Source organism: Venturia canescens, chromosome 11, assembly GCF_019457755.1.
Source record: "Venturia canescens isolate UGA chromosome 11, ASM1945775v1, whole genome shotgun sequence".
In the NCBI taxonomy this organism is placed as follows: Eukaryota; Metazoa; Arthropoda; class Insecta; order Hymenoptera; family Ichneumonidae; genus Venturia; species Venturia canescens.
This window is the reverse complement of record NC_057431.1, coordinates 10,864,314-10,936,402: the sequence shown is the minus strand read 5'-3', so window position 1 is coordinate 10,936,402 and position 72,089 is coordinate 10,864,314. Positions and strand designations below refer to the sequence as shown.

Here is a 72,089-nt window from a genome sequence, read left to right as displayed (position 1 = left end):
TCTCTCCGATCGCCACAATATCGAATCGACCTGACCCCCTCGTCGCTCCTTTCGTCCCGTTCACAACGATTCTCTCTTTCTGACCTCGAGAATTCCGAGCTCGAGTCCCCCGGCGCCCGATCGTTTGATCGAGGCCCCCCCGGCGCACGACAAACCAGATTAAGAAAAGAAAGATCGCTTTGTGATTAATGCTGACTATTGCTCTCGGACTCCTCTTCAATCTTCAAATCTACTTCGCATTGAAAAAAAAAAAAAATAAAATAAGTCAACTATGTGTACGCAAGAAAAGTTTTCAACTCGCTCGTATTCACTTTCTTGTCAGCGTCTCACCTCGGTTATCATTTTTATTTAAAGGAAAAATAAAAAATCTGACGATGCGATCAAAATTTGTGAACAAATTCTCTTCCGGGTATCATTGGGTAATCGAAAACAACTCTGCTTCTAAAATCTTTACTCCAAAATTTATAACATCTCTACGTCTACTCATGTATAATCCATAGGATGTGATATTTTAAGGAGGACAGACGTTCTCTACGTAGATCCGTAGTTATTAAGGAAGTTGAAGCGATATATATAGGACATGATACGAAAAATACATTAGATTTTATTATTCGAAAATAATGAATTGAAAATTTACGTGAATCTTCTCGAATAGCCCTTAATTATGTGTAAAAAATTTGAAGAGGTTTCACCGCCTGGTAATCGAGATATTCATTGTTGAAAATGACAAGGTTAAACATGGGCTCTTATGGAAGCTTTCAAAAAATTGCAAACTTCAACAATAAATATCTCAATTTCACGACGGTGAACCATCGGCATATCCCGCCAGAAGTTAAATACTGTCTTAAGCTTTCTGTTTAAAAAATTTTAATGTGCGCAAAGTTGGAAAATAGTTTTAGCATAAGATACGCTTCAACCTCCTTAAGGAGCGGAGTTGTTATCGAAAATGGCTACCGACATAATTGTTAACTAGTATCAAGAGACGCGGTAGCGACTCGACGCCAAGTATTAAGATGATGGATCAGTCGGTAATCACAACCGTGAGTGCGAGAGAGATAGCTGCAAATTTTGAAAAGAAAATTTTTCCACATCGTTCGTCTGGTCGAAAAAATAAAAATGTCATCGGATTTTTGCGATCGTGCTGCGTACGATGACATTTTTATTATTTTAATCGGACGAACGATGGTCAAAGAGTTTCAATGTCGAAAATTCGAGGTGTGATTACCGACTGATCCATCATCTTAAAAGAAAAAACAAAAGTATAAAAGAAAAGCCAGCGAGAGCCCTGCCGCACTCTTACATACGCGAATATATCGATTTATGACGTCATAACGTTTTTCGAACCGTTCTCACGGACAAACCATTGCAGTTAAAAATCTGAAAATTGGTGATGAGTTTTTTTCGATTTTTCTCTTTTAACTATACTCATGACGGCTCTACTCGATAACGGTTACATGTTAAAATAGCACTGCGAAAAAATAACCGGATAACATAACACGAAGACAAAATAACACACGGCAAAATACTTTAAATATTTAATAAATATAAAATATTTTATTTTAAATAATTTTAAATGATAAATTTTAAATTAATAAATTTAAAAATAATAAATATAAAATATTTAATAAATATAAAATAAATAAGCAAAATACGAAAAAATAATTTCGTTGGGTGGGTTCGGAGCACCACCGTTGTGTGTGCGGGATCATTGGGTGGGTTCTGAGCACAACAAGTATTGTTGATACGCATACATTTATATATAGAAGTGTATATGTGAGAATGAAGTATAGTTGATTTGAAACCTGTGCTTTGTTTTGAAATTCAAATGAAATTAGGAAAGTGTTAGGAGACATCATAAGAGCCAACAATTTTCTGTACAGCGCACAATGCACGTAATTTCTTAAAACGATATTTTTTTGTATTATTTGCATTATTTTATCGTGTGTTATTTTGTCTTCGTGTTATTTTAACGAATGTTATTTTATCTTCGTGTTATTTTGACAAATGTTATTTTGTCTTCGTGTTATTTTAACGAATGTTAATTTATCATCGTGTTATTTTGACAAATGTTATTTTGTCTTCGTGTTATTTTGATGAATGTTATTTTGTCGCAGTGTTATTTTAACGTGACACTCTCGATAATAACTCCGCTCTTTAAACATGAATTTAGAAGAGAACTGAATACATTTACTGAGAGTAGAATTGTTGACTTGCTGCAACATAATTTGACTCTTGTCGAAGTCTACTCGATAACATTTACACTCTGAAGATTTTTATTTAATGCATTAATAACGTCTCTACTTTTTAACATGTCTAAGAGGATAACACAGAGTATTAATGACACAAGAGGAGACACATTGCATTGTGTTTTTTTTACAACAAAATGTAAAAGGTACCATCATGAAGAAGCACGATTTCAGGGCTGTGTTCTTAAGTAGTGCAAAATGTGGTTAAGAATGATTTTTTGTACGAATTTGAAAGGAAGCCAGAATTAGAAAAGACCATGCTCAAAGCATTTTTAATAACATTGGAATATTCGTAATTCAAGCCAAAATTTACGATTTTTATTTCGGTTTTTGCCACCTTGCGTATAATATCGCTCGATGTTTCTTAATTATGTTGAGATGTTTCGACATGAGAATGTGAACGAAATTCGTCGATTTCTTTCATCTTTTTTGCGTCTGTTTTAATGAGATCATGCCCACCACACGAGCGTTGAACAACTGAATTTTTTGTCATGATAAGGGATTGGTGCTATTATATCCTCTCAAAATTTATAGATTTAAAAATTAACATAACTAATCAATTAGTCCGTTGTAATTATCAATTATATAAAAAAAATATCATTATTAGTAAAAATTTGACTAGTTAACTTTTTGATTTGGCAACTTTGTTGTTGGTGGAGAGATATATCTACCTTGCTAACGGTAAACTGATAGCTTGTCACTCACATATGACTTGATACACATAACCAACAATTTATTTGAATTTGAGGTTACGTCATTATTTGTGATTACAAATATTTTTGTTATCACAATATTTGTATAAATATGAACAAAAAACATTTTTCTATTAATTATACCGAGAAAGTATACACGCCTGTACAGTACCGATACACTAATGTAAGCACGTCACAAATAAACACGATATACGTCGATATACATATATATAAACAGCTGATAGAGCGGTGTTGCCGATGTCGTACCGAACCTAGTATTCAACGATTCATCGTGAGCGATAATCGTAGTTAATTTATGATTTCATTCTTAAAGTTTCGGTGACCTGATATTTTTATAACGCCATTAACAAGATAAATGTTCAACGAATACGTATATGATTTAATTTTTTTTTCCAGCATTTACGATTCCTTAAATTTGATTGAAAAATCACGATCCATTTACTGCCACTACGATGTCCAATTTTTAACACTTATTTTCTTGCTTAAATGTTCGGTAACCTCCCCTCAATTTTTTTTACCGTAATTTTCGAACATTTTTCTATGCTGTGTAAAAAAATCAGATTTTTCTGCAGATTTTTAAATAGTGGCCATGATCTCATTAATACCAACGTCTTTTCCTGGCCTCGTAACTGTTTCGGGATTCATATACCTCTTATGTCCGTATAACGCACTCATAAAATAAAGAATTATAAATTAAGCGCTCTCAACGTAAATGCATCGATGGCGAAATATCGATGCTCCCGAACGAGCGCATCGACCCTCGATGTCAGCATCAAAACTTCGAAAATAAAATTTAGGTTATATTCGCATGAGAGAAAACCCCGGAATCTATAAAATTATAGATCAACTGAAAATCGCCAATCTTTGAAGAGAATTTTTAACGATTAGTCTCGAGGCAATGAAACCTCGAATTTGTAACTTCTTAAGGTAGTTCATGTACGAAACAATTTTATTAAGAAAGTCTTGAAATTTACACAGCGTTTCAACGGGTAGTCGACTGACACGCATGTCAAATTTCAAAGAGTTCGTCTTATTGTTTATTGAGACAAAAACAATTGGAAACGCTATCACTCCGGTAAAAACTCTTTGGTAGCGACTCGTCATAGTATAAATAGGGGAGAGCGGAGCAAAACGGGATACCTAAGGAAATATTGAACTTTTCAGGAATTTGAAAAGCTCCGTCTATTTTTTACTCCCAAAAACCAAGAAATGTTCTGAAATTTTTTTCCAATTAAAAAAAAAAAAAAAAAAATCCGGGGCAATTTGGCTCAAAAATTGGTGAAATTTTTTTTTACTATGATTTTCATTCAATGCACATTGGATGCATTTTTATTTTATTAACGTTTGTATTCTTCATTCACCGAATCACGTGCATTTTTATACAGGTGTGACCACAGCGTGATGGTCGGTCAAATTAGGGGAGCTGGGGCAAAGTGGCCACTCGAGGCAAAGTGGATTTTTCTGAAATTTTAAATTTTGGGGCAAAGGAGACTTGCCAAAAGTAGAAGATAATATAAGTTTTCAATATTTTTTTTCAATTTCAGGACGTGTCTTTAAGGTTTAAGAAACTGAGATTATTGTTTCATTCGTATGAATTTGATATTAATTGCATCGATAACTAACATCATCATGATCATCGACACTTGCGCACTAGGTGAGGGCCCACTTTTGACATGACGTGCAGTAGATCCAATCTTCGATCGATTTCGACTAGAGTTCTTTGCTAAAAGTACAGGAATCGTATAACAAAAAAAAATTTAGCGAAAATTTAGTCACGCAGCTATGTTCTTCTTGCCAACTAACAACTAATTCGACCTGATATGACAGCCAGAATTCGAACGTAACCCTCAGCAGTTCTCGGAATAAGCTTTGTTTCCATACGCACTCAGGTGTTAAAATATTGTAATGGTAATGCGAGCTGTGACGACGTTTTTCTTCTGTTGAAATGAAAAGTCAAGAAACAAAGAAGTTTTAACAAAATTTAAAATAAATTAGAAAATGGGAAAAAGTGACACAAAAAAATTACTCCAATACTGACGGTTTTGACTAATTTTCTCGAATGTACGATGAAATTGAATAAAGTCTGAATTTTATGAAAAAAAAACTGAGCAAAGTGAACATGAAAATTGTTTTTTTTCAAAAAGTTAACTTTGCCCTATTTTTTTTTTTAATTCAAATTTCATTCAATTTCACCGTACATTCGAGACAGTTAGTCAGAATTGTCATTAGAGCATTTTTTTCGAGGGAAAGTTCACTTTGCCCAATAATTTTTTTTAACAGAATATGAAAAATTACTGTGAAAAATCAATTTTTTAACACAATAGTAGTTGACAGAGCACGCATATGTAAACCGACACATTTAGCTTAATTGCTCATGGTATCCACTTTGCCCCACGTTCCCCTAAATCTGCGATTACTGTCGTAGACAGCAGTGGAAATTAAAAAAAAAAACATGGTGTTTGGGAAAAAATATGTTTTTTGTTCATTATCGGACAAAAATAAAACTTAAATTAATAAAAGAAAAAAAAGTCAAAAAATTTCCCAAATTTTTCGGGTATCCCGTTTTGCCCCGCTCTCCCCTATACTTGTCTCAGAGTCGTTGCCACGACTCTGGATGAAGGTGTTTAAAGTAGTTCGGCCGTTCTATGACTAGTCAAGTTTGCAACTACTTTATGTTGATTAAATTCAACTCTAAATTATTAACAAAATTAATAAACACTTACATTAAGAATATTTTTATCTCTAGAATGTAATAAAATGCTTTAAAAATATCATAAAAGATGAAATTTATACTTCAATTTGACCAGTCAATGATTGAGTCGGTACCAGTGGCACTTGAAATACACATAACGTAGGCAACATTTTTATTGTGCAAAAGAAAGTTTATATCGGTGTAATGGCACTGAGAAAAAGAAATGGTCAATTCGTTAAAAAAAGTGAAGCTACTAGACGAATGAAAGCACGCGAGTCAGTCTCAAAAATAAATTTGACGAATTTCCCATGATTCACGAATTTGCCCGAAGTTCAATCAGCTGTTAGCAGCGGTCCAACGTAACGACTGACATCCGCTTTCGACACGTCGAAAACTAAAGTTTTTTCATGTTTTCTTTCTTAAAAGCCCCGTAAATTAATGTTTTGTTTCAAAGAAACGGAATCTGCGATTTTCGAAGCTTGAACAATTTTAAAAAAATTAATATTCTTGTGAGTTCTCCCATAAGGTACAGTGCTAAAAATTCCAAATTGTAAATGAAATAATCCCATATTTTGCACCGTAAGAGGCCACGGAACTGTGCTTATCGTTATCAGGGGACCTTAAACTATCATTTACCGTAAAAAAAAAGTGAACCTTTACCGCACTTTATCGAACGGCCAAACTACTTTTTAAATACGAAAAAAAATACACAGGGACTGTGCATAAAAAATCGTTTATCTTTCCATATAAGGAATGAACGCTTCTTATGAGGTTAAGAAAAACGTACACAATATTAATTAAGTATGTCATGAAGGTTTGAGAAAAAATTCGAGACAATTGCCTTACCAGTGATAAAGATATATTACGTTGAAGATTCAACGAAATTGGTAAAACGAGCAGTCGTGACCTCATATTTGCTTATTTCGGCATTTCGTTTCTTCTTAGCTTGGCCCATTCCTGTCATAGCCTTCTGTCTTTTTATTAATACTTTTTTCTCTGAAGTTTCGGGTTCAGCCAGTGATGGATCCCTGATTAGTTAGTGACTCGTAATTTCATTCGCCAACAGACAACTTGAAAAAATGTATTAACAATTTAAAATTAATAACTCTGGCATTAATTTAAACTGATTATATCTTTAATTGGGAAGTAAAAAATGATGCAAATTGCTTCCTCAAGGTGGTCAAGATGCACGAGATGCTTAAAGCTTACTCTATGAGGTGCTATATTTTTCATTTTGGCTTCCTCATAGAGGAAGCTTTGAGCATCGTGCATCTTGACCATCTTGAGGAAGCAATTTGCAAATTTCAATTTGCAGCATTTTTTTGTATACAAGGAAATAATGTATTTTCTCTACCTTCTTTTACGAACTTTAATTTACCTCTCTATTTAAATCCATAAAAAAAGACTGAATGACGAGCCATCAGAAAAAACAGTTTGCAACTTTCAATTTTCATCGTTTTTCTATTTACATTGAAATTAAAGAAAATTCCGACAACTTTGCTGGAAAGTATCGAGGAAGTACAGACATATACACAATATCTTACAAAATTTCTAAAAATTAAAGCGGTTAAACGATTTTTTGAAAAACTTATATTTTCGTAAAATTCAAAATGTCATAAAATTTAAACCGCCCAACCGATATTCCCCAAATTCAATACGAACCTTCCTATTATGATAGTCTATTTATAAAAAAAAAAAAAAAAAATTTCGAAAGTTAAAGCGTCGACACAATTTTATGAAAATTTCAAAACGTCGTCAGATTCGTATTTTTTTACAAATTCCGATAAAATTATCAGAGAATGAAAAGCTTATATAAATTAAAATCTGTGCAAAACGGTAGCCCTGTATATCAAACCGTTTCCGAGTTATAAGCGTTTGAATTTTGCAGTGCCATAACACACTCACACACACACACGGACATTTTTTCTAGATATGATTTTTCGATGTTTCGGGACATTTTGAGCACATTGACATTGGAAATCGGAAAAAAAATGTTTCATCGTCACAAAGCTTCCTCTATGAGGAAGCAAAATCGATCCAATTTAAGCACCCATAAAATACGATTCTTCGCGGGCATGATCTATCACAAATAAACTTATCGTTAACTTACAAAAGTATCGACTTGGAGTTCAGCTCTTTTTGGCCTCAATCCCTCGAATACTCATCCCCGTTAACTCATCCCTTCACGGCAATCTCTCCAGCATACCCAACATACCAGAATGTCTCAATTTATTTATAATTAGTAGCACTAACAAAAAGAATGAGGTCAAATCATAATCACGATACGATTTCTGGTCAAAAGTTTTATCAAGATTCGAGAACAGCGGAACGAGTATTTGGTACAGTTTTTTTCTTTTTTTTTAAATTAAATATTACAAAGCCAGAGCGAAGCGCAGCGTTGTCCCGGTGGAGAGTCGCAGAAAGCATCACGCCGAGGCAGGCGGCGCACGGTTCACGTGAATATCAAGAGACTCGGTAGAGTCTCGGGACAAGTACATTGATAGCCCTGTCGTCTGCTGGCCCGAGGCTCTCGCCGAGACTATACTTTCTCTGAATAAAACGATTCGCGGTGGTGGGGGTAAAATTGGCATGTGATTTTCTTTAATTGCGAAGCCTATGAGTTATGTACGACTTTGAAAATTGAACTTTCAGCTAATTGAGAAATTCTCTATCGAATGAGCCCAAAAACAGCATTATTGGTGGCGTAATTGCTGAGAAAAAACTTTGCACGGGCTCAAGATTATGCAAAAGTTACCAACACATTCAAAAATTTATGTGTCTGTATATTATAGTATAACACCATCAAAGGCACTTTGATGCTATCGAGTTTCTGATTGGTTGGATCTGACGACATCCATTTTTAGACGTTGTGATTGGTTGTTGAAATTAGTTGTTGATGATTGGAAATCTGACGTCAACTTCATAACGTAGCACACGGCGCAGCACAGCTGGTAACAGCAGTCATAAATTCGATCGATATACATATATATATGTACAAACCATGTGTCAGTTTTTGATCGCATGAACAGAGTTTCGACATTACGAAGTGCGTGCGGGATAAATAGAAAAATAATTTTCGTCATCTAAAGAAGTGCATATTACTATTTATTTTGTTAAAATTTGTGATATATTAAACCGGTATCAAAGCGGCCGCGTAAATGTAGTCTGTGATGTGAGTGTGAAAAAGAATATAAAAAATGCGCGATGCATATGTCAACGAAACTTTTCAAGATTTCATTATTTCGTTCGATTGGAAATAAGTGTTGACTGAAATAATCCTTCAATTAAACCAAATTACAAAATATTGCCCAGTGCGAATATATCGTCACTGGCATGGTTATATATCATGTGTAAATAGGTTATACATACGAATAAATAGAACAAAAACACACGGAACTGTTAGAATGATATTAGAAACTTTACTTGAATAAATGTTTTCTAATTTATTTCCTGTGTCAACATTATATATAAACATTCCCATATTTTGCTTGATATTCAGTTTGGCTCTGCCCTCTCCGATCCTTGTTTTCACCCCATCAGTTTGCAGAGGATCGATACATATTATTAATTCGTTCCCTAATATGTGTCCTATGATTTTCTACTCCTTCTTCATGATGATTGTGGTAACATAATTCGAGAGGTTTCTAACCATAATCTTGAATTGCACATTTTGTAAATCAGATTTTCAAAAAAATTTCTGGTCTTGGTATAAGTATAGTTATTCTTTTTCTACTTGGTCTGTCGAGTGATAAATTTGGAAACTTGTTCCAGAAAGCCTTTGGAGACTTTTTTTCTGATGATATGAAAAGTCGTATCTTCGGAATGTAGTGGGTAAACACAAATTTTGACAATAGAACTTATGAAATGACATGTGTGTTGAGTATTCCCACTTTGCAAACTGAAAATGTGGAATTAATAGTGAAAAGATTCATTATGATAAGTCTGTAGTTGCTCAGTTTTGGATACGATCAAATATCATGCCTGCCAACATCTATGGAAATATACAGAATTTCTGAATGCAATGTGCGCTATGTCATTTTAATGCAACATCATGACTTTTGACAACTTTTCATTATAATGCTGTAGATTCGGATCATTGAAATACAGCGAAAATCTGCAAACTATACAATTTATATACTGTGCCATTCATTTTACATTTTGACTCTAACCGTAACATATATATGAAGTAAAAAATTGATTATAAAAGTCTTCAGTTGCTCATTTATCGATAGATTTGAAATTGCTGTCTACGAAGCTCATTGCGTAGATACATTGAACCGCAGCAGATACCTGCGAACTCTGAAATTTCTGTGGATAAATATATATGCTACGGATCAGCCCTTATCTTTGATTATGGTAATATGTAATGGAACTTGGTTCAGCAAGTTTTAAGGTGTTTCTTTTCAAATAGTATTGAAAATGTATTACTGTGGTATGGAGCGAAAACCTTCAAACTTTCATATTTTTGTGGCGCAGCATGTGTGCCAATACTGCGGTATGGAGCGAATACCTGCAAACTTTCATATGTTTGTGTCGCAGCATGTGTGCCCATCATTTAAATTTTTTACTCCAACCGTAACATATAATCTCAAAAATTCATCCCAAAAGTCTTCAGCTTTACTAATTAACTTAATTTTCCTTTTTCTAAATTCTATGCTGAATTTCTGAATTTCTAAATTTATTTCTAAATTATCCTGAAATTAAATTGTTTACCTCCACAACCAATGCAGGTACCTTAAACGTCTTTGAATTCCGTTGCTCTGTTGAATTAAGTACGCTCAGTTTTTTTTGCTTCTTTGAGTTCTAACATAATAAATGTTTTCAGGTGCCTTTTTTCGGCAACTATCAAACTGTAGATAATTGGATCGCAGCGGCCACTTGCAAACTTTGGAAATATATTTCGTCGGGGGTACGTTTTGGAAGACACGAAAATGTCTAGATTCAGAATGCAAAAGCGACATTTAAAAATGGCCAATTCTGTTGGATTTGTTGAGTCTTGAATTTGGTCTATCTTTCCTCTTTTCCTTTCTTTTTTCTAACGTTATAAGCTGAAAATCACATCTCGGGCCGCAACACGCATTGCTCCATGCTCTTGAGTTCCCAATGGACGAAACATATTAAAAGACAAAGAGAAAAATCACCAAAGTCCAAGAACAAACCTCTATCGAAATAGTTCCAATACAATTTTTACGAAAAATAGGTCTATTTTCGTGGAAACCAAAGTTACAAGCCGAAAAACATATCTCGACCTCCAACCTGCTTTCCACCGTGCTCTTGGGTTCCTAATTGACAAAACATATTAGAGTTAAAGGAAAAAAATTGCCAAAGTCCAAGAACAGACCTGTGACGAAATATTTGCAGTACATTTTTGACGAAAAATAGGTTTTTTTTTTGTGGAAACTAACGATATAAGCCGAAAATCATATCGCAGCCTCTAACCCGCTTTCGACCGTGCTCTTTGATTCCTAATTGATAAAACACATTAGAGTACATGGAAAAAAATCCTCAAAGTCCAAGGACAGACCTGTGACGAAATATTTTCAGTACTATTGAGACGAAAAATAGGTCTTTTTTCGTGAAAACCAACGTTATAAGCCGAAAATCATAAATAATTCGTAGAAATTTAAACTAAAATCCTATAGTCAACTGAACATAAATAAGGAACTTTAGAGAAAAAATACGTGATATCAAACCATAAACTTCCCCTAGGAAAAAAAAGGTTGGGACAAGTACATTGATGGTCCCTCGTTTGCTAATAAATCCATCCATAAAAAAACTTTAAAAAAAATTTTCTTTAAAAATTGTCAAAAAAATTATTTTATAAAAAAAAAATACAGTACAATTCGAAAAAAATTTCACAAATCTAGAAAAAACAGTATGTTTAAAAAAAAAATATTCTGTATCTATTTTTTAAAGTTCAAAAAAATCAAATAACAAGTAAAAAATAAAAAACCGAAAAATCGCGTTTGAAATCATTATGCAAACCGATGCCTCATCCTTCTTATTTGATTCGAACAGCTAAATCAATTGAAAAAAATTCCATCTAATTTACGTGCAGCATTAAAATTTATTATATCAATTCGAGGCCAAGTATTTTCTAATGAATTGAAAAAAGTTACCACTTGAATTACGTGCAGCATTAAAATTTATGATATCAATCGGTGGACAAGTATTTTATTAGTAACTCCAAATTTTGACATTATTAAATTCTTCTAAGAAGCTTTTAAATCCAAAAAACTCACATGAAAGCTAGTCATATGTTACTCTATGGTGGCAGAGACTTATAAGAAAATCAATTCTTCTCAGACTTTCAGGATCCTCTGGTATTATTCACAAAATTTGACGTCGATTGGATCGATACAAATTATGTTTACATATGTGTTAAAAGTACTTGTCCGGCCCATCACTATTCATTTAAATAAAAATCATTCATGAAAAAATGGAATTGTATGGCAGAATCCGGTTAAACATTTATTGAAATGCGATTCATTATTAGTTTAATGTTCGTAATAATAGTATAGGTTAGTTCTTATTCTGAATGGAATTCGTTCGCTGGAAGAATAAGTGAGAAGCAAAAATTGCCGTCATTGAATACAAACTGGAGAGTTATTTTTTAAACTTGTACATATATATTATGTACAATTATTTTCATTTATCAATGCACAATAATATCCCTTGTATATTTCGGAACAATTTCTTTGCTTTTTTTATTAAATTAGTGCAATTACGTAAAAATTACTTGAAGATAATTCTGTCAATTCCCTCTGCATGGATACTTGTGATCCATCAGTTCTAGAGAAGCACTGATTATTATTGGGATGAACAATTTAAACGGAAAGTGATGGGCCGGACAAGTACTTTTAACACATATGTAAACATAATTTGTATCGATCCAATCGACGTCAAATTTTGTGAATAATACCAGAGGATCCTGAAAGTCTGAGAAGAATTGATTTTCTTATAAGTCTCTGCCACCATAGAGTAACATATGACTAGCTTTCATGTGAGTTTTTTGGATTTAAAAGCTTCTTAGAAGAATTTAATAATGTCAAAATTTGGAGTTACTAATAAAATACTTGTCCACCGATTGATATCATAAATTTTAATGCTGCACGTAATTCAAGTGGTAACTTTTTTCAATTCATTAGAAAATACTTGGCCTCGAATTGATATAATAAATTTTAATGCTGCACGTAAATTAGATGGAATTTTTTTCAATTGATTTAGCTGTTCGAATCAAATAAGAAGGATGAGGCATCGGTTTGCATAATGATTTCAAACGCGATTTTTCGGTTTTTTATTTTTTACTTGTTATTTGATTTTTTTGAACTTTAAAAAATAGATACAGAATATTTTTTTTTTAAACATACTGTTTTTTCTAGATTTGTGAAATTTTTTTCGAATTGTACTGTATTTTTTTTTTATAAAATAATTTTTTTGACAATTTTTAAAGAAAATTTTTTTTAAAGTTTTTTTATGGATGGATTTATTAGCAAACGAGGGACCATCAATGTACTTGTCCCAACCTTTTTTTTCCTAGGGGTTCGCATATACACATAGAAGAACCGTGCAGAAATGCACGCTCGGAGGCAATGGTAATGACACCTGATACTCGAGAGGAGTGAGCCCCGCGCGCCGAGTCTTTCACTCTTGCGCGAGCGCATGTCTGAGAAAGAACGTGTGACCCGGAAACCGACCCCCAGAGTAATTTTAAGTCGGTGCTACAGTAGCATATACGCGACGAGTGCACACGCGGGGAGGAGAATAAAAGTGGATCTCAGGAGTGTGGTGACGCGGGCGTATGAGAAATCTAGATATGGATTTTCTCCTCCATCTTTCTTTCCAACTCTCTTTATTGTCATTCCGCGGGCATTTTTATTGTTCCACCACACCGGAACGAAGTACGACGATGGTCAAGGAGGAGAGCGCTTTGGAATAAGGTAGAAGAAAGAAGACGAGGTAGATTAGAGAGACGATCCTCTCGACTGCACTGTCTACATAGATATCGTATGCAGGGTTTGTGCTTCGGTCCGCGATGAACCGGGCTGGTCTCGCTCTCTCGAGGTCAACTTGCTTTAGGGCATCGTGTGCATCGTGCCAACCCAACGGCCTCTCTCTCTCTCTCTCTCTCCCTCTTTCTTTTCTCACTTGTAGCAACTCTATACTCGTTTCCTCTGAGCTCATAAGAGCGAGTGAAACACAGTCGTTGACGTTTCGTTCCTTTTTTCCTCTTTCCTCATCTCCCCGCCCCGCCCCCTCTTCCTCCGTCCGTCCTTCCCTAACCTGATCTCCGCTGTAACTTCGTTCACTCGCTCGCAAGCTAAACCCGGAAACGCGCGATTCGCCAACTTCACCCTCGAGCTATGTACAAAAACCTCTACACTCCGATCTCCCTTCCTCACTTTTATTCTTTTCTCTCTTTCTCTCCCCGCACTACTTACCTTTCCGTTACGACCTACCGTCTGTCACCGATTACTCCAGCTGACCGTACTCCCCATACACGACGAGAAATATTCTCATTTCAGATCGTACTGAGCTAATGGAGCTATTGCGATGTAAATTATCTTAGGACGCTCGATATATTAAGATGTTTGAGACTAAGATTCGTTAAGGTAACTCCTGTACTGCATGCTAGTCAAATGAGTGTGCTAAATTTTAAGGACTTAGGCCACTCTAGAGGCCGAAAAAATAGGCTTTTTGGGAATTTTTTTTTCAGAAATACTACAAATTAAATCGAGATGACAGAAACGCGATTTTATTATTCATATCAGTGACTGCTTACAATAATTTTTTTGAAATGGTTTAGTGCAAAATGGCGGCTGTGCAGCGTTTTTGCGATGGCTCAACTTTTCAAGTTGGCCGGACTCATAACTCAGGCAATTTTCAACCGATTAACTTGAAATTTTGAAAATATCTTGAAAAATACATTGTCTGTGGAAGTACGTAGGATTTTTTGTTTTATATTGCGCAGTTCATTCGTTATTAACAATTATCTGACAATTCTTCAGTTCTCAAGTATCTCAAGATCTTCACTTTCCACTTTAGAAGGGCGCCATTTTGCCAAAAATCAATATATCGCAAAAATCCTACGTACTTCCATAGACAATGTATTTTTCAAGATATTTTCAAAATTTCAAGTTAATCGGTTGAAAATTGCCTGAGTTATGAGTCCGGCCAACTTGAAAAGAGTTGAGCCATCGCAAAAACGCTGCACAGCCGCCATTTTGCACTAAATCGTTTCAAAAAAATTATTGTAAGCAGTCACTGATATGAATAATAATATCACGTTTCTGTTATCTCGATTTAATTTGTAGTATTTCTGAAAAAAAAGTTCCCAAAAAGCCTATTTTTTTCGGCCTCTAGAGTGGCCTAAGGCCTTAAAAACGCTTTTAGACCAAGTTTAACGTACCGATTAAATGTATTGTTAGTGGATTTGTATTACAGCATATCTTGTTAAGATGTAAAAATATTAAAAACGCTAGTTTGGCAAAAGCATCAACTGATGAATGCAAATTTCCACGCTGACACATTTTCACTGGTATTTTTCAAAGAATCATCTGCGTTTTTTCATCGATTTCATTGCAACAAGTCTCATTTTGTTCGTTAACTGGTCCTCTATGAATCCACCATGTAGTTGTTTTTTTAACTTGATCTTTTCACTGTTGCAGCTAATTGTTCATTAAGTGAAAAAACTTTTTCACTCATAATTTCTGAAGGAATGAGTTCAAAGGAAAATATACGTGGTGAATTCGTAGAGGATCAGTTGATGAACAAAATGAGCCTCGGTGCAATAAAATTGGTTAAAAAATACAGATGATTCTTTGAAAAATAGCTGTGAAAATGTGTCATCATGGAAATTTGCATCTATCGGTTGATAGTTTTGCAAAACTATCATTTTTAATATTTTTTCACGTTAATTAAATATACTTGAATACACATCTAAAACAATAAGTTTAATCGGGACGTTGAACTTGCTCTAAAAGCGTTTTGAAAATTTAGCACTCATTTGACCAGCATGCAGTACAGGAGTTACCTTAATTAAGGCATGTTCCCTATGAATTTATCGCCTGATACTTCTGAAGGCGCAGCAGTTTAAAGTTGGTAGGGAAAACAGGGGTGTTTCGAAAATTAAACAAAAATCGCGTTTTCTTCGAAAATTTCGTTTTTTTTTTTTTTTTAAATTTGTTTTCCGTATATTTAGAGTGAGAAAAAAAATGGTTGATAACAATTGATGGGGTTGGAAGAATTTTATTCATTGAACTGCAATGATTTTGGAAATAATGAATGCACGGTTTGATCTGAAATTATTTTATTCGTTTATTCATATTTAACGTTGCGACGGTCATGTATTTTATTGGCACCCCATAATGCCACATTTCCTTGTTCCAATGAGTTTTTTATCTCAGTTTTTATTGTTTTTTTAAATTCTCGTTTTTTTTAAACCACTTTTTTTTCTTGATTTTTATTACGTCTCTGGAGTGTATTTGAAGATCAGTTGATCAATATCGATTTAATAGAGGAAAATGGCTGCACTTACGATTTGGAACTAAACGATTTCGTAATTCGAGCGATTTTTCGCTGAAATTTCTCAACTCGTACAAGTGGAGCTGTTTCTTGAAGTTTCTCAGCTGCGTACAATGGAGAGACCGTTATTATTTTCTGCAACAAAAATTCCAAATGTTTTTTTCATTTTCATATATTTTCCTTCCATGTGAACCTATAAAGAGGGCAAAAAATTGTGAAATTCTATATTTACAGCACGTTGAACTGATATTCTTCTTCTTCAGAAGCGTTTTTTTTTTTTTTTTTTTTTTAACTCGCTAAAAAGATACAATTTCGCATTTTTTTTTCAATATTTTTTTCATAAGTTCAAAAATATATGAAAATGGAAAAAAAATTGGAGGTTTTGTTGCAGACAATAATTACGATCTCCACATTGTACGCAGCTGAAAAACTTCGACTATCAGTCTCCGTGGATAAACCAGTAAAAATGAGTATTTCTCACACCAAAAAAAATGTTTTTGCACTTTTGAAATATCCTTGAAACTATGGCGAAAAGTTCACTATGGTCGATCCTAAAAACATTCCCGAAAACAATCGATTTATTGACTTTCTAAAGCGGGACCCCCCCCTGAAACGAAGTTTCCGGATCTGAAGTCAAGTATGACGATTCTCAAGTCCGTTACATACAATCATTAATTGCTCTTCCTTCAGTACAATCACGACGCGTTCCTCCATCCCGAAGAGCCCGAAATTCTACCATATTTTTATATATAATGATGCAAAATATAGTTGAGACTTCTCACTAGAGATGAGAGGGGCGATAAAAATGTCCTCGCGGTCTTATATAAATACGATGATATTTGCATTACGAATATCTTGAAAGGTGTGTCGTGCTCTCACGTATCGTTATCCACGGAAGTCAATTTCCTCTGAATTGCCTCCTCGTTCCACGCTCGTCGTTCTTCAGCAATCTCACCGCCGCACTCTCCTCTGTTCGCAATTAGTTTTCGACCAAATCGTTATTTCTATATTGTTCTCTCCCTTTATTTATCTCTCTCCCATATGAGCATCGAAGCGCGCGATCTTACGATCGAAGGTGGGTTCTCTTCGCCGCGGTGATTTACGCGGCATTGTCTGGATCTCTTGCTCTCTCGCTCTCTCTCTCTTTCTTCCTGGTAGGCTCGCTAACGTCACTGGTGATACGATTCTATCGATTGTTCCATCGATTTTCTGCTGTTCGCGTAAGGCAGCTGAACGGGTAGCACAAATGGCGAAAAATCTTCGACAATATGATGAATTGTTCCACTCGATTATTCTTCCGGAACGAATCGCAATAATGTCAATTTTGTGGGGACATTGCGTGAGGACGAGCACATTGTTATGCTCAAAATTCGAGCTAATTCGAGATAAATTCGAATAATCGTGAATGCGATTATCGATTTTTATATAGGAAATAATTTTCTTCTGAATCGAATCGGGCAATGGAAATGTCCATCGCGAAAAAAAAATTTGGTAAATATTTGACAATACTTACATTTGTTAAAAATGATCCTAACATTTTTTTTTTTAGCATTATTATCAATAAAAAATTATGCGGGGGTTTTAGGGAGGGAAAAGGTACAAAAATCAAAAATAACAAAATTTGAAAAAATTCTAATGAAATTTAAGTTTCTTCGCTATTGTATATCATCAATGAAAAATGGTCCCAAGATTTCTGGCAATGTGTAATATTGATAAAATATTATATTACGATCAATTTTAAGAATGGGAAAGGTAACAAAAACACACAGTTTTGTTTTTATAAACGAACTTTCAATTTCTTAGCTACCGTAATCATTCATTGTTCCAAACTCATACAAACCCTATTTTTAACACGTACAAGTGGTTGGGTGGGTCTGGAACATCTTTCGATGTGTTTGCAGAATGGTTGGGTGGTTTCAGAACACTTTTAATGTGCGTGTGCGGTATTGCTGGGTCCGGATCATCTTCCTTATTTCGTATTTTGATTTTCCTACCTTCTCCTCCGCGATTTTTATCAGATTTAAAAAGAACATTTTTAATAAAATTTTTAACTTTTTTCTCCCTAAAATTAATCGCGGTATTATTTTTTATCATTGAAAATGCTTAAAAAATAATCTCGCGTGCTTTTTATTAGAAGTAAGTATTGCAGATATTTATCTTTTTTCGTCTTTTATCGTCACTCTCCAATCATTTTACTTCCAGTGGATACTTATGAAGGAATTTGAAAAAATAGGGGAAATATCAGTTAACCCCTCTACAGAATGATCCAGAACTGATCCAGAAATTCCAAAATGAGAAAATAAATTTTGTCGATTCAACAATGTTTGTGCTGGATCCCCTTATTGTGGCGACCAAAACAAAATTCGTTAACTGGAATATTTGTTTCTACGAAAATCACTTCCAATTATCAGAAGTTTCCTTGGATGAAGTAACAAAACGAAAATTGGTCGACTGGACAAAAAATTGTTTAATTCAAACATTCAATTTTTCGACTGAAATGAATAAGCATTGTTCTTCAAAAATATCAAAGATTTCAAAGATCAACGAAAGTTTCTTTTGGATAAATAAATGTCGTTTTGTTCACGATGGTTTTTGATCCAATTAAAAAATTCGGTCTTCCAACCAATTTATTTTCTCAATGCACAGCCCAAAAGGTCGCAAATCCATCGAGCAACTAAAACGTTTCTCACGATCGACATTTATGTGCATTCTCGAAGAGAAACACTCACGCCTACTCGCACCCACTTCACATGAACAAAATAATTTTCGGTATCACGCGCTCGTAATGAGGAAAGTGAAACGCGCTAATTGCTTTGACTAATTTCGATGGACGATTATCGATCGTCCTCGTTGGCAAGGGTTATTAATCCTGGTAGCCCACGTCTTCCGGCAAGCATTCATCATTCTCTTCTCTCAGATCGAGATAACATGCAAGACACCTCGATGATACGAAGAGTCGAAAGGGCGTAAGTCGAACGCTTCGTGAAGGAAAATCACTCGAGTTGTGAACATTCACTCGTTAGCGGTTGATACGTCGCGTCGTTGTATGGATGGGGCTCGATTCTAGGATAAACAGTTCAGGCTTTACAGGTCCAACTAGTTCGACCTGGGAGAAATTAGTTTAATTCTCAAACTAGGCAGAGGAGACCGGAACAAAACGAAATATTTCAAAAATTATGGAATTTATTTATTTATTTTTTTTTTTATTTTTATATTTTTTTCAGAAATTAAAACAATAAAGGAATTCTTCGAAAGTTTCTTTTTCTTTGCATTCCTTTACGATGCACCTTGACTGCTTCGTCAAAAGCATAGTCAAGGTGCATTGGATTGAAATTGCAATTGGAAAAAAAATTAATTTTTAAGGATGTATATAAAGTCAATTCCGCAGTACATCTATTTATTTTTTAAGGTTATGTCTTATGTTGAAATGTCAATGGCGAATCATTTCTGTTTGCATTTTATAATTTTTAATAAAAAAAAACTGTCATTTTGAATCATAATTTAATATTTTTAACCAAATTAATATCCAATTTGATAACTGTGGTCAAGCACAAGCGAGCCAATCAAATTACATGTTCAATATGGCGGACGTACTTACTACCGAGCGCCGCTGAAACGTCAAAAGTTAATCCGAAATATCTCCACAACGACATCGGAAACAGTGGGTTTTTTTAGCGTGAAAAAATCGATAAAACTTTGAAGTTTCTAAAAATTTTTTTTGTGGCCGTGCATTGACAACGATTCATACATTTTTTTTTTATCATTTTAGTTCGATTTTGTCAACTTCCGGTTCAAATGACACGGAGTTAAATGCGGCTTTAATTCTTAAATATTTCTTTTTGATCATCGGCTAAGTAACTTTTTCTTTTTTTCAATCGATACAGCGCGATCAACTCTATTAAATATTTCAAATTCATGAAAAATTTGACACGTCGATATTTTTTACATACATCCTTAAATTTTCTTACAATTTCTTTCTTATATTTTTATATTTTTCCAAAATTAAAAAATAAATATGAAATTCCTTCAAAATTATTTATTTTAATTTATTGAATTTTCATTTTTTTCGAAAGTTTCCATCTTATTTTCTTTTTTGTTTGTACTTATATCCCTTGTATTAGAATTGCAGCGAAAAAAAAATCGCAAATCTCGCCGGGTATTCCTCTTCATCCTAAAATAATTCTAATTTTTTTTTATTAATTTTGCAAATAATTACAAGACCTTCCTTGATGTTTAAGAGTAAAAAATAAACAAAATCCATAAAACTTCTGAAGAGTAAAATATTTCCTTAGTGTTTCATTCCTTGTTTCGATTCTTATCTTGCAGGTCGTCGATTTTCTAACGCATTAATAAAACTTCAAAAACACCGTCCCTGTTGAGAAATCTCCGCTGTCAAACGTAGAGCGGATTTACACGTGAAGACACGTGCTCTTACTTTCGAAAATGAACCACTTGACTCTCTTTTTGTTCGTTCTCTTAATCCCTGTTTTGTCATTGGTCATTTCGTCATTTGTAATTTCACTCTGAAGTAAATGCTCGATCTTCCATCCACCAATATCACACAGCCTCAGAGATGTGAGCATCTTATTTTTCGACTATGCAGAATGTTCACAGGAAACTTTCATAAAATTCTTATTTATGGAGTTTGACGAGAATAGACTGAAAACTTTTTCTACTGAATCAAAAAATTTCATTAATATTCTTGTTCAGCATAACAAAATTTGAAAAAAAAAATACATTCAATTTTCATATAAATGGAAAATTCAAGTTACTGTTGCTAAAAGTTGTTTTTTTCATCAATATGGGCAACTGCAAACTGTCATACGGGGTGGGACAAGAACTATTAGCACTCGAAATATTTTCAATATTTTTGAAGATAAAAAAATATTGTTCAGACAAAAGTGGTTCAGGATCAAAAGAACCATAATGAGTGATTATTAATTTTTTTTTTGGTCCAAGAGTTTTCAAGGATTTAAGGTCACCTCGACTTTTTAAAATTGTAATGGTATTTTTTTAAAATTATTACTATCTGCACAGAGGATGTTGAGACGAATTCAAAGGCCCAGGACCTTAGACCATTTGGACTGCTTTATATATACTGTAAATGATTTCTCTATGTGGGAGAGTTCTATCTGTCTTTCTTCGATTGTGTTTTCGTGTGATGTCTGTGGACTGTGCCAGTGGGATTTTTGTGTGGTTGAATCTTTTTTTTTTTTTTTATATATATTTTGGTAGATTCCACAGCCTTTGAAATGGGCTGGGTGGTCTCCGTCACGTGCAAAGCGTGCTTGGCTGAATTTCTCTATTTTTCGTGCAGTTAATTGTGTCGTGGTTGTCCCCCCATTTAACGCAGCTGAAGCAGAGTCCGCGAAGGTTGCTGAAAGTGTGACAAATATCGTTTCAACGTATAAAAAAGGCTGTTGCATTGATTTTTGTGAAAAAAAGGCAAAACTTTGAGGCTCCAAGGCCCTGGAAAACTTTCGTACGTCGAAACAGAAAATGGGTAATTTAACGTGTATTTTCTACAGCACATACATGCCGAAAAAAATGGAACTCCCCTGAAGGAATATAACTCTGTCCAGCCGCGATGTAATTATAGATTGTGTCTCTGCTCGCAGCGACCTCCGGATCATGAGAGATGAAAAGAGAGAGAAAGCAAAAGTGAAAGAGATAAAGCGTGGTCGCGCTTTTATCCGATTGACCAGCACCGAAGAGATACCCACAGAAATATAATCGAGTTATCCTCCTGCCGCAGTGTTTCTCGAGTTCCACTATCGTTGAAATTATCGCGTTACGGGCACGAGAAAAGAAGATTAAGAACAAACAATAATGAACGACTCGGTGGATCGATCTTGTTATTTTTTACGTTCGTTTGTAAACGTATACACATAAAAGGACAATAATATTAATCGGAAAGTTTATTAAAACATTTGCACACCAATAACCATTCCAATATCCCTGAAATTGAAAAAAAAACAATTCAATTTTTTCTTTCGCTCTAAATATACTTTGGACCCTCGGAAATATATGTGACTAAAAGATTTGTAGTTTAAAAAAAAGTTGAAACTTGGAGCGACCTGTTCCGGTCACGTTTCAAAACTTTAAACGCCTTTATCTCGAAACACGATTTTTCAGATTGGCACGAAAGAAGCATAACTTCAACAATTTTCATTATTTTTATTTCAACTTTTGGCAATATCTTAAAAATAATATTTTCAAGCGAAATATACTTACGTAATTATCTACAAGTTTGTATAAAAATTTTTTATGAAAAAACCATTATAAAAATTGAATCCCCTCATTCAAGTATACACCAATAATACAAAAATCAATATTTTCCAAATCTCCTTCATACTTCCCTACCTATGAATATCTAAATTGATATTTTTTTAAATTCCGGACCAACAATTACTGCAGTTACATCCCGTATCAGCGTCGTCACCATTTTGAAATATTTTTCAACAAAAGTAATTTTTTAAGGCCCTTACAGCAGTTTAACCACTCAAATTTTCCTTCGCTCTTTCCTTCATCGAAATTTACTCAGTAAACAATGGAATTAGATTTGAAAAATGCCGTAAATCCACTGTCTTCTCTTCGAATATTCAAAGCCGTTTGAAAACTAGTCCATACAAGAGATCATTACTAGGAATTTTGCTCCAGTTAAACGTTGCATATCAAATACAAACCGGTGCTGGTACACATATACATGTAAATATACAGGAATAATCAGCGGGTATGAATCCATTTATCCTAACTGTCCTTCTCGACAACCCCCTCATTCATCTTGTTCATCCTGTTGTATTATATACATGAATACATGTACATTACATTAAAGTATATAGGATATGGTTAGAAGTGCTTAATGTGTACTGTTTCTGTTCTATCGTCTTGTGAGTGCTGCCTCAGCATGACGTAAGACGAACACGTATGTAGAAGCGTGCGATATTAATGCGAGCACGCGATAACACGTGTGAGTTTACTTTACACATGGATTATTATGCTTTTATATTTTATTGAATTTTCATCGTAAGAGAGACGAGGACCAACGAAATACTGTTCGGAAGTTTGTGTATTTCTTACTCTCTTCGAGAGTAAGATTCCAATTTTTTGCAGTTTTCAAAACAAACAAACAAATTTCGGGGTAAACCCCTTAAAAATTTGTGAATTTTTGTTTTACTGTGATTTTGAACCAATGCACTTTGACGAGTTCTTTTAAAGAGCAGTCAATTAAATAAATGATAATATAAAAATTGAAAATAACGAAATTTTATTGAGAATGAGAATTAGAAAAAATGTAAGAGAAGAATTTTTGGGTCAATTGATTTTTTTCATTTTTGGAGAAAAATTAAAAGAACGACGAAAGATAACAGTTTTCGTGATTTTTTAATTTCTACCACTTGAGCTTAGGAAACTGCATTGCAAAGATTTTTGTTGAATTTTTTTTCAATAAACTAAGAAGAAACTCAGATTTCTGGAGGAAATTTGATTTGGTCCAGGAAAGTACTAAGTTTTGCTACGAATACCATATCCACAAATATACGGAAACTCCATGGTTCAAAAATTGAGTAAAAAGCCAAATGCCCCAAAAAAATGATTTACTGAATCGATCTTGCACCCGAATGGTTCATTCTTCCCCATCTAACATCTCTCGGGAACGGATCGTTTCGGCCTTAGCTAAGAAACGGACTGGCGAGTCTCGTTACAAGAATCCTCGCCAGGTGGCAGCACTACCTTGTTAAACTAAAATGCTCTAAGGAACAGAAAAGAACGTTCTCAGAGTGTTTTTTCATTGCTTCCTTCGCTTATTCAGCTTCTGTGTCAATTCCACAATTTTTTTTCTCCTACCTCCGATTCCTAATAATAAACATCTTAAAAACATTTCGAAAGAACTACTTTTATCTTCATCCAGTAATATTCAATCACGCTGAATATTTATTTGATAAAATGAAAAAATGAAAAAAAAATATTAGGTTCAACAAAATCGGAGACAACAAAGTTTATTTGGTCAATTAAAAAAGTATCTTTCTTCAATTAAATAAAATAAATAATTAGTAAAACTCAACAGTTTCTTGAATGAACAGAATATTTCGTTTGGCGTGTTCTACGAAGCCTCGGTTGATTTTTTTCAGTAGAGAACACACACTGTCCCGTGAAAATTTGCGTATCACACCGTCCACTGCATGAATAATATAAACAATGATAATTAGCAATAATAATTGTTAAAATGAGTACACTAAGTACGAAGACTAAGGAGCTTGAGACTCGAAAGTGCAATGGTGAGATAGCACACTGGAAATCTTGCCGGCTGACTCCTCTTATAAGAGGCACGAAACATCCGATAAGACGCACGCGCTCAGAACACGAAGCGAGCAAAGGGATAGCCCAACGAGCTAATTAAGCGATAATCCTCCGGACTGCTGCACCGAAGAAAAGGCATTTTATTCTTTTCCTTGTTTTCTCTTTTCGTTGCAACGGTCTGACAACAATTTGACAATAAACCGAGCACGCGCGAGATTTCTCAAAAAAAAAAAAAAAATCAAAAAAAAAAACAAACTGAGGATAAATTCTTATCAGAAAATAATCAGGCAAATTCAAAGTAATCATCGCTTTTATGAGAATGATGAATTTAATTTTTATTCCAATATAAAATATTTATTGATTTTGGGAATTTTTGTCAACAGAGAATTCCAACTCGAACGTCGAGTTATTTTTGATCCTTGAAATTTTGATTTTGTTAGAATTTATTGGGGTCAGAATTTTTATTCAATTATTGAATATCTGTGAACATTTTTTTGTCAAGAGGCCGCGAGTGTCCTTATTATTGTCTTTCTCGTAAACGTATCCGCGTCCAGCTCGAAATAGAGAAACGATGGGAATGTGTCTATAATCCGCACTTTTCTCAACGGTTTATAGAAACGTGCAAAATGTTAAAGAACATAGAAAACGCTCTGTGTCTTTATGCAGTAAAGATATAAAGTGATTTTATATACACACGTTTCGTGTCCGTTGTAGCAATGCACTTTGCAGCTCTTTTTGTCTTTTTGTTATTCTCTAGAACGGACCATAAGAGTAGAACTTGAGAGGGTCTCCGTATGGAACTTTCTATAGGCAATTGACGGGTTGAATTTTTTCAAATATTCGCCTGCGCATTTTGTTGAAGAGCTTGAAAAATATAATTTGTATATAAAAAAATTCACTCGTTTGTCTGCACAGCTTCGATTGAACGTTGAAACAACTTTCTTAGGACTCTTACTTTTTACGATGGATCCTTGAATGGTGAAGAAATCAAGAGGAAATGGAGAGAATAATTGCCACTAAAAATACCAGGAACGAATCGATATTCCTACACATCAAACTGCAACTAAAGTATCCAAGTAAAATGTCGTAGGAAAGCTGCTTCGTTGGGTTTTCGAATCGTAGGAAAGACTCGTCTGAAGTTTCTGCCTATGGCAAAACCTGAAAACTCTCCCATTTATGGGAGAATTATCGATGACAAAATGAGAGAAGGATGCCCATCAACGAGAACAAAACTTTGGTAACTTTGGTGCGGAGAGCCCTTTATACAAATATTCATAGCACCTGAATCGGGGAGCCATTTGTTGTTGCATTTCAATGCAGGAACACCCGAGTGAGTGCAGGAGGTGGAATGGGGCAAATAACAGAGGTAAAAGCGAAGAATACAATACGGAAAAATCAACTTGAAGAATATAAATTCGTCGGTTCAAGAGCTTGTCGCACCTGCACGGTTCTCGAGATTTTTCCATGCATATATTTTTCTCCATAGACACAAAAACACATGTCCCTACAATTATACGGGAAAAAATACATATTAAGGGGTCTAGTCTAATTAGAATTTTCGAAGAATCGATTTGTTTTATTGCATTTTTCGAAAGTATACATTAGGGTGCTTCAAAAAAAATCGATATTTTTTTTTTTCGTGGGCCGAAGAGGGGTGTTAGTATATATAAAAAAAATGACTTACTCAAATTTTCAGATCTTTTGAAAAATATATAACGGTCCCTCAAACGACTTTTGTATTTTTTTTCCTGTTTTGGGGACAAACGTCATGAAAAAAATCATAAATAGTTATGCAAACATAAAATGCACTTCTCCCTTGAATACATGAAACTTTACCTTTGTGTTGAAAAAAAAATCATTAATTAAACGGTCCCTCAAATGACTTTTCTGTTCGTATGACATTTTTGTTCGTACTAGTGCACTTGTACTTGTTACATTGTAGACCGTGAATCAATATAAACAGAGCTACTGTGACCACGACAAGGACGAAGCTCAACAGCTACATGAGCTAGGGGCTTCGCAAAAAACATGGGAAAAATATGCTTCATATTCAGCGCAGAGGAAAATTATTTCCGAGCTAAATATTCAAAAAACATATAACATAATTTTGCAATGAATTTGCGTAATATACTGGAATACACATGTTCAGCGCATTATTCCAATGTATTTTATGCTCACAATATTTCACTTATTCAACAAAGAAAGTGCATTTTATGTTTGCATAACGTTTCATGACTTTTTAAGACTTTTTCCATGACGATTTTCCTCAAAATAGGAAAAAACATAGAAAAATCGTTTGTGGGACCGCTAAATATTTTTTTTTTAATCTCAAAGTTTGGGAAAGTCACTTTTTTTATATGTACTAACATCCCTCTTCGGCCCACAAAAAAAAAAAATCGATTTTTTTTGAAGCACCCTAAAAAACATATAACATAATTTTGCAATGAAATTGTGTAGTATACTGATGTTCAGCGCATTATTCCAATGTATTTTATGTTCACAATATTTCACTTATTCAACAAAGAAAGTGCATTTTATGTTTACATAACGTTTCATGACTTTTTAAGACTTTTTCCATGATGATTTTCCTCAAAATAGGAAAAAACATAGAAAAGTCGTTTGAGGGACCGCTAAATATTTTTTTTTTTAATCTCAAATTTTGGGAAAGTCCCTTTTTTTACATGTACTAACATCCCTCTTCGGCCCACGAAAAAAAAAAAATCGATTTTTTTTTAAGCACCCTAGTATACATATTTAAAGGTAGCATACTAAAATTTTATAAAGATCTGAGCAGTCTGGGTGTACTTTTGAACCACGTTTACTTGACTGTCTGAGCGCGCTGATACGCACCGGCCAGTGCGCTACCGCGTATCTGCTTTCGTTTAAACGTGTTTTTCACAAAATTACGTTTTTTGACGGCTCGTTCGAAACTATTGAACCGATCCTGAGCGCAGATCACACGAATTTTGAAATTTTGAGCGAAACTTTTTTTTGTGCAAAAAACGATGAAAAAATCGTGCTTTTTCGTAGTTTTTGTAAAAATGGCCGGCATTTTTACAATTTTAATAAAATCAAAAATCATACGATATGCACTATAGCCATTTACCTATTGAATCTAAAAGCATTTTTATTTTTTCTCTCCGATCATCCATTCCAGAGATTCTATCAATAGCGCACGTACATCTTTTCGACCTGTTTTCTCCTCCATTTTTCTGTACGAAAACTGAGTAAAACAGATGTAACAAAAAAATGTTATGTATTTTTTAGGCTTAACACTTTTTATATCCATATTTATAATTTATACCGGTCAAAAAAAATCGTGAAAATAGTATTTTTTTGCCCGTCCAATTAGAGTAGACCCCTTAATAGATTCGTGCATTCATATGAGTAATTATTAAAACGGTGTACAATGAGCACCGGAAAATTAAAATATTTCACAATAGCAGCCAGTTTTGAGAAATTTTTTAATTAATTTTTATAAAAATGAAACAATTTCGTGAAGCTCAAAACTATGAAAATTGAATGAGTACGAGTTAATCGTCAACTATCTTATGGCTAATAGCTAATAGAAAAATAAAAAAAAAAACCATTTTGCTTAAATGATCTTCGATGCCTTGCTCATGCGACTGCAGCTTACCCCTCGAGGCATACACATTACTCGTTCACTCGAAGGAGCAGTGAATTTTTCATGAGTTGCAAAAGTTTCATTGCCAAGCAAAACGACGACGATCGTTACGTGAGAAAAAATTGGGTGAAACGAAACTCAATTTTTTCATGAACTTCCGATCCAAGGGTCGAGTGTCATTGGGAAAAGTTGTTTAATATTTATTGCCCATATCGAAAACAACATACAAGAAAATATGATTTCATTCATTTTGCTTCAGGACACGCGTCGAATGTGAAAAAAAATAATAAACTTTATTTTCGAAGTAGGAGTATTTTCCCGCCAATTTTATGCACACGATTGTTGGGACACTCTGTATAAATATATAAAGATTTGCCAGATACTAGGGACCACGACCCCGTGTCGAGAGGCTTGCTTTACGAGAAGACTTAATAGATTATAGAGACGTCGAGCACCTAAGGGCCCCCTGCCCACGCGTCTTATTTACACATCAAAATAGCAGTTAAAAAATTATGACATATTTTTACAGATTTAAAAGCTGAAAATAACCTCTGTGGATTCACAATTGCCAATACTAAAGCTTACGACCGTAAAAATGTGTTTATTCATTATTGATGAGCACATTATTGCTTTTTTCCTGGGCATTTGCGGGAGCATAATCAACAAAAGATCCAGCCGTCAGGAAGGTTTTTTCGTTGTGCGGTCTATCATCGACATCAGGAAACTGGAAAAAAATGTACGCTATGGAGAGTCTATATGGCATTCTGTTAAACTCGTAAAGTTTCGAAGAGCACCACCCGAGGTGACAACCTCGAACGTCAGTGACGTGTAATTTACGATCGTCGAGAGGTCTCGCACCAGGTCAAGTCGTGAACATCTACTACGAAAAAAAATCGAGAACCCTCAGACGCATAAACAACACGACTCCAAACGAGATCAACGATTATTTATTTACTTATCCATCCAGAAGTGATCATTGACATCACAAAACCGCTTTCCAATCAAAATAATTGGAGCAGATCAGAGAAAAATTCTGAGCGAGTGTTTCGCCGATTCTCCGCTAGGGGGTTTCGGGCTGGAAGTTTCGCATAAGCGGAGACTGACACGCTCGTGTATATATCCAGAGACGTAATTTTCGGTCCATGCTTCAATTTTGTTTTCGGATCGTTATCGGTTGTAGTCGAACATTGTTCTTCAAGAGATGGCGGATAATTATGAAATAAGCATCCTCGTGTCAGGTGAGATGCTTGAGATTTAAAAAAGTTTAATTAAAGCATCGAAAAGCTTCGACACACTAAACCATTCGAGTCCATTTATAAAATATATTTTATTATAATACGATAATCCTTTGGAGAAAATTTAATTCACGTCTGGCTGATTCGGCTCGGGTTCTCCATGACGTATTACCTACTTATGTTGGTATTACTATCTCTCGCTTCAGATTTATGTTCCCGGGTATCTCTCCGGTGGCTCACAAAGCGATTGCGGGTGAGAGAAAGAGAGAGCGAGGAGGGAGGGAGTAAGACTGAAAAACGAAAGTAACTCGATACGCACGGGGCTCCGTGGCGCCCTCTGTGTGTTTGATACACTTCGCAGATATCAAGCGACGCGATCGGAACAAAGTATTTCATCGCAGCCTACGAGTGAGTCCCCGTACTGCGCGCGGTTTCCTTCCTTTACATGAAAAACACTATTTTTTCCTTTATTGCGCTTTTTACATTGTTGCGTACCGACTAGACTGCATTGTCAGAGTGATTTTGAGCGTAGGCCGCCACCTAGACTGTACGTCGCTTTCGATTGTTGCAGGGATCACTCTCCGGACAACCCGGAGAATCGGTAGTTTACCATATACAACTGCTCCAATCTCTCTTCGAAAAATGACAAGAGACACGTTCTCGACACTGGCGCCATACCCCTCGGAGAACAATTGAACTTACACACTTTACTCAATGCATCAAAACCTTAACGTGACAACTTGATCTTGCTTCGGCCTTTTCATACCTAATTGAGCGTTATTGACTGTTCAGTTATTTATTCAACTATATAATAATCAAGCTGCAGTAGGATCTCTAGAAATTGCTTCGAATTTCAAATTAAAAATCCTTTTCAGATTTTTTCTATGATGTATCATCAGGAATTGTCTATTCAAGCTTACTTCGACTTTGTTCGATTTTCATTAGAGTAGATTTCTGCAAACGTATTTAAGGAGTTTCGGTACAGTCGATACAATGTTGTCATGCTAAGCCAATGTTAAGAACATGAAAAAATTCAAAAAGTTCAGAATTTTATCATATTTGGTGAACATATTCTTTAGCACAAAATTCGACAATATATGTTTTTTTTAGATTTCTCTTCTACACCGTTATCGAGTAATTGAACTCGAAAGATCACGTGTATGAGCATAGCGTTTCAATATATATATAAGTATACATTCCGGTCATAAGAACTTTGCTTTAATGCTTTATTACTCGATAATTATGTAAAAGAAAAATTCGAAAAAAATTGAGCTTTTGCACGTTATGTTGAAGAACTTTATCACCAAGTTTTATCAATTTCTTAACATTTGTTAACAGGTATCGAAACTGCTTAACAAACCATTAAAAAAAAAACAGCGAAAAATCTTGAAAGGGTGATCTGATATCGGAATTCCTATAAAAATGGAGTGGTTTTGCATCTTCATAGAATATATTTTTTTACGATTAACGGAAGGGTAACTAAAATTGAGAGGGTTCAAGATCGACAAGAGTTTAAGTACATCGAATAACAGACGAGGTTTCGATTCAGAACAATTCAGAACAATATCAAAAGACCGTTACCATTCATTAGAAATATTTTTAGGATAGCTTAAAATGTAAATCGGTTGTTTTGAAGTCTAATCTGTCCGCTCGGTTTATATCGAATATTAATTTTTTTTTCATAGAAACCATCGAATTTTGAATGAGTGCTGATGAGCATTATAAGTTTTATTAACAGACTATTCCTCATCAAATTTCATTAACAGTTGAAAAATGGTTTGATTATTATCGACAGCCAATAATTATAGAATTGGTGAGCGTCAGTTGTTCATGGTGTTTTTATTGATGTACGATAATATTGACAAAATTTTTAGTCGCAGTCGATAACGTGTAAAGGTATAAAACTCTTACCGACAACTTGTGAAGATTTTTTAATAGTAGTAGAAAAGCAGAGTAGGTAGATGTGCCAGTTTATCGACCGTTGATACTATCGACAGTCGATAAATGACCTGGTGACTTTGTCAAAAAACTTTTTATCCCTCGCCGATACATCGATACGAAAACTTTTGTCACGAAGAAAAAATGGAATTTCAACCACCCTTTTGCCGCTTTTGCCCTCGAAGTGAATTCCTTTGAGTTCGCTTCTTCGAATCAACTAAATTTCATTATCTAATCAATAACGAAGCATTGTTCTGTTTGAATAATACTATCTGATGAAACGTTAACGGTGCTATAAATGTGTTCGCAACATAGAAAAAATAAATTTCATAACATTTGTTTTTTATTTTTTATTTTTTTTCCTTTTGATTTTTATCACTGCATTTTGTGCTTCTCCCTCGAAGATTCATGAGTTTAACATTCCTCACTAACTTGAACCCTCCACAAAGCTCTGAAAAAAAAGCTCTGTTCGTTACCGTACATCGTCATTGTTTCCCTTTGTGCCAATATCTTCGCGTATTTAAGGAAGTTCATGCGTATCTAATGAAAATGGAAAATTCCAACTTTAAGAGTTGAAATTTTTAAATATGCTAGAAATATGCAGCGTGCATCTATTCCTGGAATTATTATAGGATCCACCGTCCAATTGTCAAGAAAATAATTGACGAAAATCACATTTTTTGAAGCCATTAACTCTTATGGCAGGCACACTCCCTGTACGACGATTTCGATTTAATGAAATATGATCCTCTCAACTTTAAATAGACGAAAACGAGAATAAGAAAATAGAATGTTTTTAGATATCAATGATGCCTTGAAAAACCATTGTTACTGGTGAAAATTACTTGGGAATGGAAAAAGAAAAACACTTATTTGAGTTTATACATACGCATATAAATAGAAAATGGCTGTTGTCGCATTTTCTTTAACGACTTTACTATTTAACCGCTATCATATTAAAAATTAATCAATCTCAACAAATAAGTTATGCATAATTTTAATAATTGCTGAAATATATTTTATTCGTTTCTTTCATCATCAAAAGAGTAAAAAAGTTCAGTTGCTTTTTTGAATTACAAGTAACGCATAATCTTCCTTAATCGTATTGACGGTTTGCCATCCTAAAGGCCTACTCCATTTCTTGTTAGGGTAACTCCTGTACTGCATGCTAGTCAAATGAGTGCTAAATTTTCAAAACGCTTTTAGACCAAGTTTAACGTACCGATTAAATGTATTGTTAGTGGATTTGTATTACAGCATATCTTATTAAGATGTAAAACTATAAAAAACGCTAGTTTTGCAAAATCATCAACTGATAAATGCAAATTTCTACGCTGACACATTTTCACTGGTATTTTACAAAGAATCATCTGCGTTTTTTCATCGATTTTATTGCAACAAGTCTCATTTTGTTCGTTAACTGGTCTTCTATGAATCCACCATGTAGTTGTTTTTTTAACTTGATCTTTTCACTGTTGCAGCTAATTGTTCATTAAGTGAAAAAACTTTTTCACTCATAATTTCTGAAGGAATGAGTTCAAAGAAAAATATACGTGGTGAATTCGTAGAGGATCAGTTGATGAACAAAATGAGCCTCGGTGCAATAAAATCGGTTAAAAAATACAGATGATTCTTTGAAAAATACCTGTGAAAATGTGTCATCATGGAAATTTGCATCTATCAGTTGATAGTTTTACAAAACTATCATTTTTAATATTTTTTCACGTTAATAAAGTATGCTTGAATACACATCTAAAACAATAAGTTTAATCGGTACGTTTAACTTGGTCTAAAAGCGTTTTGAAAATTTAGCACTCATTCGACTAGCATGCAGTACAGTACCTTAATAAAATGTTAAAGAAAACACATCCTGAATTTGAAAACAAAAAAAATGTAATTCATTTCATCTTCAATTTTTGGAAAATCGGCTTCGCCCCCGAGTGACCACTTTGCTCCATGTTCTCCTAATTTAATCAGAGCGAGTCTCCTTCCTACAGATAAAAATGCGTTCTCTGAGTGATAAACTTTTTCCAGATTAATCGAATAATGTGTGTAATAATAATTGTGAAAAATTTTCAAAATCCCTCTTTTCTACTGCGCAACAAAATCTTTGCTAAAACCCATTTTTTTCTGTCATATTTTTTGCAAAGACCTAAAAAGGTTAAAATATTTTCGAGGTCACGATAGCGTGTCACGATAGCGAACAAAACACAAAAGTGGATAGCGCCGAGACTTTGTGATGGCCGGAAGTGATCGATACGTATGAGTAGAAGATTGATGACTTTTCATTTGTCGCTAAATATTATTGTACAACCTAAGATTATCAAGTATTCTAAAATCTCAGGAATTTTGAGTCTTTAAATTTAATATTTTATGTAATTCTGTGACACGTCTGCACAAAGAAAATAAAAACGACGGAAGATCAAATCGATTTAAAAATTTCTCATGTCAGTATGATGCCATCCCTCACTTTATCTGCATTTTCTGCTATGTTGAACAGCGTAAACGAACTCAACAGCGATATCGAACAAATGGAAACAATTTCCATGTTTCCGCCGTTAAGGAGGGTGGATCGCGATAATACAATGTTGCCATGCTAAACCATGTTAAAAATATTAAGAATTTCAAAATGATAAGAATTTTATAAAATTTGGTAAATGTATTATTTAAAAATATATAAGGCAATATAAATTTTTTTAGATTTTTCTACCACCTAGCTCTCGAGTAATTGAACACTAAAGTTCACGTGTATAAGCATAGAGTTTTTATTTATATATACAGTTATACATTTCGTGCATAAGAACTTCGATTTAAGGAGGGTGGCTACACTCGTCAAAATGATAAGAAATTGATGAAATTTGGTGATAATGTTCTTCAACATCAAGTGCGAAGACACCATTTTTTTCTAAATTTTCTTCTGCTTAGTTATCGAGTAATTACGCATTAAAGCAGATTTCTTATGCCCGGAATGTATGCCTATGTATATGGAAACGCTATGCTTATACACGTGAACTTTAGTGATCAATTACTCGATAACTTTACAGAAGAAAAATCTTAAAAAATTTGTATTGTCAAATTTGGCCCTAAAGAATATGTTCACCAAATTTTATTAAATTCTTATCATTTTGAAATTTTTTATGTATTTAACATGGTTTAGCATGGCAACATTGTATCGTTGGTAGCCACCCTCCTTAACGCTCAATATTCGACAACCAATGTGGTAAAAAATTTTGAAAATAATGGTATTTGTATACTTGATACCAAAGAATGTCATCACCAAATTTTATCAAATTCTGATTATTTTGATTGCGTGATCCACTCTCCTTAATGCGCCAACTGGAATTTCGATAATCGAGGATGTGTAAACAGTAAACGTAAAAATTCAAACCAGTTTAGATTTAACATTTTCGTTACAGAACATTTTTCGTTCTTCTCTTGAAAACCTTTTTCAGTACCATTACACTGCAACCTTAATTGTTAACACGTGGACACTACACTGGTGCAAATTTACACCCACGAAAATTTCCAGTGTCTAGAGCTTTGAAAATTTCTTTCTTCGATTTGGTCATTTTTCTATAATAAAACTTGATTTTTCCATTTTTTGGGTGGGTATCAAACTTTTGTCGTTCTAACTTTTGATACCCACCAATTTTTTTTAATGTTTGTAATCAATTACTTAGGAATTGTAGCCCCTAAAAAGTCTCGTTGTAAGATTAATTCCATACATTCGTGGATGAAATGAAAAGTTTTGAAAAGTCGAAGTGCAAATTTAAGTGCGTGACCTCAAAGGGAGTGTGGTTTCTACGGTTAAAACAGCGACGGGATTATTCCGCATCTCACTATAAATAAAAAAAAAACACTGCGCATACTTTGTTTTGTCCGTTTTGCACACCGAATGAGTGGATCATATTGACAATGCAATTACCCTTACCGAGCGCAAACCATGTGCGCTTGATGAGTGTCGGTCGCGTGGTGGGAGACGTTGCATATATCGGGGTTGCGACAATCGAGGTCGCAGGGTACTTTAGTCGCTGGAGGCAACGTTAGCGAATAATGTCGACAAAAAAAAATTAACAGAATTTTTCTTTCTGTCGTTTACAAATAAATCTCGTGAACAGATTCATTTTACTAAATAATTAAATAATTGAAAATTTATTTTTTTATTGTAAAAGACAAAATTGTGTTGCTAATTAAAACGTAAAAACTTGGAAATTATCATAATAGCTTGTTTGAAGTCATGGACGGGGCCCAAATCAGCTAGAAATTCATTCCATTGTTTCTGCCAAATGGAAATTGCACGATTTTTTTCTTCCTCGTTAAGACTGCTGTAAATCAATGAATTCAAGGCTAATTGCTTCAGAGCACGGATGTCAGCATGAGCAGGCATAATTCCCATAAAAGCTTCGTAAAAATCGTAGCTCAGCGCTTTGGAACCCCATAAGCCTGGATCGTCGTTTGACACTACGACTGGGACGTCATCGACAAACATACTGCTTGCTGGATGATTCCTCAAATCTTTCACCAGCGCCAGAACTTGATTCGATATCGGGCATATTTCGATTGCGATGTTTTTCTTCTTCACTATTTCCAATACTTTGGGATGTTTCGTCAATGCGTACCTGCAAATATATTTAGATCGTTTTAAAAATATATATATATTCGAATTTCAATAAATTCAACAATTCGGAGCTGGCAGTGAAGGTGGAGAGTAAAAATTTTAATATTGCTTTTTTTTTATTCTTCTCTATTCCATGTCTCTTTTCGAGCATCGAAAGTAATCCAACTGCATTTTCTTTTACTTCTCAATGTTTTTTTATCCTAATTTTTCAAAATGTTTCTATACATGAAAAAATAGTTTTCTGAGAACGAAAATAAATGATCCAACTGGTTTTTGAACACTTTTTCCCACGATAATTTTTCTTTAATATTTTAGCATCATTTTTATACTATCAAGAAACTCGTTGAGCTCACGTGGTCAACTCGAAAACGAGGGTCGTGCCTCTTCTATTAAAGTGTAAGTCAAAGAACGCGCGTCCGAAATTTCAGATTTTTTACCCAGTTTTTATTCGAGTCACGCAGAAAAACGAAAGGTGCCGTTAGCGAATCAGGATCTGTTTTCTTCAGTAATGCGAAATGTGTGTAAAGTTTATATCAAAATTATCTTAAGGAGTTTCGGTACAGGCGATACAATGTTGCCATGCTAAACCATGCTAAAAACATAAAAAATTTCAAAAAGTTTAGAATTTTATAAAATTTGGTGAACATATTCTTTAGTGCCAAATTTGACAATACAATTTTTTTAAGATTTTTCTTCTACACAGTTATCGAGTAATTGATCACTAAAGTTTACGTGTATAAGCATAGCGTTTCCATATATATAGGTATACATTCCGGGCATAAGAAATCTGCTTTAATGCGTAATTACTCGATAACTAAGTAGAAGAAAATTTTTAAAAAATTTGTGTTTTCGCACTTGATGTTGAAGAACATTATCACCAAATTTGATCAATTTCTTAATATTTTGACTTTTGTACCGAAACTCCTTAAAACTGCCATGGTGCGGGACCGTAACAGAAAAATCGTGTAATTTAAACGATTTTTCAAATATTTTTTATATCCAAATAACTCCAATATTCGCGACGAAATTTACGGTTTTTAGTTCGATTTTTTAGAAACCTGGTGCAGCGTATGCTATCACAAGATCATCAAAAAACTCAGAAAAATCGTTCACCGTTACGTGATAGATGCGCGAGTCAGTGGACCAAGTAGGAGGTTGGGTGAAATTTGATTGAAATACTTGAAAAATGTTCGATTTAACATTTTTAATTTTTAGTCTCGTAGGCACGATAAAATGTTTATTAAATTTCACAAAATATTTAGATAATGATTTTAACTGATAGCGATTTGAATTAGCGGAATTAAGGGTTATGTGACGATATTTGGGTTACTCTAACATCATATTTTGTTGCTATGGAAATAATTGTATATTTAATCTCCGTAGACTTTGTTGGGGTACAAAAATCTCCAGCTGGAGTTCGGCCGTTCAATAAGGTACGGTGAAGTTCCACTTTTTTTTACTGTCAATGGTAGTTTAAGGTCTCCTCATAACGATAAACACAGTTCCGAGGCCTCTTACGGGGCAAAATTTTGAATTATTTCATTTACAATAACATTAATTGTGAAAAAATTGTACGCTGTTCGAGCTTCGGAAAAGTTTATATCTTGCAGAAAATTTATTACAGATTCCGTTTCTTTAAAAACATTACCTGACGGGGCTTTTAAGAAAGAAAACATGAAAAAACTTTAGTTTTTGACCTTTCAAAAGCGGATATCAGTCATCACGTTGAGCTGCTGGTAAAAGCTGATTGAACTTCGGGCAAATTCTTGAATCGTGGAAATTTCATTAAATTTATTTTTGAGACTGACTCGCGTGCTTTCATTCGTCTAGTAGCTTCGCTTTTTTCAATGAATTGACCATTTCTTTTTTTCGTACAATAAAAATGTTGCCTAGGTTATGTGTATTTCGAGTGTCACTGGTACTGACATTGACTGCATGGTCAAGTTGAAGTGTAAATTTCATCTTTTATGATATTTTTAAAGCATTTTATTACATTTTAGTGACAAAAATGTTCTCAATGTAAGTGTTTATTAATTTTATTAATAATTTAGACTTGAATTTAATCAACATAAAATAGTTGCAAAATTGACTAGTCATAGAACGACTAAACTGTTAATAAAAAACTTTCTTTCGAGGTGGACATTTGTATAAACGATTGATTTAGTTCGTCATCGATAAGATTTAGTCAAGCTACACGAACTAAAAATTCGACTATCAAAATTATTTGTTATTTTCCACAAATCATGTTGGCTAATATAATAATACATTTCAACAAATTTTAGGTTATATTGAACTGACCAGTATGATTCGATTTACTCAATATTTATAATTCTCAACAAAACTGATTGGATACTTCAGTACTTGATATTAAAATTAATATATCATGAAAGTGTATGTTAATTAAGGAGGAAAAAACAATTATTTCGAGTTCTTCGAACAAAAGACTTGGTTTCACTCGTTTAGTCAATTCATATAAACAAAAATTTAGCGATTCGGATGAATGAGCTATTCCTCATTCATCGCAAGCGGATTTTAGTTAGATCAAGCAACAAAAATATCAACTAAAGACATTTTTAGTCGTTACAACCATTTTTTTTCTCAGTCCATAATTGCAAAATCGCTTTTCTTCGATACTCCCTAAAATTCAGCGGTCGAAGTAAAGACAAAGTGAAGGCGATCGATAGTCAATAGCTTATTACGAAGATCGTGATCAGCGTAAATGGAAAAAAATGGGTTTCCGAAAGTTTTAATAACAAAAGTAAATTACCCGTGACCGATTCTCTTAGAGTTGAGAAGAACAGCATCGATCAAATTATCATCAACGCTGAGTCCATTCCAATTGGTTTCCCCAGCATGAAAGAAGAAATTCATGGTAGGATCAACGCTGCGAATTTTGTCAACCCACACGACGAGGGGGGTGGCAGGATCTTCTTGTCCGACGAGATCGAAGCCGGCGAAAAAATCGGGTAGGCAATTTTTCAACTGGTTTGCGACGTTGAGAAATTTGTCAAATTCAACAGGATCGGAAGTTTTTATTGGAGCGTAGATGAGTTTGACGCCGACGAAGTTGGGGTGATCCTGGACGAAACGGTCGGTAACATTCTTGTAAATTTTGGCGACCTCCAGAGGACTGTAACTTCTGCCGTCAAGGTCATAAATCGGAGGCAGCGTCGACCTCAACTCCAAATATATAACTTTGTCGTCGTAAAGCTCTTGGAGCCCCTGATAATAATGATCCTCGTAAACTGGTCGATACGTCAAAAAGGGCGTTATGAACGTAAATATATCAGCGAACTTCGTCCAAGCTGCATTCCCATCGCTGTAGTTAACGCTCGACGTTTCGTTGTCGAACATCGACATTCGGCGGCGTATTCTCTCGTCCAATTTTTGACCGACGCTCGGATCGCGCCGCAAATCACTCAGCAACTTCCAATCGCACTCTCCATCAGGAATGTCGAAGAAACGCATCGATAATTTGCCCCCTACATCGCAAACGTACAAGTTGTCTCGATGCGTTATATTCTCGAAGAGAAACTTCTCCGAAACAATCGCCGTATCGTGGCTATGTAAAACCGCTCCTTTTGGCATTTTACGAATTATTTGAAACACTTCCGATTTGTCTATGTCACTTTTCGCCTCGTAAAAGTTCCGGGCTGGATTGAATATCGACGGCTCCTTAAAACCTGAAATTCACAGAATTTTAACGTTTCTTTATTGTTTTTTTTTTTTTAATAATTACTAATAATGTACTAAACTGGCCCCGAATTCTGATTCAGCGCATCAAATTACATGAAAATCATGCATTGTATAGGTGTCAAGAAAGATGTTAGAATACCCAAAAATGTGATTATTTGACATTTTTAGCAGTTTTTTTTTTTTACAATTTCCTCAAAATTGGTGGGTGTAGGCGCTGAATTGGCCCTAAATTCTGATTCAGCGCGTCAAAATGCATAGAATTATATGGGTCTAGTCAAAAGTACTGACCGTTTTTTTTTGTGTGCTGGCGTTATTAACTTGTCAACGATGATTTAAAAAAAAAAATTGTTATCATATACAGAAAAATACGAAATTGAAAATAACAAAGCATGTAGAGCTCAATTCGTCTGTTTTGAAGCCCAAAAATTCGAATTTCCGTGGTGGATAGCACACTCATGATGCCTCGTACATTTGGGCAAGGTAATATATTGCCTCTTCACATCGCGATAACAACAAATTATGGAGTATGGTTTTTTCCTGTTCTTCCAATAAAATTTTCTCTCTTTCTAAAAAATATATATATATTGAAACATTTCGATATTCGGGAGATGGTCGATTTCCTCAATATCGGAACTTAGGATTTTTTAGATCTTCTTCTGTCGCGTAAGAAAGATGTCTGTGTAGATTCGTGCACTCACCGGCAGATTTTACTAGGAGCGAGTGAATAGCATTGAGTGCTCGAAAACGTACTATCGTGACGACGGGCGGGGTTCAATATGTCGAATAACTAAATTGTAGAACGGTTGATATTTCAAAATTTTAAAAGTTGTCATATCAGTTTGGAGGAAAATAAGTAATTCGAAATTCTTATTTCCGATCGACTATTCAGCGGATTGCGTGTTTAATCAAAAATTCCTTCTTTGAATTCATATTTACCCGAAAATATATATTTCAATAGTTTTTATTTCGAATGCAATTTTAACAGACCATCTGAATGTCAAGTTCATATTTTCGAATTCAAAATGGAGAGTAATTATTTTATACTTTCGATTTTTTCGAGCCTATAAAACTTAGATATGCGGAATAGCGATAGCTCGAAAAACCTCAGTAATATTTGGTATTTCGTTATTATATTTTCAAAATTGTGAATTTTTACAGTATCGCTGACCGTAGTAATTTATGAATCGAAAGAGTGATAGTCGAATTTTCGAAAAATCGATATTTTAGTCATCGTCCCATGAGCGATTGTTAAATTCTATTTTCGATGTAAAGGTGCTTCGAACCTTGCAGTTTCTGCTTTATTTATTTTCAGCATTCAAAGCTCTAGTCGAATCTGTCCGTCTCCATATTATCATTCCAAGTTTATAAACTCGAGATTTTAGCTGTTCGAAATTTTAGTCATTCCAACATTTGATCCCTACCCGTGACGACGCCAGGCAAAGTGCAATGCCTCGGTAGTGCGTCACCGTACTCGTATTGTACGGATAGACGTTTTGTCAACATCTGACCGAGCAGAGTGCCTTGATGATTGACGTGTTTAAGGTAACTCCTGTACTGCATGCTAGTCAAATGAGTGCTAAATTTTCAAAACGCTTTTAGACCAAGTTTAACCAATTATATCTTATTAACATGTAAAAATATAAAAAACGCTAGTTTTGCAAAAGCTTCAACTGATAAATGCAAATTTCTACGCTGACACATTTTCACTGGTATTTTTCAAAGAATTATCTGCGTTTTTTCATAGATTTTATTGCAACAAGTCTCATTTTGTTCGTCAACCGGTCCTCTATGAATCCACCATGTAGTTGTTTTTTTAACTTGATCGTTTCACTGTTGCAGCTAATTGTTCATTAAGTGAAAAAACTTTTTCACTCATAATTTCTGAAGGAATGAGTTCAAAGGAAAATCTACGTGGTGAATTCGTAGAGAATCAGTTGAGAAACAAAATGAGACTTGGTGCAATAAAATCGGTTAAGAAATACAGATGATTCTTTGAAAAATACCTGTGAAAATGTGTCATCATGGAAATTTGCATCTATCGGTTGATAGTTTTGCAAAACTATCATTTTAAATATTTTTTCACGCATATTAAAATATGCTTAAATATATATCTACTAACAATAAGTTTAATCGGTACGTTAAACTTGGTCTAAAAGCGTTTTGAAAATTTAGCACTCATTTGACTGTCATGCAGTACAGGAGTTACCTTAAACCTCGTATAAAGAAGGGTAATGCTCCATTATTTCTTTTGTTTCAAAACAATTTTAGTAGGAATAATGAGTCGCCCTCTGCCGGCTTCTCGTGAAACGAGAATTCGTGACAGGGGATAAGGCTATCCCGTTACAATATATACTTTAGTTATAAACCTAAAAAATGTTTTCCTCAAAAAAATCCTGGTAAAGTCGAGCTGAAGCTTTCTTGTCAAAATTTTGTAAGATTATGAAATATATTTTCTTACTATGATTTTCACGTGAATATAATACTTCGATCATGACTTGAAGTGGCAGCAAGTTTTTATCCTTACCAAGTTTTTTTGATTAGTTCCTATCATCTTCATGAGAAAGAACTGTAGCTTATATAGATTCAAAGCTGCACGGTTGAAATACGTATATGAATTTTAATGGAATTCAGAAACTATCGTTCAAAAGCAATTTCAATATTTTGAATTACAAAAAATTCATCATTGAACATCAAAAACTCGATACTCTTTTATTTAAGTAATTTCAACACATGTATTTTCTAATAAACATTACATATACAGTGAGCGATGAAAATACGGAAGCGGTTCCAACTTGATGGTACAGAAACGGAGCGCAGTGCAATGTATTCGCTATTTCGATGTTCGCTGTTAGTAATCAACATATTTGATATAAATGGTTATAGAAAGCATCAATAAATGACTGGGGAAAAAGCAGTTGAATGTTTGGCCACAAGAGGTCAGGGTATCAAGTGGTGATCCTCAAATTCAACCAAGGCAATTTTGACTTTTGCGTTTTCGAGCTATCGCTATTCCGCGTATCTAAGTTTAATAAGCTCGAAAAATTCACTTTCGATATCTTGTTATACGCTACATTTTGGAGTGTCTATAAAACAACTACTCTTCATTATGAATTCGAAAATATGAACGTTTGACATTCGCATGGTCTGTAAAAATTGTATTCGTAATGAAAACTATCGAAAAATATATTTTCGAATAAATAAGGATTCAAAGAAGGAATATTCTATTAAAAATGTGATCTGCTAAATAGTCGATCGGGAATGAGAATTTCGAATTATTTATTCCCCTCCAATCTGATATTACAACTTAAAAAATTTTGAAACATTGACCGTTCCACATTTCCATTGTTCGACATAATGAACTCCACTCCACTGGGGTACCTAAAATTCCAGTGCTGTATCAACGGAAATATGTTCACTGATAGAGATATCATGTTATTTTATCGCAATTTGTAATATAAATGTTTCTTTCGCAAATTTGCGATAACACATTCTTTTAACACAATTTCAGATAGGGCATTGTTTTATCACAATTTGCGAAAATACGTTTTTCCACACTATCGATGAAATGCCCCAATTAAACTTAAAAATGGATGCAAATATCATATGCTTACAATCGGATGAATCGAAAATATTACTGTAGAGTAAATTATCAACAAGAGCATATCTCAAACACTTTCGAGTCACGTTTTTTTTATGAGTCGACGTCAAAATAGCACGTTCACATGATACGCAGTCAACGTGGAGATCCATGCTTCGTGGATTGTATGGAGTGGCCCCGACCTTCTCGTGTCCTTCTTCGGTCATATATAAACTCGTTGCCAATATTTTATTTCACAAAAAGTTGTACTACTGAACTAGCACTTTTTTCCGACTACATAACGAAGTTCTCTGTTCTTAAAACTCAAACACCCTTGATGGCATACAGCACATTTCACATAGCTTCACATACATCTCATAATAAAGTGTGTCTACATATAGTAGATAGGGTCGCCTCTGTATTCTACCGGATCCCTCCGTGAGTATTTATTGAATTTCGACGACTAATGAATTTCGTAATGGGCGGTGAATCGGTATGGATCTCGCTCTGGTCTCTTCGGTTGGGACAGATGTAGGTAAAATTTGTAGTAAAATAATCTTTATAACCGGCGTGAAAGGTGTGCTGATGTAAAATACCTCGGTTCGGAAAACGGACCACAGCGAGCAATCAATTGGTTGACTGGTAAACTTTTTTTCAGATTTCGTGCCAAAACTGGTACGAACCAATAAATTACCGAAATACACAAAAATGTGCTTCTGAAGGTTTTCGAGATTGCTGATTCCATTCACAAACTTAGTTTTCCCTTAACTACCCTTGAAAGTAGTGAAAATAAGAGTTGAAATCGAGTTTCAGATTTTTCAAATGCATGTTATTATGTCATATTACATAAAAATTCCAAGTTTTCTATGATATGAACGCTTTTACCGGTTGAGGGTGGGTTTTTCAGATTTTTTAATGAGAAAGTTTTATGCTATTTTACATAAAAACTGTACATTTTTTAGGGCTCCAGACTTTTTTATCAAAATAAAACAAAATTCGTTACCTGCAGAAGGGTGAAAAATAAGGGTTGGAGGTGAAATTTTCAGATTTTCGACTTGAAAGTTTTTATGTTATATCTCCGAAGGAGTAGAAAATAAGGGTTGAGGGCGAAATTTTAAGATTTTTCACTTGCAAGTTTTTATACTTTTTACGATATAAAAACTGTACGTTTTTAAGGACACTAGACTCCTTAATTACAATAAAACAAAATTCGCTATCCTCGAATGGACGAAAAATGAGAGGATATACCAATTTTCATGGAAACTACATTTTTATAACATTAGACTCAGTTTTCGGAAAAAAAATTAAATTCGACACTCGCAATAAGATGAAAAATTGGGGTTCAGGGTGAAATGTCAAAATTTTACCCTGAATTAAGGGAAGGTTTTATTATACTATGTTTCATGGAAACTCTACTTTTTTAGGCTACTGGACGCTTCTATTAAAAAAAAAATCGATACCTTGTTTTCTTTAGTCAATTGATCGGTACTGCATAATGCACAACTTCAAAATTTTTTCAATTATCGATTAATTTCGACAGAAATTGGTGAACAACCGCTTTTTGGGATGGTTTGTCCAAACAACGAAATTGTAGGACATAATTTAAAATGTCAGCTGCAATGAGCGTCATGTATTAACATTTTTGACAAACTGGATACATATATTTCTTAAAAACCTTGGGATTTTTATGTCGTATGGCATAAACGATCGCAAGTGACAAATCTGAAAAGTTCACCACCAACCCTTATTATCCGGCCCATGGCAGTAAGCGAGTTTGTTTTATGGCGATAAAAGAAATTGATGCCCTAAAAAACGTACATTTTTTAAGTAATATAGCATAAAAACTTTTCATTGAAAAATCTAAGAATTTCACCATAAACCTTCGATTTTTACCCCCTTCATGGGTAGCAATGCACAAATTAAGTTCAGAAATGGAATCAACGACCCAAAATATTGTTGCATCCCAATTTTTGTCGAAATCGGTTGAAAATAAAAAACGGTATTTTTACACTAGGTGTAAACTAGTAAACTAAGTTATCACTACAACTGTATATAATACATTTTTTGCTACAGTCAGGTACATAAGAAAACGGGAATAACTTGAACATCGAAGCTTAATCAACAATTTATGATAAAGAATAATATATCCTGACTATATTTCCAAATAGATTGACATAACTATAATTGAATATTTGTAATTGATTGACATCTTTACTTAATAAATTGTTGATTAAGCTTTGATGTTTAAGTTAATCAGATTTTTTATGTACATGACTGTAGCAAAAAATTTATTATATAAAATCGTAGTGACAAAATAATGGACAACTAGCATTTATGACAAGTTTAATCGGAAAATTTTGAAAAATGTTATCGGAAGAGTCGACGTTTGATATCTCAACATCTGAGAGATTTGGTTTATAAAACTTCTTTTGTTTTCCACCAGTTCGCCGTTGACGTTTCTTTCATAAATCCAGTAACTTATGGAATAACATCAAGAAAACGAAAATTTTCAACAAAACTCAGGTTTAACGACCTATACCATCATACAGGTGTAGATTATGGACAGGTCACAATAGACAATTTTGTAGAGCACTCAATCCTGAGTAAATCGCGCCTTGGTGCACTATGATAGCACAAAATGCCGCTAGGAACACTCCCGTCCAAAAGTTTGCGTTCACTAGTCGAAATTTTTACCCACACTAAAAGTTCGATAGTTCTGTCAAACATCAACGCAATCGAATTTAATATACGTCATTTTGAAGGGAATAAATTGAGCTTCAATTTGCGGCCTCTTAAGTTTGTTTACGTTTTTTTTTCAGCTGGCATGTGCTTTAGAACAGAGCCGTTTTTTGAGACATTTTTGGCCTTTGTAAACCGGCTACCAATGTAGTAGACATTTTTTTTTTGCTACTTTTCTCTATGACAGCTTTGAAGGGGATAGAAAAAGCTTCATTTTTGTTTTTTACAAAATATCGTACGATTTTTTTTCGCACGGTTATCTTAATTTCAGCAAAAAATGAGGAGTTTCAGAAATTGTGGCGTATTTCGAAAATTTTCGGTGTTTCGAGAAAATGTCAAGAGGGTAAAAAGTTGTGTCGATTTATAAAAAACTTGTTCTAATTATTTTAGATTTCGTTTTTGGAATTTTTGTTTTTAATTTTTTTGGTCAGGTCTCGACTGATAGTAACTCGAGAAATACGGGGATTGGGATAAAATTTTAGTAGGGAAGAAAGTTTCAATTTGAAATTTTGAACTCACTGGAACTTTTTTCAAATTTTATTGTCGATTTTTTCAAAACAAGTGAGGTACTTTTTTTTAGATTTCATCGCGATCCCCATATCATTTCGATAGAAAATATTATTCTCTCAGTCTCTTACCGTATTTACACCTGTTTCTTATCGAAAAAGCCGCCTTTGGCTTTGAGGACTGCGTTGACGAGTCGGGGCATTGGCTCGAACAATTTGGTAATTATGGCTCGATCCAAACCGCCCAATCATCTTCAAGCTTTCGCCATAAATCGCTGGCAGAAAAAGGGCAGGTTGTTCTAACTTTTCGATCAAGCCCCTCCCACAGAAACTCGATCGGTGTATCGCAGTCCTCAAAGCCAAAAACGGCTTTTTCGATAAGAAACAGATGAAACTAAGGTAAGAGACAGAGAGAATAATATTTTCTATCGAAATGATATGGGGATTGCGATGAAATCTAAAAAAAGTACCTCACTTGTTTTGAAAAAATCAACAAAAAAATTTGAAAAATATCAGTGAGTTCAAAATTTCAAATTGAAACTTCCTTCCCTCTTAAGAGCATGGATCAGTCGCCTAACTACACTTGGAGTTTTCGAAATCGAAATTCTTTGACACAGCTTGACAGATTAAAAAAAGGCTCGGTCAGCCTACGCTGAATGATGGCAACAATCGACTGACAGAGTCTTTTTTGAATCGGTTAAACTGTGTCAAAGAATTTCGATTTCGAAATTTGCACCTATCTCTCTCGCACTCACGGTTGCGATATACCGACTGATCCATCCTCTTAAAATTTTATTCCAAACCCCGCATTTCTCGAGTTACTATCAGTCGAGACCTGACCAAAAAAATTAAAAATAAAAATTTCAAAAACGAAATTAAAAATAATTAGAACAAGTTTTTTATAAATTGACACAACTTTTTACCCTCTTGACATTTTCTCAAAACCCCGAAAATTTTCGAAATACGCCACAATTTCTGAAACTCCTCATTTTTTGCTGAAATGAAGATAACCGTGCGAAAAAAATCGTACGATATTTTTTAAAAAACAAAAATGAAGCTTTTTCTATCCCCTTCAAAGCTGTCATAGAGAAAAGTAGCAAAAAAAATGTCTACTACATTGGCAGCCGGTTTACAAAGGCCAAAAATGTCTCAAAAAACGGCTCTGTTCTAAAGCACGTGCCAGCTGAAAAAAAAAACGTAAACAAACTTAAGAGGCTGCAATTTGAAGCTCAATTTATTTCCTTCAAAATTACGTATATTAAATTCGATCGCGTTGATGTTTGACAGAACTATCGAACTTTTAGTGTGGGTAAAAATTTCGACTAGTGAACCCAAACTTTTGGACGGGAGTGTAGATATTTGAAAAAAAAACAAAGCTTACGTGTATATAAAATGAAAAATCTTCTCACGCTCTGGTAGAGTACGTGAAGGTAATATTAAGGGCACAAAATTCAAGGGAATTTTATTTTGGACGTATCATTCAAAATTTTGCGTTTTCATGGAAAAAAAACACTCTTGTGTGCAGCCACAACTTTAAACGACTCGCGCGGTGTTTTTAGTACTCCTCTTCGCCTCGCGCGCACTCGTCTACGATCCGAATAAAAAACGTCGCGCTCGGAGTTGAAAGTTCAATATTGCCTGCTTGGTACACAATGGACTATTGTGATCAGCGTAAAAAGTGTTATGGCGTACGCAAACGGCTTCGTATTTTCATTTATTCATTGCGTTGATAAGAAAAATTTAGTGTTCAAAAAACGGACAACCGCCGAAATTGATTAATTGAATCGCAAATATTGATATTTTTTATATTCGCGAAATCGTTATATTCACGACGGAATCTGGTAGAAACGGATTTTAGTTTGATTTTATAACACTTGGCGATGATACTAAAGAGACGTCAATAATGAGATCTACGACTAGAAATAGAGAAAAAAATATATCAAACAAAAATTCTGGAAAAAATCCAACCGATGTAGAAGGAAATTGTGCAACTTTTGTGATCCTTGATGATTTCATTTGAATTTCTAAATTTTTGAATATGCTCGTAAATTTGAAAATGACCTTGTTCGAAAAATGCATAACCAGTTTTCAACAGTGGAATTACAACAGTTGATCAGATTTTCAGAATTAAGATAAGAAATTTAAGCAGCTGGAATTGTATTCCAACAGCCTTAAAGTGGCATCTCACGTTGATACAAGATATTCATTTCTTAACAGAAAATGAAGGTAAGACTGGGTCTCGCGTTTGCTGTAATTGCGGGATTGGTAGCAGTTCCGATGGCCGAGTCACATGCACGACCTCCATTGAAAAATGGGCACACACATGAACGTGAGTATGGATTGCTTGCGCATTCTGTAGGAATGTTGTGCTTTACAAGAAAACATTGAGAAGATGTCCAAAATACTACAAATGATTTCAGAAAAAAATAGGAGTTGCATACGAACAAACGAACGGATAGGTTGTGTTCGACAAAACAGACCTTGTTCTCGGAATGTTCTAGGAATTATTGGAGTTTCTACGAGGACACACATAAACAAAAAAAATATCAAAATGAAAAAAAAAGAAAAGTTTTCGAAAAAACGGAGAGGAGCCATAAAAAGCAAAGATACTGAGATATTCCTGACAACAGGAAATACGACTCTATTGGTAGGTGAGACAATGGCAGTCGCGGAAGCTCTGCCAGGTACGACACCATCTCCGGATAATACGACTCCAGCCCAGACCATGTCGCTAGTTATGACGACACCTTCTACAACTCCGCGTTCGGGTACGAGTGATCGAGCCATGACCTTGTTTCCCGGTACTACTATACCAGACACGACCTCATCTTCCAGAACGACTACTCCAGGCACGACCTCGTCTTCCAGTACGACTACTCCAGGCACGATCGCGTCGCCTGACCTGATAACAGCTTCTACGATCTCATTTTCCGGTACGACTTCTTCAGGCACGACCGCGTTACCCAGACGGACGACACCTTCTACGGCCTCGTCTTCCAGTACGACTTCTTCAGCCATGACCGCGTCACCCGGACGAACGACATCTTCTACGACCTCGTCTTCCGATACGACTACTCCAGCCACGACTGCGTCGTCCAACCTGACGACACCTTCCACGACCTTGTCTACCGGTACGATTACTCGAGCCACGACCTCGTCTTTCGGTACGACTACTGCCACGACCACGTCACCCGACCTGACGACACCTTCCACGACCTTATTTTCCGGTACGACTACTCCAGCCACGACCTCGTCCTCCAGTACGACTTCTCCAGACACGACCGCCTCACCCGGAGGGACGACACCTTTTACGACCTCGTCACCCCGACGCACGAAACCTAACACGACCTCGTCTTCCGGTACGCCTAGTCTAGCCACGACCGCGTCTTCCGGTAGGACTACTCCACGCACGACCGCTTCGCCCGACCTGATGACACCTTCTACGAACTCGTCTTTCGATACGACTACCCCAGATACGACCGCGTCTTCCGGTACTACACCAGCAACGACTGAGTCACTCGACCTGACGACACCTTCTATGACCGCGTCTTCCGGTACGAGTACTGTAGCCACGACCGCATCATCCGACCTGCCGACACGTTCTACGAACTCGTCTTCCGGTACGAGTACTGTAGCTGCGATCGCGTCAGCCGACCTGACGATACCTTCTACGACCTCTCCTTCCGATACGACTTCTTCAGCCACGACCGCGTCTTCCGGTACAAGTACTCCAGGCACGACCGCTTCGCCCGACCTGATGACACCTTCTACGAACTCGTCTTTCGGTACGACTACTCCAGATACGACCGCGTCTTCCGGTACTACTCCAGCCACGACCGCGTCACTCGACCTGACAACACCTTCTACGACCTCGTCTTCCGGTACGACTACCCCAGCATTGACTTTGTCTCTTGATCTGACCACAGCTTCTACGACCTCGTCTTCCGGTACGAGTACTTTAGCTGCGACCGCGTCAGCCGACCCGACGACACCTTCTACGACCCCTCCTGCCGATACGACTTCTTCAGCCACGACCGCGTCTTCCGGTACGACTACTCCAGGCACGACCGCTTCGCCCGACCTGATGACTCCTTCTACGAACTCGTCTTTCGATACGACTACCCCAGATACGACCGCGTCTTCCGGTACTACACCAGCAACGACTGAGTCACTCGACCTGACGACACCTTCTACGAACTCATCTTCCGGTACGACTACCCCAGCATCGACTTTGTCTCGTGATCTGACCACAGCTTCTACGACCACGTCTTCCGGTACGAGTACTGTAGCCACGAACGCGTCAGCCGTCCTGACGACACCTTCTACGACCTCTCCTTCCGGTACGATTTTTTCAGCCACGACCTCGTCTTCCGGTACGACTTCTTCAGGCCCAACCGCGTCTTCCGGTACAACTACTCCAGGCACGACCGCATCACCCGACCTGATGACACTTTTTGCGAACTCGTCTTTCGGCACGCCTACTCCAGATACGACCGCGTCTTCCGGTACTACTCAAGCTACGATCGTCTCAATCGACGTGAGGACAAGCTTTACGAACTCGTCATCCGGTGCGACTACCCCAGCATCGACTTTGTCTCGTGACCTGACCACTGCTTCTACGACCTCGTCTTCCGGTACGAGTACTGTAGCCACGACCGCGTCAGCCGTCCTGACGACACCTTCTACGACCTCTCCTTCCGATACGACTTCTTCAGCCACGACCGCATCTTCCGGTACGACTACTCCAGGCACGACCGCTTCGCCCGACCTGATGACACCTTCTACGAACTCGTCTTTCGATACGACTACCCCAGATACGACCGCGTCTTCCGGTACTACACCAGCAACGACTGAGTCACTCGACCTGACCACACCTTCTATGACCGCGTCTTCCGGTACGAGTACTGTAGCCACGACCGCATTACCCGACCTGCCGACACGTTCTACGGACTCGTCTTCCGGTACGAGTACTGTAACTGCGACCGCGTCAGCCGACCTGACGGCACCTTCTACGACCTCTCCTTCCGATACGACTTCTTCAGCCACGACCGCGTCTTCCGGTACGAGTACTCCAGGCACGACCGCTTCGCCCGACCTGATGACACCTTCTACGAACTCGTCTTTCGATACGACTACCCCAGATACGACCGCGTCTTCCGGTACTACACCAGCAACGACTGAGTCACTCGACCTGACCACACCTTATACGAACTCATCTTTCGGTACGACTACCCCAGCATCGACTTTGTCTCGTGACCTGACCACAGCTTCTACGACCTCGTCTTCCGGTACGAGTACTTTAGCTGCGACCGCGTCAGCCGACCCGACGACACCTTCTACGACCCCTCCTTCCGATACGACTTCTTCAGCCACGACCGCGTCTTCCGGTACGACTACTCCAGGCACGACCGCTTCGCCCGACCTGATGACACATTCTACGAACTCGTCTTTCGATACGACTACCCCAGATACGACCGCGTCTTCCGGTACTACACCAGCAACGACTGAGTCACTCGACCTGACGACATCTTCTACGAACTCATCTTCCGGTACGACTACCCCAGCATCGACTTTGTCTCGTGATCTGACCACAGCTTCTACGACCTCGTCTTCCGGTACGAGTACTTTAGCTGCGACCGCGTCAGCCGACCCGACGACACCTTCTACGACCCCTCCTTCCGATACGACTTCTTCAGCCACGACCGCGTCTTCCGGTACGACTACTCCAGGCACGACCGCTTCGCCCGACCTAATGACACATTCTACGAACTCGTCTATCGATACGACTACCCCAGATACGACCGCGTCTTCCGGTACTACACCAGCAACGACTGAGTCACTCGACCTGACGACACCTTCTACGAACTCGTCTTTCGATACGACTACCCCAGATACGACCGCGTCTTCCGGTACTACACCAGCAACGACTGAGTCACTCGACCTGACCACACCTTCTATGACCGCGTCTTCCGGTACGAGTACTGTAGCCACGACCGCATCACCCGACCTGCCGACACGTTCTACGGACTCGTCTTCCGGTACGAGTACTGTAACTGCGACCGCGTCAGCCGACCCGACGACACCTTCTACGAACCCTCCTTCCGATACGACTTCTTCAGCCACGACCGCGTCTTCCGGTACGACTACTCCAGGCACGACCGCTTCGCCCGACCTGATGACACATTCTACGAACTCGTCTTTCGATACGACTACCCCAGATACGACCGCGTCTTCCGGTACTACACCAGCAACGACTGAGTCACTTGACCTGACGACACCTTCTACGAACTCATCTTCCGGTACGACTAACCCAGCATCGACTTTGTCTCGTGATCTGACCACAGCTTCTACGACCTCGTCTTCCGGTACGAGTACTGTAGCCACGACCGCGTCAGCCGTCCTGACGACACCTTCTACGACCTCTCCTTCCGGTACGATTTCTTCAGCCACCACCTTGTCTTCCGGTACGACTTCTTCAGGCCCAACCGCGTCTTCCGGTACAACTACTCCAGGCACGACCGCATCAACCGACCTGATGACACTTTTAGCGAACTCGTCTTTCGGCACGCCTACTCCAGATACGACCGCGTCTTCCGGTACTACTCCAGCTACGATCGTCTCAATCGACGTGAGGACAAGCTTTACGAACTCGTCATCCGGTGCGACTACCCCAGCATCGACTTTGTCTCGTGACCTGACCACTGCTTCTACGACCTCGTCTTCCGGTACGAGTACTGTAGCCACGACCGCGTCAGCCGTCCTGACGACACCTTCTACGACCTCTCCTTCCGATACGACTTCTTCAGCCACGACCGCGTCTTCCGGTACGACTACTCCAGGCACGACCGCTTCGCCCGACCTGATGACACCTTCTACGAACTCGTCTTTCGATACGACTACCCCAGATACGACCGCGTCTTCCGGTACTACACCAGCAACGACTGAGTCACTCGACCTGACCACACCTTCTATGACCGCGTCTTCCGGTACGAGTACTGTAGCCACGACCGCATCACCTGACCTGCCGACACGTTCTACGAACTCGTCTTCCGGTACGAGTACTGTAGCTGCAACCGCGTCAGCCGACCTGACGACACCTTCTACGACCTCTCCTTCCGATACGACTTCTTCAGCCACGACCGCGTCTTCCGGTACGACTACTCCAGGCACGACCGCTTCGCCCGACCTGATGACACCTTCTACGAACTCGTCTTTCGATACGACTACCCCAGATACGACCGCGTCTTCCGGTACTACACCAGCAACGACTGAGTCACTCGACCTGACCACACCTTCTATGACCGCGTCTTCAGGTACGAGTAGTGTAGCCACGACCGCATCACCCGACCTGCCGACACGTTCTACGGACTCGTCTTCCGGTACGAGTACTGTAACTGCGACCGCGTCAGCCGACCTGACGGCACCTTCTACGACCTCTCCTTCCGATACGACTTCTTCAGCCACGACCGCGTCGTCCGGTACGACTACTCCAGGCACGACCGCTTCGCCCGACCTGATGACACCTTCTACGAACTCGTCTTTCGATACGACTACCCCAGATACGACCGCGTCTTTCGGTACTACACCAGCATCGACTGAGTCACTCGACCTGACGACACCTTCTACGAACTCATCTTCCGGTACGACTACCCCAGCATCGACTTTGTCTCGTGATCTGACCACAGCTTCTACGACCTCGTCTTCCGGTACGAGTACTGTAGCCACGACCGCGTCAGCCGTCCTGACGACACCTTCTACGACCTCTCCTTCCGGTACGATTTCTTCAACCACCACCTCGTCTTCCGGTACGACTTCTTCAGGCCCAACCGCGTCTTCCGGTACAACTACTCCAGGCACGACCGCATCACCCGACCTGATGACACTTTTTGCGAACTCGTCTTTCGGCACGCCTACTCCAGATACGACCGCGTCTTCCGGTACTACTCCAGCTACGATCGTATCAATCGACGTGAGGACAAGCTTTACGAACTCGTCATCCGGTGCGACTACCCCAGCATCGACTTTGTCTCGTGATCTGACCACAGCTTCTACGACCTCGTCTTCCGGTACGAGTACTTTAGCTGCGACCGCGTCAGCAGACCCGACGACACCTTCTACGACCCCTCCTTCCGATACGACTTCTTCAGCCACGACCGCGTCTTCCGGTACGACTACTCCAGGCACGACTGCTTCGCCCGACCTGATGACACCTTCTACGAGCTCGTCTTTCGATACGACTACCCCAGATACGACCGCGTCTTCCGGTACTACACCAGCAACGACTGAGTCACTCGACCTGACCACACTTTCTATGACCGCGTCTTCCGGTACGAGTACTGTAGCCACGACCGCATCACCCGACCTGCCGACACGTTCTACGGACTCGTCTTCCGGTACGAGTACTGTAACTGCGACCGCGTCAGCCGACCTGACGGCACCTTCTACGACCTCTCCTTCCGATACGACTTCTTCAGCCACGACCGCGTCTTCCGGTACGACTACTCCAGGCACGACCGCTTCGCCCGACCTGATGACACCTTCTACGAACTCGTCTTTCGATACGACTACCCCAGATACGACCGCGTCTTCCGGTACTACACCAGCAACGACTGAGTCACTCGACCTGACGACACCTTCTACGAACTCATCTTTCGGTACGACTACCCCAGCATCGACTTTGTCTCGTGACCTGACCACAGCTTCTACGACCTCGTCTTCCGGTACGAGTACTTTAGCTGCGACCGCGTCAGCAGACCCGACGACACCTTCTACGACCCCTCCTTCCGATACGACTTCTTCAGCCACGACCGCGTCTTCCGGTACGACTACTCCAGGCACGACCGCTTCGCCCGACCTGATGACACATTCTACGAACTCGTCTTTCGATACGACTACCCCAGATACGACCGCGTCTTCCGGTACTACACCAGCAACGACTGAGTCACTCGACCTGACGACACCTTCTACGAACTCATCTTCCGGTACGACTACCCCAGCATCGACTTTGTCTCGTGATCTGACCAAAGCTTCTACGACCTCGTCTTCCGGTACGAGTACTGTAGCCACGACCGCGTCAGCCGTGCTGACGACACCTTCTACGACCTCTCCTTCCGGTACGATTTCTTCAGCCACCACCTCGTCTTCCGGTACGACTTCTTCAGGCCCAACCGCGTCTTCCGGTACAACTACTCCAGGCACGACCGCATCACCCGACCTGATGACACTTTTTGCGAACTCGTCTTTCGGCACGCCTACTCCAGATACGACCGCGTCTTCCGGTACTACTCCAGCTACGATCGTCTCAATCGACGTGAGGACAAGCTTTACGAACTCGTCATCCGGTGCGACTACCCCAGCATCGACTTTGTCTCGTGACCTGACCACTGCTTCTACGACTTCGTCTTCCGGTACGAGTACTGTAGCCACGACCGCGTCAGCCGTCCTGACGACACCTTCTACGACCTCTCCTTCCGATACGACTTCTTCAGCCACGACCGCGTCTTCCGGTACGACTACTCCAGGCACGACCGCTTCGCCCGACCTGATGACACCTTCTACGAGCTCGTCTTTCGATACGACTACCCCAGATACGACCGCGTCTTCCGGTACTACACCAGCAACGACTGAGTCACTCGACCTGACCACACTTTCTATGACCGCGTCTTCCGGTACGAGTACTGTAGCCACGACCGCATCACCCGACCTGCCGACACGTTCTACGGACTCGTCTTCCGGTACGAGTACTGTAACTGCGACCGCGTCAGCCGACCTGACGGCACCTTCTACGACCTCTCCTTCCGATACGACTTCTTCAGCCACGACCGCGTCTTCCGGTACGACTACTCCAGGCACGACCGCTTCGCCCGACCTGATGACACCTTCTACGAACTCGTCTTTCGATACGACTACCCCAGATACGACCGCGTCTTCCGGTACTACACCAGCAACGACTGAGTCACTCGACCTGACGACACCTTCTACGAACTCATCTTTCGGTACGACTACCCCAGCATCGACTTTGTCTCGTGACCTGACCACAGCTTCTACGACCTCGTCTTCCGGTACGAGTACTTTAGCTGCGACCGCGTCAGCCGACCCGACGACACCTTCTACGACCCCTCCTTCCGATAGGACTTCTTCAGCCACGACCGCGTCTTCCGGTACGACTACTCCAGGCACGACCGCTTCGCCCGACCTGATGACACATTCTACGAACTCGTCTTTCGATACGACTACCCCAGATACGACCGCGTCTTCCGGTACTACACCAGCAACGACTGAGTCACTCGACCTGACGACACCTTCTACGAACTCATCTTCCGGTACGACTACCCCAGCATCGACTTTGTCTCGTGATCTGACCACAGCTTCTACGACCTCGTCTTCCGGTACGAGTACTGTAGCCACGACCGCGTCAGCCGTCCTGACGACACCTTCTACGACCTCTCCTTCCGGTACGATTTCTTCAGCCACCACCTCGTCTTCCGGTACGACTTCTTCAGGCCCAACCGCGTCTTCCGGTACAACTACTCCAGGCACGACCGCATCACCCGACCTGATGACACTTTTTGCGAACTCGTCTTTCGGCACGCCTACTCCAGATACGACCGCGTCTTCCGGTACTACTCCAGCTACGATCGTCTCAATCGACGTGAGGACAAGCTTTACGAACTCGTCATCCGGTGCGACTACCCCAGCATCGACTTTGTCTCGTGATCTGACCACAGCTTCTACGACCTCGTCTTCCGGTACGAGTACTTTAGCTGCGACCGCGTCAGCCGACCCGACGACACCTTCTACGACCCCTCCTGCCGATACGACTTCTTCAGCCACGACCGCGTCTTCCGGTACGACTACTCCAGGCACGACCGCTTCGCCCGACCTGATGACACATTCTACGAACTCGTCTTTCGATACGACTACCCCAGATACGACCGCGTCTTCCGGTACTACACCAGCAACGACTGAGTCACTCGACCTGACGACACCTTCTACGAACTCATCTTCCGGTACGACTACCCCAGCATCGACTTTGTCTCGTGATCTGACCACAGCTTCTACGACCTCGTCTTCCGGTACGAGTACTGTAGCCACGACCGCGTCAGCCGTCCTGACGACACCTTCTACGACCTCTCCTTCCGGTACGATTTCTTCAGCCACCACCTCGTCTTCCGGTACGACTTCTTCAGGCCCAACCGCGTCTTCCGGTACAACTACTCCAGGCACGACCGCATCACCCGACCTGATGACACTTTTTGCGAACTCGTCTTTCGGCACGCCTACTCCAGATACGACCGCGTCTTCCGGTACTACTCCAGCTACGATCGTCTCAATCGACGTGAGGACAAGCTTTACGAACTCGTCATCCGGTGCGACTACCCCAGCATCGACTTTGTCTCGTGACCTGACCACTGCTTCTACGACCTCGTCTTCCGGTACGAGTACTGTAGCCACGACCGCGTCAGCCGTCCTGACGACACCTTCTACGACCTCTCCTTCCGATACGACTTCTTCAGCCACGACCGCGTCTTCCGGTACGACTACTCCAGGCACGTCCGCTTCGCCCGACCTGATGACACCTTCTACGAACTCGTCTTTCGATACGACTACCCCAGATACGACCGCGTCTTCCGGTACTACACCAGCAACGACTGAGTCACTCGACCTGACCACACGTTCTATGACCGCGTCTTCCGGTACGAGTACTGTAGCCACGACCGCATCACCTGACCTGCCGACACGTTCTACGAACTCGTCTTCCGGTACGAGTACTGTAGCTGCGACCACGTCAGCCGACCTGACGACACCTTCTACGACCTCTCCTTCCGATACGACTTCTTCAGCCGCGACCGCGTCTTCCGGTACGACTACCCTAGCATCGACTTTGTCTCGTGATCTGACCACAGCTTCTACGACCTCGTCTTCCGGTACGAGTACTGTAGCCACGACCGCGTCTGCCGTCCTGACGGCACCTTCTACGACCTCTCCTTCCGATACGACTTCTTCAGCCACGACCGCGTCTTCTGGTACGACTACTCCAGGCACGACCGCTTCGCCCGACCTGATGACACCTTCTACGAACTCGTCTTTCGATACGACTACCCCAGATACGACCGCGTCTTCCGGTACTACACCAGCAACGACTGAGTCACTCGACCTGACGACACCTTCTACGAACTCATCTTTCGGTACGACTACCCCAGCATCGACTTTGTCTCGTGACCTGACCACAGCTTCTACGACCTCGTCTTCCGGTACGAGTACTTTAGCTGCGACCGCGTCAGCAGACCCGACGACACCTTCTACGACCCCTCCTTCCGATACGACTTCTTCAGCCACGACCGCGTCTTCCGGTACGACTACTCCAGGCACGACCGCTTCGCCCGACCTGATGACACATTCTACGAACTCGTCTTTCGATACGACTACCCCAGATACGACCGCGTCTTCCGGTACTACACCAGCAACGACTGAGTCACTCGACCTGACGACACCTTCTACGAACTCATCTTCCGGTACGACTACCCCAGCATCGACTTTGTCTCGTGATCTGACCAAAGCTTCTACGACCTCGTCTTCCGGTACGAGTACTGTAGCCACGACCGCGTCAGCCGTGCTGACGACACCTTCTACGACCTCTCCTTCCGGTACGATTTCTTCAGCCACCACCTCGTCTTCCGGTACGACTTCTTCAGGCCCAACCGCGTCTTCCGGTACAACTACTCCAGGCACGACCGCATCACCCGACCTGATGACACTTTTTGCGAACTCGTCTTTCGGCACGCCTACTCCAGATACGACCGCGTCTTCCGGTACTACTCCAGCTACGATCGTCTCAATCGACGTGAGGACAAGCTTTACGAACTCGTCATCCGGTGCGACTACCCCAGCATCGACTTTGTCTCGTGACCTGACCACTGCTTCTACGACTTCGTCTTCCGGTACGAGTACTGTAGCCACGACCGCGTCAGCCGTCCTGACGACACCTTCTACGACCTCTCCTTCCGATACGACTTCTTCAGCCACGACCGCGTCTTCCGGTACGACTACTCCAGGCACGACCGCTTCGCCCGACCTGATGACACCTTCTACGAGCTCGTCTTTCGATACGACTACCCCAGATACGACCGCGTCTTCCGGTACTACACCAGCAACGACTGAGTCACTCGACCTGACCACACTTTCTATGACCGCGTCTTCCGGTACGAGTACTGTAGCCACGACCGCATCACCCGACCTGCCGACACGTTCTACGGACTCGTCTTCCGGTACGAGTACTGTAACTGCGACCGCGTCAGCCGACCTGACGGCACCTTCTACGACCTCTCCTTCCGATACGACTTCTTCAGCCACGACCGCGTCTTCCGGTACGACTACTCCAGGCACGACCGCTTCGCCCGACCTGATGACACCTTCTACGAACTCGTCTTTCGATACGACTACCCCAGATACGACCGCGTCTTCCGGTACTACACCAGCAACGACTGAGTCACTCGACCTGACGACACCTTCTACGAACTCATCTTTCGGTACGACTACCCCAGCATCGACTTTGTCTCGTGACCTGACCACAGCTTCTACGACCTCGTCTTCCGGTACGAGTACTGTAGCCACGACCGCGTCAGCCGTCCTGACGACACCTTCTACGACCTCTCCTTCCGGTACGATTTCTTCAACCACCACCTCGTCTTCCGGTACGACTTCTTCAGGCCCAACCGCGTCTTCCGGTACAACTACTCCAGGCACGACCGCATCACCCGACCTGATGACACTTTTTGCGAACTCGTCTTCCGGCACGCCTACTCCAGATACGACCGCGTCTTCCGGTACTACTCCAGCTACGATCGTCTCAATCGACGTGAGGACAAGCTTTACGAACTCGTCATCCGGTGCGACTACCCCAGCATCGACTTTGTCTCGTGACCTGACCACTGCTTCTACGACCTCGTCTTCCGGTACGAGTACTGTAGCCACGACCGCGTCAGCCGTCCTGACGACACCTTCTACGACCTCTCCTTCCGATACGACTTCTTCAGCCACGACCGCGTCTTCCGGTACGACTACTCCAGGCACGTCCGCTTCGCCCGACCTGATGACACCTTCTACGAACTCGTCTTTCGATACGACTACCCCAGATACGACCGCGTCTTCCGGTACTACACCAGCAACGACTGAGTCACTCGACCTGACCACACGTTCTATGACCGCGTCTTCCGGTACGAGTACTGTAGCCACGACCGCATCACCTGACCTGCCGACACGTTCTACGAACTCGTCTTCCGGTACGAGTACTGTAGCTGCGACCGCGTCAGCCGACCTGACGACACCTTCTACGACCTCTCCTTCCGATACGACTTCTTCAGCCGCGACCGCGTCTTCCGGTACGACTACCCCAGCATCGACTTTGTCTCGTGATCTGACCACAGCTTCTACGACCTCGTCTTCCGGTACGAGTACTGTAGCCACGACCGCGTCTGCCGTCCTGACGGCACCTTCTACGACCTCTCCTTCCGATACGACTTCTTCAGCCACGACCGCGTCTTCCGGTACGACTACTCCAGGCACGACCGCTTCGCCCGACCTGATGACACCTTCTACGAACTCGTCTTTCGATACGACTACCCCAGATACGACCGCGTCTTTCGGTACTACACCAGCATCGACTGAGTCACTCGACCTGACGACACCTTCTACGAACTCATCTTCCGGTACGACTACCCCAGCATCGACTTTGTCTCGTGATCTGACCACAGCTTCTACGACCTCGTCTTCCGGTACGAGTACTGTAGCCACGACCGCGTCAGCCGTCCTGACGACACCTTCTACGACCTCTCCTTCCGGTACGATTTCTTCAACCACCACCTCGTCTTCCGGTACGACTTCTTCAGGCCCAACCGCGTCTTCCGGTACAACTACTCCAGGCACGACCGCATCACCCGACCTGATGACACTTTTTGCGAACTCGTCTTTCGGCACGCCTACTCCAGATACGACCGCGTCTTCCGGTACTACTCCAGCTACGATCGTATCAATCGACGTGAGGACAAGCTTTACGAACTCGTCATCCGGTGCGACTACCCCAGCATCGACTTTGTCTCGTGATCTGACCACAGCTTCTACGACCTCGTCTTCCGGTACGAGTACTTTAGCTGCGACCGCGTCAGCAGACCCGACGACACCTTCTACGACCCCTCCTTCCGATACGACTTCTTCAGCCACGACCGCGTCTTCCGGTACGACTACTCCAGGCACGACCGCTTCGCCCGACCTGATGACACCTTCTACGAGCTCGTCTTTCGATACGACTACCCCAGATACGACCGCGTCTTCCGGTACTACACCAGCAACGACTGAGTCACTCGACCTGACCACACTTTCTATGACCGCGTCTTCCGGTACGAGTACTGTAGCCACGACCGCATCACCCGACCTGCCGACACGTTCTACGGACTCGTCTTCCGGTACGAGTACTGTAACTGCGACCGCGTCAGCCGACCTGACGGCACCTTCTACGACCTCTCCTTCCGATACGACTTCTTCAGCCACGACCGCGTCTTCCGGTACGACTACTCCAGGCACGACCGCTTCGCCCGACCTGATGACACCTTCTACGAACTCGTCTTTCGATACGACTACCCCAGATACGACCGCGTCTTCCGGTACTACACCAGCAACGACTGAGTCACTCGACCTGACGACACCTTCTACGAACTCATCTTTCGGTACGACTACCCCAGCATCGACTTTGTCTCGTGACCTGACCACAGCTTCTACGACCTCGTCTTCCGGTACGAGTACTTTAGCTGCGACCGCGTCAGCAGACCCGACGACACCTTCTACGACCCCTCCTTCCGATACGACTTCTTCAGCCACGACCGCGTCTTCCGGTACGACTACTCCAGGCACGACCGCTTCGCCCGACCTGATGACACATTCTACGAACTCGTCTTTCGATACGACTACCCCAGATACGACCGCGTCTTCCGGTACTACACCAGCAACGACTGAGTCACTCGACCTGACGACACCTTCTACGAACTCATCTTCCGGTACGACTACCCCAGCATCGACTTTGTCTCGTGATCTGACCAAAGCTTCTACGACCTCGTCTTCCGGTACGAGTACTGTAGCCACGACCGCGTCAGCCGTGCTGACGACACCTTCTACGACCTCTCCTTCCGGTACGATTTCTTCAGCCACCACCTCGTCTTCCGGTACGACTTCTTCAGGCCCAACCGCGTCTTCCGGTACAACTACTCCAGGCACGACCGCATCACCCGACCTGATGACACTTTTTGCGAACTCGTCTTTCGGCACGCCTACTCCAGATACGACCGCGTCTTCCGGTACTACTCCAGCTACGATCGTCTCAATCGACGTGAGGACAAGCTTTACGAACTCGTCATCCGGTGCGACTACCCCAGCATCGACTTTGTCTCGTGACCTGACCACTGCTTCTACGACTTCGTCTTCCGGTACGAGTACTGTAGCCACGACCGCGTCAGCCGTCCTGACGACACCTTCTACGACCTCTCCTTCCGATACGACTTCTTCAGCCACGACCGCGTCTTCCGGTACGACTACTCCAGGCACGACCGCTTCGCCCGACCTGATGACACCTTCTACGAGCTCGTCTTTCGATACGACTACCCCAGATACGACCGCGTCTTCCGGTACTACACCAGCAACGACTGAGTCACTCGACCTGACCACACTTTCTATGACCGCGTCTTCCGGTACGAGTACTGTAGCCACGACCGCATCACCCGACCTGCCGACACGTTCTACGGACTCGTCTTCCGGTACGAGTACTGTAACTGCGACCGCGTCAGCCGACCTGACGGCACCTTCTACGACCTCTCCTTCCGATACGACTTCTTCAGCCACGACCGCGTCTTCCGGTACGACTACTCCAGGCACGACCGCTTCGCCCGACCTGATGACACCTTCTACGAACTCGTCTTTCGATACGACTACCCCAGATACGACCGCGTCTTCCGGTACTACACCAGCAACGACTGAGTCACTCGACCTGACGACACCTTCTACGAACTCATCTTTCGGTACGACTACCCCAGCATCGACTTTGTCTCGTGACCTGACCACAGCTTCTACGACCTCGTCTTCCGGTACGAGTACTTTAGCTGCGACCGCGTCAGCCGACCCGACGACACCTTCTACGACCCCTCCTTCCGATAGGACTTCTTCAGCCACGACCGCGTCTTCCGGTACGACTACTCCAGGCACGACCGCTTCGCCCGACCTGATGACACATTCTACGAACTCGTCTTTCGATACGACTACCCCAGATACGACCGCGTCTTCCGGTACTACACCAGCAACGACTGAGTCACTCGACCTGACGACACCTTCTACGAACTCATCTTCCGGTACGACTACCCCAGCATCGACTTTGTCTCGTGATCTGACCACAGCTTCTACGACCTCGTCTTCCGGTACGAGTACTGTAGCCACGACCGCGTCAGCCGTCCTGACGACACCTTCTACGACCTCTCCTTCCGGTACGATTTCTTCAGCCACCACCTCGTCTTCCGGTACGACTTCTTCAGGCCCAACCGCGTCTTCCGGTACAACTACTCCAGGCACGACCGCATCACCCGACCTGATGACACTTTTTGCGAACTCGTCTTTCGGCACGCCTACTCCAGATACGACCGCGTCTTCCGGTACTACTCCAGCTACGATCGTCTCAATCGACGTGAGGACAAGCTTTACGAACTCGTCATCCGGTGCGACTACCCCAGCATCGACTTTGTCTCGTGATCTGACCACAGCTTCTACGACCTCGTCTTCCGGTACGAGTACTTTAGCTGCGACCGCGTCAGCCGACCCGACGACACCTTCTACGACCCCTCCTGCCGATACGACTTCTTCAGCCACGACCGCGTCTTCCGGTACGACTACTCCAGGCACGACCGCTTCGCCCGACCTGATGACACATTCTACGAACTCGTCTTTCGATACGACTACCCCAGATACGACCGCGTCTTCCGGTACTACACCAGCAACGACTGAGTCACTCGACCTGACGACACCTTCTACGAACTCATCTTCCGGTACGACTACCCCAGCATCGACTTTGTCTCGTGATCTGACCACAGCTTCTACGACCTCGTCTTCCGGTACGAGTACTGTAGCCACGACCGCGTCAGCCGTCCTGACGACACCTTCTACGACCTCTCCTTCCGGTACGATTTCTTCAGCCACCACCTCGTCTTCCGGTACGACTTCTTCAGGCCCAACCGCGTCTTCCGGTACAACTACTCCAGGCACGACCGCATCACCCGACCTGATGACACTTTTTGCGAACTCGTCTTTCGGCACGCCTACTCCAGATACGACCGCGTCTTCCGGTACTACTCCAGCTACGATCGTCTCAATCGACGTGAGGACAAGCTTTACGAACTCGTCATCCGGTGCGACTACCCCAGCATCGACTTTGTCTCGTGACCTGACCACTGCTTCTACGACCTCGTCTTCCGGTACGAGTACTGTAGCCACGACCGCGTCAGCCGTCCTGACGACACCTTCTACGACCTCTCCTTCCGATACGACTTCTTCAGCCACGACCGCGTCTTCCGGTACGACTACTCCAGGCACGTCCGCTTCGCCCGACCTGATGACACCTTCTACGAACTCGTCTTTCGATACGACTACCCCAGATACGACCGCGTCTTCCGGTACTACACCAGCAACGACTGAGTCACTCGACCTGACCACACGTTCTATGACCGCGTCTTCCGGTACGAGTACTGTAGCCACGACCGCATCACCTGACCTGCCGACACGTTCTACGAACTCGTCTTCCGGTACGAGTACTGTAGCTGCGACCACGTCAGCCGACCTGACGACACCTTCTACGACCTCTCCTTCCGATACGACTTCTTCAGCCGCGACCGCGTCTTCCGGTACGACTACCCTAGCATCGACTTTGTCTCGTGATCTGACCACAGCTTCTACGACCTCGTCTTCCGGTACGAGTACTGTAGCCACGACCGCGTCTGCCGTCCTGACGGCACCTTCTACGACCTCTCCTTCCGATACGACTTCTTCAGCCACGACCGCGTCTTCTGGTACGACTACTCCAGGCACGACCGCTTCGCCCGACCTGATGACACCTTCTACGAACTCGTCTTTCGATACGACTACCCCAGATACGACCGCGTCTTCCGGTACTACACCAGCAACGACTGAGTCACTCGACCTGACGACACCTTCTACGAACTCATCTTTCGGTACGACTACCCCAGCATCGACTTTGTCTCGTGACCTGACCACAGCTTCTACGACCTCGTCTTCCGGTACGAGTACTTTAGCTGCGACCGCGTCAGCAGACCCGACGACACCTTCTACGACCCCTCCTTCCGATACGACTTCTTCAGCCACGACCGCGTCTTCCGGTACGACTACTCCAGGCACGACCGCTTCGCCCGACCTGATGACACATTCTACGAACTCGTCTTTCGATACGACTACCCCAGATACGACCGCGTCTTCCGGTACTACACCAGCAACGACTGAGTCACTCGACCTGACGACACCTTCTACGAACTCATCTTCCGGTACGACTACCCCAGCATCGACTTTGTCTCGTGATCTGACCAAAGCTTCTACGACCTCGTCTTCCGGTACGAGTACTGTAGCCACGACCGCGTCAGCCGTGCTGACGACACCTTCTACGACCTCTCCTTCCGGTACGATTTCTTCAGCCACCACCTCGTCTTCCGGTACGACTTCTTCAGGCCCAACCGCGTCTTCCGGTACAACTACTCCAGGCACGACCGCATCACCCGACCTGATGACACTTTTTGCGAACTCGTCTTTCGGCACGCCTACTCCAGATACGACCGCGTCTTCCGGTACTACTCCAGCTACGATCGTCTCAATCGACGTGAGGACAAGCTTTACGAACTCGTCATCCGGTGCGACTACCCCAGCATCGACTTTGTCTCGTGACCTGACCACTGCTTCTACGACTTCGTCTTCCGGTACGAGTACTGTAGCCACGACCGCGTCAGCCGTCCTGACGACACCTTCTACGACCTCTCCTTCCGATACGACTTCTTCAGCCACGACCGCGTCTTCCGGTACGACTACTCCAGGCACGACCGCTTCGCCCGACCTGATGACACCTTCTACGAGCTCGTCTTTCGATACGACTACCCCAGATACGACCGCGTCTTCCGGTACTACACCAGCAACGACTGAGTCACTCGACCTGACCACACTTTCTATGACCGCGTCTTCCGGTACGAGTACTGTAGCCACGACCGCATCACCCGACCTGCCGACACGTTCTACGGACTCGTCTTCCGGTACGAGTACTGTAACTGCGACCGCGTCAGCCGACCTGACGGCACCTTCTACGACCTCTCCTTCCGATACGACTTCTTCAGCCACGACCGCGTCTTCCGGTACGACTACTCCAGGCACGACCGCTTCGCCCGACCTGATGACACCTTCTACGAACTCGTCTTTCGATACGACTACCCCAGATACGACCGCGTCTTCCGGTACTACACCAGCAACGACTGAGTCACTCGACCTGACGACACCTTCTACGAACTCATCTTTCGGTACGACTACCCCAGCATCGACTTTGTCTCGTGACCTGACCACAGCTTCTACGACCTCGTCTTCCGGTACGAGTACTGTAGCCACGACCGCGTCAGCCGTCCTGACGACACCTTCTACGACCTCTCCTTCCGGTACGATTTCTTCAACCACCACCTCGTCTTCCGGTACGACTTCTTCAGGCCCAACCGCGTCTTCCGGTACAACTACTCCAGGCACGACCGCATCACCCGACCTGATGACACTTTTTGCGAACTCGTCTTCCGGCACGCCTACTCCAGATACGACCGCGTCTTCCGGTACTACTCCAGCTACGATCGTCTCAATCGACGTGAGGACAAGCTTTACGAACTCGTCATCCGGTGCGACTACCCCAGCATCGACTTTGTCTCGTGACCTGACCACTGCTTCTACGACCTCGTCTTCCGGTACGAGTACTGTAGCCACGACCGCGTCAGCCGTCCTGACGACACCTTCTACGACCTCTCCTTCCGATACGACTTCTTCAGCCACGACCGCGTCTTCCGGTACGACTACTCCAGGCACGTCCGCTTCGCCCGACCTGATGACACCTTCTACGAACTCGTCTTTCGATACGACTACCCCAGATACGACCGCGTCTTCCGGTACTACACCAGCAACGACTGAGTCACTCGACCTGACCACACGTTCTATGACCGCGTCTTCCGGTACGAGTACTGTAGCCACGACCGCATCACCTGACCTGCCGACACGTTCTACGAACTCGTCTTCCGGTACGAGTACTGTAGCTGCGACCGCGTCAGCCGACCTGACGACACCTTCTACGACCTCTCCTTCCGATACGACTTCTTCAGCCGCGACCGCGTCTTCCGGTACGACTACCCCAGCATCGACTTTGTCTCGTGATCTGACCACAGCTTCTACGACCTCGTCTTCCGGTACGAGTACTGTAGCCACGACCGCGTCTGCCGTCCTGACGGCACCTTCTACGACCTCTCCTTCCGATACGACTTCTTCAGCCACGACCGCGTCTTCCGGTACGACTACTCCAGGCACGACCGCTTCGCCCGACCTGATGACACCTTCTACGAACTCGTCTTTCGATACGACTACCCCAGATACGACCGCGTCTTCCGGTACTACACCAGCAACGACTGAGTCACTCGACCTGACGACACCTTCTACGAACTCATCTTTCGGTACGACTACCCCAGCATCGACTTTGTCTCGTGACCTGACCACAGCTTCTACGACCTCGTCTTCCGGTACGAGTACTTTAGCTGCGACCGCGTCAGCAGACCCGACGACACCTTCTACGACCCCTCCTTCCGATACGACTTCTTCAGCCACGACCGCGTCTTCCGGTACGACTACTCCAGGCACGACTGCTTCGCCCGACCTGATGACACCTTCTACGAACTCGTCTTTCGATACGACTACCCCAGATACGACCGCGTCTTCCGGTACTACACCAGCAACGACTGAGTCACTCGACCTGACGACACCTTCTACGAACTCATCTTTCGGTACGACTACCCCAGCATCGACTTTGTCTCGTGACCTGACCACAGCTTCTACGACCTCGTCTTCCGGTACGAGTACTGTAGCCACGACCGCGTCAGCCGTCCTGACGACACCTTCTACGACCTCTCCTTCCGGTACGATTTCTTCAACCACCACCTCGTCTTCCGGTACGACTTCTTCAGGCCCAACCGCGTCTTCCGGTACAACTACTCCAGGCACGACCGCATCACCCGACCTGATGACACTTTTTGCGAACTCGTCTTCCGGCACGCCTACTCCAGATACGACCGCGTCTTCCGGTACTACTCCAGCTACGATCGTCTCAATCGACGTGAGGACAAGCTTTACGAACTCGTCATCCGGTGCGACTACCCCAGCATCGACTTTGTCTCGTGACCTGACCACTGCTTCTACGACCTCGTCTTCCGGTACGAGTACTGTAGCCACGACCGCGTCAGCCGTCCTGACGACACCTTCTACGACCTCTCCTTCCGATACGACTTCTTCAGCCACGACCGCGTCTTCCGGTACGAGTACTCCAGGCACGACCGCTTCGCCCGACCTGATGACACCTTCTACGAACTCGTCTTTCGATACGACTACCCCAGATACGACCGCGTCTTCCGGTACTACACCAGCAACGACTGAGTCACTCGACCTGACCACACCTTCTATGACCGCGTCTTCCGGTACGAGTACTGTAGCCACGACCGCATCACCTGACCTGCCGACACGTTCTACGAACTCGTCTTCCGGTACGAGTACTGTAGCTGCGACCGCGTCAGCCGACCTGACGACACCTTCTACGACCTCTCCTTCCGATACGACTTCTTCAGCCACGACCGCGTCTTCCGGTACCACTACTCCAGGCACGACCGCTTCGCCCGACCTGATGACACCTTCTACGAACTCGTCTTTCGATACGACTACCCCAGATACGACCGCGTCTTCCGGTACTACACCAGCAACGACTGAGTCACTCGACCTGACGACACCTTCTACGAACTCATCTTTCGGTACGACTACCCCAGCATCGACTTTGTCTCGTGACCTGACCACAGCTTCTACGACCTCGTCTTCCGGTACGAGTACTTTAGCTGCGACCGCGTCAGCCGACCCGACGACACCTTCTACGACCCCTCCTTCCGATACGATTTCTTCAGCCACGACCTCGTCTTCCGGTACGACTTCTTCAGGCCCAACCGCGTCTTCCGGTACGACTATTCCAGGCACGACCGCATCACCCGACCTGATTACACTTTTTGCGAACTCGTCTTTCGGCACGCCTACTCCAGATACGACCGCGTCTTCCGGTACTACTCCAGCCACGACCGCGACACCCGACCTAACGACACCTTCTACGACCCCGCCGTCGGCTACGACTACTTCAGCCACGACCGCGGTACCAGGTATGACTCCGCCTCCAGGTTCTCCAACGTCAGCCACGACTGTGTCCACGAAGCTTCCGTTTTCAACAGCTCACAGTGAATCATCGACTCTAATTGTAGCGGCAGGCGTCTAAGCATTATAAAGACTGCCATGCTCCCACTTCATATAGTATTTTAAGATGCCTATAGTTGTGTATCTATATTACCTTCTACCCTCATCAAATCGTACTTTGTAATTATCCCTTCAAGTTTCTTATATGCATTTGTACATCCAAGCGTATGTCATGCTATCATCTATGTATTACTTTATATTTCCAAGTTCTTTTTTCTTGTATGAAGTCCAACTTTTGTTGGCAATGTTTGATATAAAGCCTAGTAAGGTACAAGTGCCTTCGAGATAATAAATCGGCTTAATAAAATCGAGATATTTAATAATGAACTGCTGATCAAGGAATTTGAATATACTATTATTCGCTTCTACTTTGATGAATTTTGTTCAAATATATTATTTTTTTATAAAGTTTTTTTTTTATTTACCCCATTTTTCATTGCATTATATAACACGTTTTGTTCTGTGGGTCGCTCTGACATCATTTAAATTTGACGGAACCTCACTTTAGTTCGATAAGGTTTTCGTTATAGCAATACCCAGAGTCTTATTGTTTTAGAATAGTCAAAAAACGACAACGACATTATGGTCATCAGGTCTTCTCAAGCACCTTATATAAACTTTGCAGATGTCTCCAAACCATTCCAAGTTCCATCTTATACATTTCAGAAGCGTCACTTAGTCAAAAATATTCTCGACTTTTTCCTTTTTCCCGATATTTGCTTTGTGCAGTCCTTTTGTTATTTGAAATTTATCCCCAACTAACACACTATTGTTTGAGGGCAAGAACTGGGTGTGCTCCGATATGTCTCCGAATTTTTTTATTGAATCCGATCGATACCTTCTGAAGTATCATCTTCGGTGACGTCTTATACTAATACATATATAATATATACCAATATCTCGTGGCTTCACCGATTCCTCTAAAAATTTGTTGTCTATCTCGACAACATCATGGTCTATAGTGTCCAGGTGATCACCTTTATGGCCTTTGAAATCTCGATCGACAGAGTCAAGATTTTCGGTATCTGCAACGACGCCTTCATAATTCATGGGATCGAGATCAACGTCTCATTGATTTCGACATTTATACGGATGCTGTCATAAGTTTTTGATGTCCAAGGCGGACAGCTGCCAAGTTGTTTATGTCCAGGTCCATTTCTCGACGGCTTTCGATGTCTAGTTCTACGGCTTTACAGTTTCTGATGTCCACGCATATTTCGCTATTGTTTTCGATTCCTAGGTCGAATTCGTCGTAATTTATTAGGTCGAGATCGACACCTTGTTGGTTTCGCTGTGCCAAATGTTGAAAATTTAAACTACAGTCCTTATCTACCGGATTTCTTCGCGAATATAACGATTAGGCAAATATAAAAAATATCAAAATTTGCGATTTAAATAGCCGATTGGAGCTGAGGTCCGTTTTTGGACACCAGATTTTTCTTCTTAACGCATTAAATGAATACGCAATGAAATACCAAGTAGTTTGCGTACACCATGGCACCTTTTACGCCAGTCACAAAAATCATTTTATCACAAATTGTACACACATTCGTCGCAATCGAAGAGACCAGAGTCCGATTCACATCGATTCACTTTTCATTACGAAATTTATTTTTCGCGATTGCAACAAAAACTCATGTCTGACACGCCACAGCGACCATATTTACACATTTAATTACATAAAAATTATTTACGATATAGGTCAGAAACAACTTTCAAATGCTGAAAAATGCGATTTTTTGACATTTTTAACGGTTTTTGGAAATTTACTTAAAATTGGTGAGTATAGGCGTTGAACTGGGCCAAAATTCGAATTCAGTGCGTCATTAGACATAGAGATTGATGAGTCCAGTCAAAAATACTGACCACTTTTTTTGCGTGCCGGTGAAATCACTGCAAACTCGAAAAATACTGTAACTATACGCAAATGATGCCGAAAATTATAATGAATCAAAGAAAGGTGATCTCGTCATGAAATTTTGGAAATAAATTCGTGAAAATAATAAAATAAAAAAGCGCAGGCGCAGATCGAATGCTTTCGATCAGATCGCAGCACTAACATGTTTTCGGTGAAATTAAAT

General features: G+C 40.9%; 2 protein-coding genes across 2 annotated transcripts; one reads left to right on the top strand and one right to left on the bottom strand.

Moving 5' to 3' along the window:
* Nucleotides 1-35,457: 35,457 nt before the first annotated feature.
* On the bottom strand, nt 35,458-41,145 carry LOC122417739 (adenosine deaminase 2-like). The gene is made up of 3 exons (XM_043431537.1): nt 41,007-41,145; nt 38,657-39,572; nt 35,458-35,890 (listed from the first exon to the last, which is right to left on the bottom strand). The coding sequence occupies exons 1-3, from the start codon at nt 41,143-41,145 to the stop codon at nt 35,458-35,460; spliced, it is 1,488 nt and encodes a 495-aa protein (XP_043287472.1).
* A 2,257-nt stretch (nt 41,146-43,402) lies between these two features.
* Nucleotides 43,403-70,301, top strand: LOC122417738 (mucin-19-like). Its single transcript, XM_043431536.1, has 4 exons — nt 43,403-43,600; nt 48,625-48,736; nt 48,828-59,976; nt 60,829-70,301. The coding sequence occupies exons 2-4, from the start codon at nt 48,628-48,630 to the stop codon at nt 70,028-70,030; spliced, it is 20,460 nt and encodes a 6,819-aa protein (XP_043287471.1). The 5' UTR covers nt 43,403-43,600; nt 48,625-48,627; the 3' UTR covers nt 70,031-70,301.
* The last annotated feature ends 1,788 nt before the right edge of the window (nt 70,302-72,089 follow it).

Bases quoted from the DNA above. Each gene is read 5' to 3' on its own strand.
- LOC122417738 (XM_043431536.1), top strand. From the start codon at position 48,628: ATGAAGGTAAGACTGGGTCTCGCGTTTGCTGTAATTGCGGGATTGGTA. The intron at 48,737-48,827 runs GTGAGTATGGAT...AAATGATTTCAG, and splicing joins AAATGGGCACACACATGAAC to AAAAAAATAGGAGTTGCATA. The intron at 59,977-60,828 runs CACAGCTTCTAC...TCGTGATCTGAC, and splicing joins ACTTTGTCTCGTGACCTGAC to CACAGCTTCTACGACCTCGT.
- LOC122417739 (XM_043431537.1), bottom strand. From the start codon at position 41,145: ATGCAGTACAGGAGTTACCTTAAACACGTCAATCATCAAGGCACTCTG. The intron at 39,573-41,006 runs GTAGGGATCAAA...TGTGAATTTCAG, and splicing joins TTTGCCTGGCGTCGTCACGG to GTTTTAAGGAGCCGTCGATA. The intron at 35,891-38,656 runs GTAATTTACTTT...ATATATTTGCAG, and splicing joins TCTAAGAGAATCGGTCACGG to GTACGCATTGACGAAACATC.